We start from the raw sequence: 56,986 nt of genomic DNA on the forward strand, positions 1-56,986 counted from the left end.
TTATACAAAGTTGCATATATTAAAAATATTATAAAAATAAATATTTAATTTATATAAAATATACAAAAAAAATTATAGATAAATTTATACTGACATTTGAAAAAACTAAACTAGCCGAATAATCATTATTCAACAAGGGCTAAAAAAAAACATACATAATGGATATCAATTAAAATATAAATTAAAAAAAAACACATATAAAAAAACCATTAATATAAAAAAAATGAAAAGAAAAAAGAATGAAGTCAAACGCTACTAAGTCTAGTAAGGCCAAGCCCAACGCGCCATCAAGGGTGTGCCTTTATTTTTTTAAAAAGTTAAATGGGGCAAATGACGTGTCATTCATCTTGACTGTTTGGAAAAAAATAGACAACGTGTTATTTATAAATCGTAGAATCTAGCCACTAGTGTGATTGGAAAAAACACTATTCTATTTTATTTTGACCAAAAAACTTATTTTTAACTCATTTTTTTACCTAGGACATTTAAGAAATACTTTGATAAACTTTGTTAAACCAGTTCATGACCTTCAAAATATGTAACATCGATCGAAAATCCGAAAATTAACTTGTAACCAAAAAATATTCCTGAACTTATATCTAATTTTTTAGGTATTTTAATGTAAAAACACACCTAATTATAACCTTTTTATTATCATATGAAATCATATAACACAAAAATTAAATATTTTGGTAGTCTATATCTTCCCCAATAATAATTTTTCTTTTTAAGTTGAAATTTGATGACTTCCTCTCTTTTTGCACTATGAATTATGAAATGATAAACAGTGAAAAACCTTATGACGATGTACCTATATGTTTTAGTTTTTGTTAATTATTAAGAGTGTTGGAACATTGCCCGTTAAAATCTCCCATCAGCATTGTTTTTTTTTTTTGTTTTTTTTTTATTATTTTTCATGAGTGGAACCACCCACTAACAGCATAGTGCGTTCCAAAAAGGATGCTAGCATCTCTATCAATGACAAAATGTTGAAAAGAAATCAGGACTTCAATGTTAATTGTTGTCGGTGTCCATTTTCTTATTTATCCATGACATTATATTATTTTACGTTATTACCAGATTGTGAGAAGTAAAATAATTATAACTGAATTTGTAAGTGAACGGTGAAAATCTTCTCGTACTGAATATTTATCTTTGAGATAATAAATATTTATGTTCTATAATTAAAAGTAACGTGGCATTACTTAGGAGTGCATTCTTTTTAATGTATTTTTAATGGATTAATACTAACTTTATCTAAATATTCTTTCCAAAATTACTTAATGGGGATCTCCAATCATTGCATTTATAGAATTTATTAATTAGTATGATTCCATCTTTGAGATAAGATAAGTGATTCTTAGAAAAAAGAATTATCCTAATATTAGAATTCCCTAGTGGGATTCTTCCTTTTACTTGTATGCTAATATTAACTTTAAAAATATTCAATTTTTTTTAAATTAAAAGAATATTTAAAATATGATAGTAATTATTTTTCATTTAGAAATGTATTAAAATAATAATTTTTTTAATTTTTAAAAATTATTTTAATATCAACGCATCAAAATAATTTATACACACAAAAAATATTAATTTAAAATAAATATATATATTTTTTGAATTTTATTAAAATACACATATATTAATTTAAAATATGAATAAAAAACAAAATTGCAAAAACTAATAGGCTTGGGTGATTGGATGGAGCTGCCAGACTGCCTCCATCTCTTCGAACATGATAAGTTCCATGGGGCAATCATTCCGAACATAATCGAATATTATTATAAAACATAGTTGCAATGAATCGAATTATATCTTTGAAGAAATTTGATCCACTTTGGAAGAAAAGGACTCGTTGGGAATTTTATCTTCAGAATGTGGAAGAAAAATCCCAAAGAATCATCAGCACCACTGGATGACATTGTTGATACCACCATCTCGACAAGAATCCAACTGGAATGACCTCATGTGGCAAGATTTTTTTTTAAAATTAATTTCAATGATTGGAAGAAGTTTATGTATAATGATTTTAGAACTAGTGTATATATACTTTAATTAATTTTATATTTTTTAAAATTAATGGTTATATAAATTTTTAATGATTTTAAAAAAACTCAAACTCATAATTATTAAAAATTAAAAATTAAACTCAAAACTTAACTAAAGTACTCAAAATTAAAATTTATGTGGCAAGATTTTTTCGACAGCCATCTGATTAACACCCAACATGTTATCTAGTCATTAGCTGATCAACAATGCAAATTAAAATATATATATATATATATATGTATGTATATATATATTTTTTTCTTTTAGTTTTTGCTTCGGCAGTCATCAAAATTCCTCGGTCCTGTTGTGGTAAGCCTCAATGTTCACGTTTTCACGCATAGTCTGAATATTTTGTTTTTGTATAAAAAATAATATTTATATATTAAAATAGAGTTAAAAATATATAAAAAATTATTCATAACAAATATGTAACAACATTGATTAGAGCTAAGCTAATATAGGATATCATATCAAACCCACAACTCAAATTATATAACTGGAATAATCTATTAAAAAAAATAAAAAGAATTATGATGTTTTTTTTTAAAAAAATGTGTCAATTTTTTTTAACTTGTGACCCAAGATATTAGACATGAAATGTGAAATCTAGAAAAATCATGAAGTTTAATTTCTAATAAATTAAATATTAAATGATAATTTTTTTTAAAAAAATTCCAATCATACAAAAAGTTTGAAAAAAATAACAATTTAAATAATAAAAATCAAATCACAATCACCCTTCCCATGGGCTACTATGAAATTTTCTTGGGTGGCACAAATTTTGAGGTCGAGAGAGAGGAGGAAAAAAAAATAAAACTTCGACGCTAAACCAACGGCGATGTTGTTACATGCGCCATACCATTATGTAAAAGGCATCACACCATCATGTAAAGGGCATTAAGATTTTTCAAATGCCACCCTGAATGCTATTTTTGGTGGCTAAAAAGCCTTGCATGCATGAAAGGGGCAAGGTGCCCCCATGCACCAACAATTTTTTATTTTTAAATAATATTAAATATATGTTTAATTATAATAATACCTCTAAGAAACCTCAAAGCCTACAAGAAAACCAATATTAAATAACCAAAATACTCTTATTAAAGAGTTATATATTTTTTTTTTTTTGTCTCAAAGGACACCAAAGTAATTTAACTATTCTAAAAATTAAAAGGACAAAAACATCCCTAAGGCAAAAGCATACGAGTTTTGTATTCCAAGGCTAAAATGGTAATTTTATTGCGCAAAAAAAAAGAAATGACAAATATAACCCCATAAAATATATCAAAGACAATTGTGTCATGATGAAAAGGCAAATTTTACCCAAAAGCTTAGTTCATTGTTTTTTTTTTACTAGGATAAATTTATAATTATACTATTATAATGAATAATAATACATGAGTAGATGCGCAATAATATTACTAGGATCTTTAGTGTTTTTGATATTGATAATGGAGATAGATGTGAGTCGGTAATGAATTTATAAAAGTACATGTTAAAACTTGTTGAAGTGTGGATCATGAATAAGAGTTTTTATAATATATATATTTTTTCTTTGCTTTTAAATTATTTATTTTATTTTTATTATTATTTTAATATGATAATACCAAAAGTACTTTAAAAAGTAATTGCTATCACAACACTAAACAATATGATATTGTTTATTTTTGTGGTGCAAAAATAATTTTGAAAACAAATATTTTTTTGCTTCAAATTAATTTTTTTAAATTATTTTGATACATTGATATTAAAAACAGATTTAAAAAAAATAAAAAAAATATTATTTTAATATATTTAATTGCTAACACAAGCTAAATGAGTTTTATATAAATAACATAAGAATTCATTGGAAAACTTATTTTTTTTATTTAATTGCTAACAATTTTAATATTTTTTTGATATATTAATGTTAAAAATAAATTTAAAAAAATATATAAAATATTATTTTAACACATTTAATCACCAACACAAGATAAAAACGAGTTTATATAAATAACATAAGATATCAATAAAAAACTTAGAGGGTATTTGTGAGTGTGATAATAATTGTTTTAAAATGCTTTTATGCTTGTAAATGCATAATAATAATATATTTTTTATTTTTTAAAAATTTATTTTTAATATCAGCACATTAAAATAATTTAAAATATCCAAAATATTAATTTAAAATAATATATATTTTTTAAAAATACTTTTAAAATACAAAAACAAACCATCACTTAACAATTTTTGACAATATGATTACTTTTTAAATATTTTTTCATGCTAAAATTTATGTCAATGATATTTTTTTATTTTTTAAAAAATTATTTTTCACATCAGTACATTAAAATAATTTAAAAATACTAAAAACATATTAATTTAAAATAAATAAAAATATAAATTGTTTTTAATTATTTTTAAAATACAGAAATATAAGCGTTAGCCATAAGAAAAGCGGTGAGCTTTGATGCTCCGTCTCTCCCCCTTCGCTCTACAACACGTGTAAAACATTCCTCTCTCCCAAATCGGCAGACGAACGAAACCTGCAACCCTCTCCGTCTGCCCCTCTAATTTTACGCTCTGTTTGGTTACCGAGAAATTGCAAGAAAAGAAAAGATCGGGTACTCTTTATTCTCTATTTTCTCAGCAACCAAACACTTTCGTAAAGGGACTGTGCACGATTATCTCAATTAATAATTACTCTAATTTGAATCGTGTATTTTTTTTTAAATTCTTATCTTTATCTTATTGGGTTTCCACATATTTGAAGGAAATTGTTGTTTTTGTGGCCTAGTTGACGATGGAGGCTATGGATACTACGAAAAATACACAATCATCTACGCCTCGATGGAAACAGATGGGTAAGGAAGAGAAGACGGCAGCAGTTCATGAAGAAATGAAGAGAATTAATCAACTCCCTGCAACCAGCACTTATGCTACTCATCGTTTGCGTGTTCTCAATAAGATCCTCCAACTTATGTCCATTAAGGTATCCGAATTATTTACCAGCAAAAGTTGTGGTCTTAAAAGAGATGCTAATTTGACAGAAAAATTTGAAAATCTTCTTCTTCTTTTTTTTCAATTTTGTTAGAGGACTGTATCACAAGATGAGGAATTGGAGTTACTTTTTGCTGGGTTGCATCTGTGATTGATTTCCCAGTGCTTTGGTAAGCTACCCTTGAAAATTGTGTTTTAGAATTTGGTTTTGTTTGTAATTGCTTATGTTTTGAGTTGATGAACTGGCTGGGTGGTATGGTGGATGGAAGGTTCAATTTTGCTGAAAATTTGACATGATTCTGTTATTCCAGTTTTGCATATTAGCTTGATAGTTAGATTGTTGAACTCAACGAACTTCTTTGCGTCTGTGTTATGGAGCTAGTTCAGTTAAAGATTTTGTCATAGCCCATTCTAAATGCTTGATATTTCATAACCCAAAGCTTAAGGCATTAAGATATTTCTCTTTCTGTGTTTTAAGATTGCATTACCATATCACATGTTAGGAGAGTCTCTGAACTTTAGTAAGCCTTTTAAATTTCAAGGTGCATTCCCTTCTTTGTTTTTTGCTCAATCTCCAATGGTTCATCTTTTCCTTTTGCACGTCAAAGATGCTTAGGATGTGAAGGTTTCTAATTACCAATGGCTGCCTTGCTTGTTCATTCGTGCACATTCCATAAATAATTCATTTGCACACCACCTTCATCGTTGCTGATAAATTTGATTTTGCAGGTTGCAAACATCATCACAGAATGTTAATCTCCAAGGTGTGACAGATATGGTTCGACCTTAGTATGCGGTGTGGGAAGAAAACCGGTAGGCTGAAATCTAGTTCTTGTATCTTCTGAAGCTGTTTTCAGGAAAGTGCTCTGTATCTTTTGTGTGACGAGGGTCCTTCTTGCCCATTTCGTTTCTAACTATCTACCAGCATCTAATGATATATGAGTCCTTCTCTCGTAAACTCTGCTTCAGCTTTCATTCTCTCTTGGGAGTTCAGTTTCAGTTTTATGTTGCGCCAAGACAACTGATTTTGTTTGGGAATGGATACCTATCAGAACTTCCTTTTGAACATGAAAGTAAATCACCTCCCTCCCGTGCGGACTTGTGGTTAATGCTCGCTGCTTAACGAGCCAGTCTAAACTGAACCAATGGCTGTTCATCCAAATGAACCAGGCCCATAAACGTAATAGTCTTTGGGCAGGTCGCTGGCTTTTATTCTGTAGTAGCTGGACATGGAAATGGCTCGTAAGGCATGGCAAAAAAAGGAAGCAGGGAGAGATGGAATTAGGGATGGGGATGGCAATGGATATCATGAGTCGGGTTTTTTTAATATCCATATCTAAACCAGAACTTGAACCTAAATTTATTATCCGACCCAATTCAAACCCTGTTAGGAATAAATTAAATTAAATTTGATTCGATGAGGTTTTGGGTATCTATCAAGTATTCTTGAAAATTCAATTAATTTTCTGCAGAAAATATTTGAATGATCATTAAATACAATCAAGTGGAGATTACTACCATATGACTTAAAATTTGGAAATAAATTGAGCATGAATTGTGCAAAAGCAAAGCGACTAGGCGAATATTAAAAAATACGTAAGGAATTGACTGACTAGAATGAATCAAACCAAACATATTGAGAGGTGTATATATATCTGAATAATAAAACATAGCATTAATATCTATGCAAATCTTTCTAGCTAGGCATAATTAAATTGAAGAAATGAGGTTAATTACCTTGTTTGAGCAAGACAAGTAGCTCTCGCCTCATCCACCATTTGGAGATTATATCCTCTCTACACCTTGCTAGCTGGAGATCGGAGAATAGAGCAAGAGAAGCTATTTCATAATATATATATATATATATATATATATATCTGAGTACAACTGTAATTTTTTTAAATCTTTAGGTTACGAGTCCAGTTCGGGCAGGGTTTAGGATTTCGAGTCGGACAATATAATATTTATATCCTATCTGAACTTAGTAATTATTAACTTCAGATATTATACGAATCTGGGAAAAAGTATGATGTTGTATAAAATTGTTCCTAATTACTATATCTTTCACATTCTGTCGGTCGTCATTCCTATATGGAATCATAAATAATATCTCATCTTTGTTTAAAGGAAAAAAATGGGAATTCATTGACTTATTGAAATGCTTTGATTTTTTGCCTGAGCCTTTGTCGGCAATCCTCGTACTGGAAAATTTATAAACCTGGTTGTCGTGTGAGTAGCGTCCTGCAATGTTCATTAATATCATCATCGTAAAAAAAAAAACAAAAAACAAAAAACAAAAAAAAAAGAAAGAAAAGAAGAAGAATATAATTTTAATGTAAGACTAAAGAGCAGTTAATCTTTCTTACTTTTCTTTACGAAGACAAACCTCTTACACTCTTAAGGAAGAAGACAAGAACAGTTTTACTTGTTGCCCGGTTGTTCACGTTTCGTAAATTAACCTTTTTTTTCTCTCCCTCTCTCGCTTTCACCAAAATTAATTATTTATTAATTCTTCAACGATGCTTTTCTTGCTGTGAAATTTTTTTCTGATGATGCAATTCGAGAGGATAACGTGGGAAGGATTTGGTTGTTTTTGTTTTAATTCAATCTGGATTATTTGTAATTGGGCCGAATTGCGGTAAAGAAACAAAATCGAGGACCAGAATTGGAGCTTAATTTCAAATGAAGCTGACATAAATTACGAGAAGAAACTTGTCCCTTTACTCACCACACTCACGACGAGAAATCTTAACCAAAACGTAATCTCAAAGGCGGCGGTCTGTCGACAATAAATGCTAATTTCTTACCAGCATCTTCCCAAGATAAAAGCTCGTGTGGTGGACTCGTTGAAGGTGAAGATTCTAGCAACTGGCTTTGCCTGTTCGTTTCTTGGCCTCAACATCTTTTAAGAAGAAAACAACACCAAACCCAGCCGGCCAGCTAGAGCTAGGAGGTATGCTATGCTGTCTTCGTTTCGTTTCATTTCATGCTCCTATTTATTTGTTTTATTTTCTGCTGTCTGTTGAAGTTACGGTGAACTACACATGCTTTTGTTTCTCATACCTTTTGTATGTTTATTTATAGGTTGGCTTGTTGACTCTTGGTATCATCAACTTCTGGGTGGTGATTCTAACGCACAGTTTCTTTATAACGGCATGCCCCTTGTAAGCTCAGCGACAACGGCATCTTACACCACTATTGTGAAGTGTGCCGTTATATATATGGGTGGTGTGGCAAAATCACCACCCTCTACTTCCTTGTAAATTAGTTGTTAAGAAAAGAAATTCTAATTTGAATCAGTTAATCCAGTTTAACTTCCTTTCTTCTCAAATGAATTTTGTTTGTGTATGTAGGAATCAACTTGAAAAGAGGTAAAACATGGTTAGACCGAATGATCCCTTCTGGGATTATGTGGAGAAGATGACTGGTGGTCTTTTGAAGTGCATGTTTTGTGAGTATATATTTGCTGCTGCTACTTCAATTTCGAGGATCAAGTCGCATTTCGCTGGAGTGAAAGGGCGTGGCATTAATGTTTGTGCAAAAGTGCCTAAGGATATCCAAGAAGCAGCCTCCCTAGCTATTTATGGCACAAAAAAGAAACGTAAAACCATGCCAAGTTCAAGCAATAATGGGGTGGCTAATATGATTTCAACTTCTTCTCAAGAAGAGAAGAAAGAATTTGAAACTCTTGCGAGAGATGTAGAAGAGATGCTAATGGAAGTTGAAAGCACCGATAAAATAGAGAACAAGAGTGCTGCAGAATTGGTCCAGCTTGTTAAAATGAGTAGCTCTCTTGAAGGGAATATTGTTGATGCACATGAGACTAGTGGAAATGCATTTCCAAGAACGGACCTAGTTGGTCAATCAATTGAAAAAAATTGGCGTGAGATATATGGTTTGTCAACGGAGAACGATGATTTGGATCGTGGCAGAGAGAACATGGCTGTAGATTTGATTCCAGAAGGGGTACACGAGACAAGAGGAGATGCATGGCCGACAACAGAGCAAGTGGGTCAAGCGTTTGAAAGAAATACGGATGATATTTGGTCTCTGTTAAATAACGAGCAGGTTTTAACTATTGGTGTTTGTGGTGAGGGGGGCATGGGCAAGACAACACTGGTGACGCATATCCATAATTTGCTTCTAAAAAGACCAAACTATTTTCGTCATGTTTATTGGATTACAGTAACACAAGATTTTAGCATTTATAAGTTACAGAATCGTATTGCCGAAAACATTGATTTGGATCTTTCAAATGAAGTTGATGAGAAGAGAAGGGCTGTAAAACTTTCAAAAGCATTCGTTTCAAAACAAAAATCTTTACTGATTTTAGATAATTTGTGGTATCATTTTGACGCAGAGAAGGTGGGAATTCCTATTGGAGAGAGAGAATGCAAGTTGATTTTTACAACTCGATCATCAGATGTTTGTAAATGGATGGGCTGCCTAGAGAACGTGGTCAGGTTGGAGCCTCTTTCTAAGGATGAGGCTTGGAGTTTGTTTGCCAAGGAACTAGGGAATTATGACATCAATGTGGAACCTTTGGCAAAACTTCTTGCGAGTGAATGTGCTGGTTTGCCCCTTGGGATTAAAACTTTGGCGAGAAGCATGAGGGGAGTGGAAGATGCTTATGTGTGGAGGAAAGTACTAGAGAAATGGGAAGAATCAAAACTTGGACAAAGTAGCATGGAACTTGAGGTGTTCAGGATGTTGAAATTTAGTTACATACACTTGAATGATTCATCATTGCAACAATGTCTCTTACATTGTGCGTTATTTCCAGAGGATTCCAAGATCAACAGAAATGAAGTGATAGAGTATTTGATTGTTGAGAGAATAATAGACGCTATAGGGAGCAGGCAATCCCAATTTGATAAGGGCCACTCCATGCTTAATAAACTCGAGAGTGCATGCTTATTGGAGAGTTTTATAACTGAAGATTATAGATATGTCAAGATGCATGACTTGATCAGGGATATGGCCCTCCAAATTATGATTCAAGAGCCATGGTTGAAGCTGGTGTTCAATTAACAGAATTCCCAGATGAGGAGAAATGGACCGAGGACCTTGACAGTTGACAGTGTAATTAATGGAAATTGACATCAAGGAAATTCCGTCTAACCTTTCACCAAGGTATCCCAAACTTGGAACCTTGTTGTTATGTGGAAACTACAAACTGGAATTAATTACGGATTTTTTTCTCAAAAAATTGTGTGGGCTCAAGGTTCTTGACCTCTGTTTTACTGCTATACATGAATTACCAGGTTCCGTCGCTGGTCTTGCGTGTCTCACTGCATCGTTGCTGATGGGCTTTTACAAGATGAGACATGTACCATCATTAGCGAAGCTCATGACATTGGAGATGTTGGATTTCTGTTGTGCTACACTTGAAGAGATGCCTCATGGGCTAGAATTGCTGTGCAATCTGAGGTATCTTAATCTTGACAGAACTAGACTCAAGGAATTTCCTGCCACTATGTTATCTAATCTCTCCAATTTACAATTTCTCTGCCTGCACCAGTCTTTGGGAGGTTTCAGATCAGTTGAAGTGGAGGAAGTAGCAGGCTTGAGGATGCTGGAATCTTCGAAATGCCATTTCTATGATGTCATTGATTTCAACTAGTGTCTCCAAAAATCTCTAGAAGAGAGGCAGCTATCAGGTACGTTCACGTTAGGACAACTAGGTGGCCATGTCATAACATATTTTATACTTTCTACAATTTCAAAGAAACATACAAGTAAAGAGGTTCAGTTATATAACTGCAATATTGGGCTGAGAGGAGATTTTCTAGCACTTCCTGAGGCATACAAAAACTGTTGATTGCTAAATGCCATGATGCCAGAAACTTATGCAATGTACAAGCAACTGGATTGAAGTCTTTAGTAATTTGCGAGTGTGATGGTATAGACTGCTTGCTCTCGTTATCCAAATTTTCCACCGATATACTTGAAAGACTTGAAACCCTTCATCTTTACTGGTTGAAGAACTTACTTGTCCTCTTTGGCAGAGAAGGAGCTTCTTTACAACCATTGCCATCTAATGGCACCCTTCTCCTGTCTTGGAACAATTGAGGTGATTATTGTCCAATTAAAAAAAAGCTGTTTACTTCTGGCTTGTTACAGAGCCTCAGAAACCTGGAAGTGATTGAAGTTGAATTTTGTGACAAAATGGGGGAGATAATAGCAGCCGAACGAGACAGTCTGCTGAAGTTGCAGCTTTTGAAATTGAGAAATTTATCATAGCTGAAAAGCATTTGCAGTTGGGTAATGATTTGCTCTCCAAGAACTTGAAGTTGTTTACTGCATCAAGCTAGAGAGGATACCTCTCTCTTTAGCCCCGCTTGAAAATGGCCTTCCATCTGTTGGAAGAATCCAGGTGTATCCAAAAGAATGGTGGGAATCTGTGGAGTGGGACCAGCCAAATGATAAGAATATCCTTTGACCCCTCTATATAATTTTTATGTGATATGCTATCATGCAATTCCCAAGCAGTAAACCAGAAGATAATGGCATTCACTCTCATCAGCATCAATTCGTTTTCACTAGGGATTCCTTTAGTCCGTGTTTTCCCCCTTATGATCTGTGTAATTACCTTTTTTCTATCGAATTATTATTTTCTATAATTGGATGATTTGGGGAAAACGTATCTTTGTGCTTTATTTTTGAAGTCATGAATTCTTCCACTGAACTCATTAAGGCTATTGGGATTGTAACAGTAACGTTGCTATATCATTTACGTTGCCAATACCATGAATTGAACGTCTACATTTCTCATTCTTGCTCAATTTTACATGCACATGTACTTGCTATTGCTTGGTTCTGCCCTCCTTTCTACTGCTCTTTTGGGTTCAGGCTGGGTTTTAGAATTTTTCAATGTACTTGTGTTTAATAAACAATATCTGTAATACATCAACATATTTGTAGTGTGTATATAAAAATAAAACTTACAATACAATGATTACTGGTGTCGATGACTATGGCTGGAAAGGAAGAATCACGGATCCTTTTCTTTCCAGGTTACTAAATGCAGAGTTAGGAAGTTCGGCTGCATAACTGAAATATCAGTAAAAGAGTAGATCTTCTAAGCTGTAGCTCAACGGGATATCTCATTGTAATAATAATAAAAAAAGAGATCTCCCAGTACCTCCCAAAGGAATTCAAGAACTGATCATTATAATATGCAATGATGCTTGCTGTGGAGTTTTTGTACTTTTCGAATAAATTATAGATGGTAGAATATGCACTTCTGTTGGTGTTCCGGAAACAACCTGTTATCTTGCATGATAGGTTCTGTGACACCTGATGGACAATTATTGAACAGAAATTAGTTAAAGTTATCAAATTTTTGCTGTCTTCTTTTGAACCAGAATAAGCTCCATTCTCAGTTAATGGTTCTGAGTTTTTCCATATGATTATAGGCAAAAAGGAGGAAATGGTCAAGACTAGCGATCGATTATGGGATTATGCGGAGAAGTTGGATGATTGCCCTTTCAAGTGTGCGTTTTGTGGCTACATATTTGCCGCTGGTACTTCAATTTCAAGGATCAAAGGGCGTGGCGTTAGGATTTGCGAAAAGGTGCCTAAAGATGTTCAAGAAACACCCTATCTTGTTATTAATGGTAAAAATAGAAAGCTTAAGATCATGCCATGCGCAAAAACAGTTTCAACTTCTTCAAGGGAACTAAACAAAGAGGTTGAAAATGTAAAACTAAAAGAGGGAAGATTGAAAGTAGTGTTTGACTTCAATGCACGACAGTATATTATTGATATTGATTTATACAGAAACTTTACAATGATAAATCATTTAAAACACTACGATATTAATTTCCACGCCAATCTGGACGAGACATTGCTTGTGTAAAAGCAAGGAGGTTCCTGTTCATTTAAAACACTAGAGAACACACACGAAGGATGTTTAGTGGAAGAATGATAAACCTCGTAGTTAGGAAACTCTTTGGGCATATTATGACCTGTCTGGGACCTAGTGATGATGGTTGTGGAAAGGGGTTGTCTCATGCTCCGTTGACCGTCAAGATTTGTCTGAGTTGGTAATTCGAATGAGGGTAAAACGCGATCAATCTATGAGTTTTGTGAAGAGTGTTCTATCTGTAATGGAGGAGAAGGAACCGACTGACATTTCATCATTTGAATTTTGAGTAGCAGAATCTAAAGGGTACAGGTGAAGTCCAAAGATCTGAATGTAATGAAGACAGAGGTACCGTAGACTGACAGATTGACTAATAAAAAGGTAATTGTTTGGCTTTCCTTGATGGACAAGCTTAAAAAATCTCTAACCTATTTGACTGAGCTGGATACAGACAGATTTTGTGCGAGCTAAAGTCTTCAAAACAAGAATTGATGTGACATTCCATCCTTATGATGTGATATGAGCATTTGCTCCCCTGTCGGCACACCAAACCTGATGTTTGTAGAAAGAGTTAGATCCAACCACCATTGTTGGAAGCTCAGCTGGAGGATGTTTGCCTTGGTATGGGAAATCAAATTGGTGGTAATAGTCAAGAGCTGTATGAACTGTTCTTTCACATATTTGACACACGGGTCGGTTTTCCAAGGCGTTGGGTCCCTGAATTTGCCTTGTTGCTTGTCCCTGAATTTGTTCCCTGGGGATCAATCAATGCTACATAACTAAGAAATCGTTTGGAATATTATTGAAACCGTGTTTCTAAAAAAATTATTATTTTTATTAAAATTTAATATGATTTATATATTTTAAATTGTTGATATGCTGATATTAAAAAAATAAAAAAAACATTATTAACATATATTTTAGCACGAAAAATTATTTAAAAAACAACCACTACCACACTGCCTAACATACTCTAAGAGCTCATCATGAAAAGAGTGGTGTTGTGATTTGAAATAAGAAAAGAGTGGGCTGTGGTTTTGTGTGCTTGGAGGAGAGTGGTGTCCACAAGTTATTAAATATCAGTTTTATTTTATTATCAAATAATATCAAATTATGTCTGATTTATTTTTCTTATTTGTAGATCTACAAACTCAACTATTATTGGTAGCAAAAGCTCGCTCAATATGGTTGCGATCACTGTCCCACATTTACTTTGAGACTTTGAGTTTCGCTACAAATCTGGTAATTCTATTTTGATTCATTCATTTCTTGTCTGTTTTTTTTTCTGGGTTTTTGAAATACTTTGCCATTAACATGGTTTCCATGCTTTATTTGTGTGGGTATGAGTAATAGACGGTATGTTTCAAATCTTCTACGTTTCTTCCCTTTCCCTGTTCTGCATTTGGATTGTTAAATACTAGTACCTAAATAATGTATATTTCGTGGTAATGGACTTGTTAAATTAGAACTAGAATGCATATCATCTGAAGTTCTTTTGTTCTAACCCTGCTTGCTTTGTAACATGGTTGTACAATCACTATGAAGATTTATCTGCGTGTTTCAAAGCCCTTACAAAGTAATTAAAGTAATTACAAACCGGTATTTGTTCCATATTTGCTTTGTGCATTTGCATTACAATTACATCTCATGTTTATACACTTCATTATATGAGTGATATTTGTGAAATCACAAAGATGATTTTCAAACTGTCTTCAAAATAAAAAAATAATAAATTTATTTTATTTTTCCATGGATCTTTCTGTCTAAAATCAAATCTTAAACTCAGCTTAAATTATATGATTTATTAGAGTTTGTCCTCAAACTAGTTTTTTATAATGGTTTTTTGCTTACATGCATTTCAGTGATATGCGACATCGAATGAAGTTTCTAGTCGAATCATATATTTAAGTCAAAGACAGTTAATTGAATTTTTTATTTCACATGAAAAATTCATGCATATAATCTAGTGCGTATTTTTCTGTCATCCTTTGCTTACCATTTCCAAACCCGTAAAAAAAACATGAAGTTAATTTTTTTTTTCTTTTTCCATATATGTTGTGAATAAAATTGATGTTATTAATCTATAACATGATATTATATTTTTCCATATCTTTCAAACTGATAAATAATGTTGTCAATTGATATATAAAAAGTGATGGATTTATTTTATTTTATTTAAGATATGAATTGTTATGAACACAAATGTTTGTAATTGAATTTGTGTAGGTAGATATGACATATAAATGAGTTCATACTATGTTTGGTGTTAACTATGACGGCAATTATGATACTGTGATGAATTGTGTAATTGATCATATTAATTATAGTGGTACCAGTGGTAGTGGTGGAGCTGCTAATGATGATAATGGTGGTGGTAATGGAGGAGTTAATGTTGGTGGTGATGATGGGGATGATTCCAGCAAAACTAATGATGATGATGACAATGATGATGATAGTGATGAAAACGAAGATGCAAATTATACTAATATTGACGAGGATGAATTGTTTTGGCTACGAGAGTTTGATCGTAAAAAACAATTGTTAAGCACCACTGGTGCTTTACACATATATTATGCTACTTATGTGCATATAGAACCTTATATCATTTCATATAACACATGGATGAGATGGTTGAATGAAGTCGTACGAGGACACTAGAAATGGTGTGTTAACATATTTAGGTGGATGCAACGACGTTACAAAACCCTTGTTATGGCTTGGAAACATAATATGGGTTTGAAAAGGATAAGTGTTATTAAGAAGGTGACAGTATTTTTGTACACCATTGCATTAGGTGCAACAAATAGGCAAGTCTAAGAAAGATTTCAACATTCTAGTGAAATTGTGAGTCGATATTTTAATGAAGTATTGAAGACAATTAGTTTGCTTGTGGTAGATATAATTAAACGAGAGGACTTTGAATTTTTAAACACTCCACGAAAAATTGTGATGAATCTGAGATTAATACCTCATTTTAAGGTTAGACAGATGATGTTTGTAACAATTAATGACACAAAAATTAGTTTCAAATTCTGCTAGCCATTATTTATGAAATGTTGGTTGTTGTTTTGTTTTGTAGAATTGCATTGGTGCAATAGATGGCAAACATGTTCGTGCTTCTATTTCTCAAGAAAATCAAATACCATTTATCGGTAGAAAATGTGTGCTAACATAGAATGTAATGACTGCATGTAGTTTTAATATGCAATTCACGTTTGTTTAGGCAGGATGGAAAGGTAGTGCTCATGATACTTGTATTTTTCTGGAGGATATATAAGAATAATTAATTGTTATTTAAATTTAAAAAGATATTTATTCTATATTTTTTTTATATTAAATTTGCTATAATTTTCTTACTTGTTATTACAGGAAAATATTATTTGGTTGATGTTGGATACTCAAATGAGTATGAATATCGTGGTCCATATAAATGTAAGAGATATCACTTTCAAAATTTTTAGCGTTGAGGGCAATCAACAAGCTGAGAAGAGCGATTCAATCATGCACATTCATCACTTTGCAATGTCATTGAACGTGCATTTGAAGTGTGGGAATAAAGATGGAGAATTTTACAAAACATGCCGGCATATCTGTACAAATCAAAAGTGTATATTGTAGTGGCATCAATGACACTAAATAACTATATTAGGAGAAAGTCACAAGAAGATGTTGCATTTACAAAATATGATCGCAATCCTAATTTTATTCATGATGATTGTTTAGCTTATATTGTTCCACATTCTCAAAGCCAGGGTAACCAGAGGCCTTCTTGAATAAATTATGTTCATGATGGAATAACAGATAGTTTAATGAGATGATTGAAGAACAACAATAATGTAACGTTTTTATTTTTTAATGTATTACAAAAAAAAATGCTCACAAATGCTACTCACAACTTGAAAATTCATATGTGTCCTTCTTGATAATTTTATTAATACAAGCATTTACAAAAAGCAACTTAATCAAAAACATATAAATTGTTCTTTAGACAATAATAATTTTAATCACAGTTTTAACTAAATATATATTTTATTATACTTAACCACAAGAAAAAATATTTTTTTAAAAAAACTAATTTAGTTTTTTACCAACTGTAATTATAAAAGCCACCACTCTTCCTAACACACTATTTACTAAGAGAAAGGAAGGAAGGTGATATGTGAATATTTTTTTTTCTGGGACTTGTTTGTTACATGGATGAAAAGAGTGGTTTTTTTCTTAAATGTCGTTAACATTAAGTAAAAAGCTAAAGGGTGTGGGGAATGCACTGTGGATTATAATAGCAATCCACAATGCATTTTTTTTTTATCACTTTTTTGTTTTTTTTTTTTGCGCCCTTTCTTTTTTTTTTCTTCTAAAATTATATTTGTTATTTTTTTTAATATTGAGTTGGTTAAAAATTTTGCTTTTTAATTTTTTTCCTTTAAAATACTATGGATTGTTACGGTATTTTCCCACATAGTTTTTCTATTTTATTTTTTTATTTTTCAAAATTATATTTGTTGATTTTTTTTTAATATTAAACTGATTGAGAATTTAGTTTTATAATTTTTTTTCTTTAAAACATTGTTGATTTGTTACAATGTTTCTCCACGTGGTTTTTTGTTTTATTTTTGTTTTTCTTATGATATTCTCCAAAATTATCTTTTTTGATTTTTTTTTTAATATTGAGCTGGTTAAGAATTACAGTTACAATATGTGAGGGAAGCAATGTAGCTTTCCTCGCAAGGTACTGTGGATTGTTACAATGTTTTTTTTTCATATATATTTTTTTGTTTTTTAATTTTTTTCTAAAATTATCGTTGTCAATTTTTTTTTAATATTAAGCTGGTTAAAAATTACAATTACAAGTAAATACAAGTAAGGCTAAATCATGTGGGAGAAACACTGTAACTTTCATCACAAAACACTATAGATTAATACCGTTTTTCCTCATATGATTTTTTTTCCAGTTTCTTTTGTGTTTTTTTTGTAATATGTTTTTTCCAAAATTATCTTTTTTGATTTTATTTTTTAATATTGAGTTGGTTAAGAATTACAGTTACAATATGTGAGGGAAGTACTGTAGCTTTCCTCGCAAGTTACTGTGGATTGTTACAATGTTTTTTTTCATATATATTTTTTGTTTTTTAATTTTTTTTCTAAAATTATCGTTGTCATTTTTTTTTAATATTAATCTGGTTAAAAAATTACAATTACAAGTAAATACAAGTAAGGCTAAATCATGTGGGAGAAACACTGTAACTTTCATCACAAAACACTATAGATTAATACAGTTTTTCCTCATATGATTTTTTTTCCAGTTTCTTTTGTGTTTTTTTTTTGTAATATGTTTTTTCCAAAATTATCTTTGTCGATGTTATTTTTTTTAATATTGAGCTGGTTATAATTTAACTTTGTAATAAAGCTTAATCATGTGAAAAAAACATTGTAGCTTTCCTCACAAAACACTGTGGATGCTACAATATCTTTTCACATAGTTTTTTTTCTTTGGATTTTTTTAAAATTGTCTGTGTCAATTTTATTTTTTTAATATTGAGCTGATTGGGAATTACAATTACAAGTCATTACAAATAAGGCAAAATCATGTGAGTAAGCACTGTAACTTTCATCACAAAACACTGTGAATTGCTACAATGTTTTTAGCATTGTTTTTTTATCCCTGTTTTTTGTGTTTTTATTTTATTTTATTTTTTCTAAAATTATCTCTGTCGATTTTTTTTAGTATTGAGCTGATTGAGAATTTAACTTTGTAATTTTTTTTCTTTAAAACACTGTGAATTGCTGTAATGTTTTCCCATATGATTTTTTTTAATGATTTTTTTCAAAATTATCTTTGTCGATTTTTTTTTTAAATATTGAGCTGGTTAAAAATTATAATTACAATAAAACTAAATCATATGCAGAAAGCGTTGTTGTTTTCCTTACAAAACAATGTAGATTGCTACAATATTTCTCTAAATGGTTTTTTTTTTTATGATTCTTTCTAAAATTATCTTTGTCGATTGTATTGGAAAAAACACTGTAGTTTTCCTAAAAAAACGTTGTCAATTGCTACAATGTTTTTTCTCATGGGTTTTTTTCCTTCTAAAATTATATTTGTTGATTTTTTTAATATTAAGTCGGTAGAGAATTTAGCTTTGTAATTTTTTTTAATTTTTATTAATAGCAAAGCTAAATCATGTGGCGAAAGCACAATATCTTTTCTCACAAAACACTATGGATTGCTATAAATCATTTTATTTAATCTCTAAGTTTTTAATTACCAACACAAATTTTTTTTCTGTTATGAAATATTAGCTCTATCAAACATTTAATTTCTATTATTTATATAGCATTAATTTATAATTATAATACTATCAAGTATATTTATTTTATAAATTCGCATCAAACACATGAGCATGCCATCTCGTGAATATAAAGAGTGTGTTTGGCATTGCGGTAGCTGTTGTGGTTGTGGTTTGAAAAAAGTTGTTTTATAAAAAGTACTTTTAGTTGAGGTTGGTTTGAAAAAATAGGTGTTTGGTTAAAACTGTGGTTGAAATTGAGGTTGAATAAAAAATAGTTTAATGTGTTTGGTTAAAAATGCTTTTAAAATTGAGGTTATAAAATAATTTTAAAAAATATATATTAATATTGATGATTTTTAATTTAAATATTATTAATTTAACTACTGCTATTACATCATGAAATAAATCATATTTTATATAAAATATTTTTTATTGTTCCATTAAATTATATATTTATAATTCCATCACATACAAAATTCATCCGACAAGAACTATATTTTTAAATATTTTGTAAGTGCACAACAATATTAAGTTATCCATAAGTTGAGATTTTTCCTATTTAAATTATTTTGATATGACCGGCGTCACATGGGAAATTATCTAATTGTTACTATAATATATGGTATAAATTAGTAATGTAAAATGATAACAACAGTGGTCGTTTAATAATAAAAGTAAAAGACAATGGAGAATGAAACGTAAAAAAGTAAACAATATTGACAGTGGACATGTTCTCCACTGTTCACTTTACAAAAGTGAACAATGAAGAATGAAACGTAAAAAATACAGACCGCGCTGGATGAGAAGCATGAAAAAATTGCTTTGCCAAAACCGGAGGTTAAACCTCATTTCTAGTGGGTCCCATGAACCAAACTGCAGTTTTATTTTATAACCAAACACCATATTTTATGTGTTTAAACAAAAACGCAGCAGCTAACGCCAAGACAAACGGACTCAAAATAATGCCAATGCAATTTGATAAATAATGAATAAAATATGGAGGACGTAATTACTAGATGAAAAATCCTCGAGAGGAAATTAATAAAATCCATATGCTTAAAGGAGTAGAATAGAGTTAATTCTAAAATATAATTATTTATTTTAATTTGGTGGGGGCTGATGGCGCGTGAGGGTGCTCATTGGAAGATGAAAATCAAATAAAAACATATTGAGTTGCGTGCTTTGGAAGAAGAATGAATTCCTTCTTCTTCAATTCACCCTTTCCCTTTCTTTCCATGAGTTAAATAAGATATTCATTTTGGAGAACATCTTCATCAGGCCAGGTAACCCAATAATCTTATAATCTTTTCATTTGTCGCCATGATTTCTCAGTTATAAATAATCAAGTTCTTTCCTTCTTTTTCTGTCTAATAAACTGTCCGTTTCCTTTGCCTATTCTTATGTATGTATATAATCATATCCATGTTTATTTTGTTATTTTTTACTTCTAAACAAGAAGAGTTTGTTCAAGCTTTTTAGCTTCTTCTTTCTTCTTCTTTTTTCCCAATTAATTCAACTTTCATTTTTTTTTTTAATTCGTTGTTTTGACAAATTTCTTATAGAGACACTGAAGGATAAAGGAGAAAAATGGTTGTTTCAGATGATGAATTCTGGGCTCATGTTGAGGAGATGAATGATTGCAGCAAGAAGTGTGTGTTCTGTGGGCATGTTTTTGCTATTCGTACTTCCATTTCGAGGATCAAATGGCACTGGTCAGGTATTGCAGGCCATGGTGTTGCCATTTGTCGACAGGTGCCTAAACATGTTCAAGAAGCAGCCTTTCTAGCTACGGATGGTGCCAACAAAAAACTTAAAATCAGAGCTAATTGGTCAACGGAGGATGATGATGATGTAGATAACAAGACAGAAGAAGCATTAGTGGAGATTGTTGCAGAAGCTAGCTCTTTTAGGGGCCGTACTCTCAACAAAAGGGATGCTAGAGAAGATGCATTACCCATTAGAGAGCTAGTTGGTCAAGCATTTGAAGAGAATAAGAATGCCATCTGGTCTTGGTTAATGAATGATGAAGTCTTTTGTATTGGCATTTATGGGATGGGAGGTGTGGGTAAAACATCACTGGTGAAACATATCTATTATCAGCTTCGAAGAAAATCAGACACTTTCCATCGTGTTCACTGGATCACCGTGTCACAAGATTTTAGCATTTATAAATTGCAGAATCATATTGCAAAATGCCTTGGTTTACATCTTTCAAATGAAGACAACGAGATGCAAAGAGCTCAGGAACTCTCAGAAGCATTAGGGACGAAACGACCGCATTTCCTCATTTTGGATGATCTGTGGGACACTTTTGATCCGGAAAAGGTGGGCATTCCCATTCAAGAGGATGGATGCAAGTTGATTATTACAACTCGATCATTAAAAGTTTGTCGAGGGATGGGCTGCATACACAAAATCAAAGTGGAGCCTCTCACTTGTGATGAAGCTTGGACTTTGTTTATGGAGAAACTTAAGCATGATGTAGAACTTTCTCCAGAAGTTAAGCAAATAGCAAAATTGGTTACTAAGGAGTGTGCTGGTTTGCCACTGGGAATTATTACAATGGCAGGAAGCATGAGGGGGGTGGATGACCTACATGAGTGGAGGAATACATTGGAGAAACTGAAAGAATCAAAAGTTAGGGACATGGAAGATGAAGGATTCCGGTTATTGAGGTTCAGTTATGATCGCTTAGATGATTTAGCACTACAACAATGTTTCTTATACTGTGCATTATTTCCTGAAGGGATCAGTAGGGATGACTTGATAGGTTATTTGATTGATGAGGGAATAATCGATGGGATTAAGAGCAGGCAAGCAGAATTTGACGAGGGCCATACGATGCTCAATGAACTTGAAGAATTACGAGATGTGGACAAGTGGAAAGAGGATCTTGTAAGAGTGTCCTGGACAAGTGGTAAATTGAAGGAAATTTCTCCTAGCCATTCACCAAGGTGTCCCCATCTCTCAACCTTATTGTTACCCTGTAATGACGCTTTGAAATTTGTTGCAGATTCTTTTTTTAAGCATTTGAACAGGCTCAAGATTCTTGATCTGTCCAGGACAAGCATTGAAGTGTTACCAGATTCCGTCTCTGATTTGGTGAGTCTTCGTGCATTATTGCTCAAAGGATGCAAGCAGTTGAGGCATGTTCCATCGTTAAAAAAGCTCAGGCCACTGAAGAGGTTGGATCTCATTGATACTGTACTTGAAAACGTGCCTCAAGACATGGAATACCTATCCAACCTCAGGTGTCTTAAACTCAATGGATGTAGACAAAAAGAGTTTCCTACTGGAATATTACCTAAACTTTCTAGCCTGCAAGTCTTTGTATTAGATGATTGGGTGAATGGACAATACGCTCCAGTAATAGTTGAGGGAAAGGAATTAGCATGCTTGAGGAAGTTGGAAACTTTGGAATGTCATTTTGAACTTTTTTCCGACTTCGTGGGGTATCTCAAATCTTGGAATAAGACCCTATCACTAAGCACATACAAATTTTTAGTAGGACAATGGAATAATGACCATTTAGCTTTTTTGGAATTTTCTGGCAGAAGTAAAATAGTATGGTTGTGTAACTTCAATAATCGAAGTTGCCTAGAGTTCCCAACTGACATTCAAGAACTGGTGATTTTGAAAAGTATTGATGCAAAAAGTTTATGTGATGTTTTATCACCACAGTATACAGCTGAGCTGGAGTACATTGAAATTGTGTTTTGTGATAGAATGGAGAGTTTGCTTTCATCTTCTTGGTTCTGCTCTACTCCATTACCATTTCGATCTAATGACATATTTTCTCATCTCAAAGACTTTTATTGTTATGGGTGTACAAGTATGAAGAAGCTGTTCCCTCTTGTCTTGCTGCCGAACCTCCTAAACCTGGAAATGATTTCAGTCGAGAGGTGTGACAAAATGGAGGAGATAATAGAAACAAGAGTAGACTGGGTTATGGGTGAAGAAAGCAGCAGTAGCTGCCGTTCCATTGAATTCAATCTCCCAAAGTTAAGACATTTGAGCTTCATATTGTTACCAGAACTGAAAAGCATATGTAGGGAAAATCTGATTTGCAGCTCTCTCCAAACTATTATAGTAAGAGATTGTCCGAAGCTGAAGAGGATGCCACTCTGCCTTCCCGTGCTTGACAATGGCCGGCCATCTCCTCCCCCTTCTCTTGAAGAAATCTATGTAGATCCAAAAGAATGGTGGGAATCAGTGGAGTGGGACCATCCTGACAGTAAGGATGCGCTTCTACCCTTCCTTGTTTTAGGTGGTGGTGCCAGACTGCTCGAAGAAGAAGGAGACGAGGAAGACGTTGAAGACAATGATGAAAAACGTTTTTGAAGTGGAATTTTACTGGTATGGCTTTTAATTTTCTTCTCTCATTTTAAATCACTACCCAACTTTTAAATATAAAGGCTCTTGCTCTGATTCATATATTTCAATCGACACATGATTGGATTCTTTACTAATTTTCTAAATCCTTTTTGTGCCCCCTTTGGGACTAGGAGTCATGCTTTTGGTCTACAAGTAGTCTTTGAAACTATAATTAATGTTTTGCTTTGAGAGCTACCGTGAATTTTGCTGTAATTGGCTCCTTTTGTGGCTTCTGTATGGCATTTGTGCAGGATACAATACCATATGAATGCAAGTTTCTGAAATCAATACATTGTAGCGTGCACTTTCCCGTATTCCGTGCCCTTTCCACTCTACTGGTTTTGTTTTTTCATGTAATTCTGAAACAAACCTTCAGCACAAGTGGTGTAACTATGAATTTGACCTCTGAAGTTGTGATTTCTGTTGCTGCACTCATAAATGCTATTGGATACTTGGAGTTATGCATCATCTGTTGTCCGAGTTTCCACGATTTGAACTTCATTGTTCAACCGAACTAAGCTATGCATGTTTCTAATGACAAAGAACTATAAAATACTGGAACCATACAGATTAGATTTTGACAAAGCGTTCTTTTCTTCTTTTCTTAATACCTCCTTGGAACTACTAGATCAGTGACTTCCACGTAAGCTACTCTGACTGCCTTAACCATGATGTCTTGGATTATTCTGCTTTCTGCGTATCATTTCACTTCCCTCGAAAGGTTCTGTCCTCCATGCTCGCTGCGGTCGTTGTTCTTCCTTTTCATAATCAGATAATTTGAACATCTTGTCTGGCCAGATCGGTTTTAGTTTCCTATTTTCTACTATCAGAAATAGTAATGTCATTCCCTTTTAACACTTTCATTCAACTGCTAAGAGTTCTATTTCTTAATAGTAGTATTGGAAAAGAATCAAGGAGTTCTTGATCAGATGATGGTCCAGAATTTAGTGGGCTGATTTCAAATTGCTTGGAATGATCTCTTGGATTATCTAATATCAGTTCTTGCCTCAGGTATTTTTCTGTCTTTTTATCCTCGTATCTTTAAATTAATCCCATCCTTTGAAGGAGGCATCCATGTGAATATATCAAATTTTGAGAAACTAAGGCCGTTTGTTTGCTGGAACACTTTTAGAAAGTGAATTTTGGGATGAATTATTTTTTTATATTTGGTAGTATAATGAAAAATAAGTTGGAAAATATTTTTCAGTGTTTGGTTATGTCATGGAAAATGAGTTAAAAAATAACTTATTGATATTTTATTTTTTTCAAGTTTATTAAAATAATAAGGAATAAATTTTACAAATTAAAAAGTTGAATGAGAATGAAATTGAAAAAAAAAATATAATTTCATAAATTATTTTAAATAAAATAAATAATAATCAAAATAATAGAGATCAAATCTAAAAATAAAAAATTAAAAGATGAAGAAATTAAAATAATAATAATAATTATTTTATAAATTATTTCAAATAAAAATAAATAACAATCAAAAGAATAAAAATCAAATTTGATAGATAAAAAATTTTAATTAAAAAATGATAAGGTAAAAGCAAATAACAATTATAAAAATGATAACCAAAGTTAATATAAAAATTAAATTCTAAAAGATTAAATTTGATATAATCAATAAATAATATAATATTTCTAAAATTTTTACAATTTTTAAAAAGTGTTTTCCATTCAAGCTAATTTTTTTTTTACTTCAAAATATTTTTTGTTTATCAACTTTTATAATAACAAACAAACATAAAAAAATTTTAAAAATAATTTTTTAAAAATTACTTTTGAAAAAAAAAAACATCCTAATACATTATTTAGATATTGTGGATTGCTCTTTCTCTTCATTTTACTAAGCCTTTTCTTGGAAAGTCAATTGACTTGTTGGAATTGCCCATCAGTTTCTCTCACTTCTCCTCCCTTCCCTGCATTCCTTTAGTTCGTTTGCTGTCGTCACACTTCTAATCCCTCAAAAGATACGGCACCATCCCATTTCTAATCATGTTATACGTAGTGGTTTTTTTTTTTTAAGCATTTTAGTTACTTTCTCTTGATAGAAAGGATATAAATTTGAAAAATAAAAATAAAAAATAAATTTTTCATAATTATAAAGTGAGTTTATTTATTTTCAAAATATAAGGTGTCATTGGGACATGTCTAAAAAAACAAATTTTTTTCTTATTTTTTATCAAAAATATTGATATAATTTTTTTTTAATTATAAAACTATCTCATTAAAACATATAAAAATAAAAGTGGTTTAAATCATATATTTTAAACTTGACAAAGGATTGATCCAAGACAAGACCTAGATAATAAATTAAGAGTGTTTGACTAGGTTAACTCAATTTTTTTTTAAAGAAAAGACAATTTTTTTTACTAATTGTTTTTAAAAAAATATCAACAAGACTTTTTCCTAAGTTGATAGGATTGCAAATCAACTCAGGTTTTTGATTGGATAAGACCAAGTTAATCATTTATTTATTGGGTTAGTCTGAAAAATCCTTCATATATATATATATATATATATATAAACCGGATCGATTCAGGTTCTATATCAGCTAAGTTTCGAATTGATTTATTTGGTTGGTCTGAGTTTTATAACTATAGTTATTATGCTATTATTAACTTTAAAATTTAATATAAACAAATCTTATGTACCTTGACACCGGATATATATATATATATATATATATATATATATATATATATATATATTTTATTTACGTGGGTGTCCGGGCCAACTTGTGTGCACCACGACTAATCCCACGATCCACTGAACATCCTGCAAACCCAGCGAGCATGTAAGGCACCGCAGGGGTAACAGACGTGCACAATGAGGTTTGAACCCTGGTGCAGAGAAAGGGAACAAGCCTCTTCCACCACTAGGGCAAGACCTCAATTGCGACACTGGGATATATATTGATATTATAAGTGAAGAACATAAATATCCTGCTAGTTTATTGATTTATAGAATATAAAAATGAAACTAATTAATGATTTGAAGAATCAATTTTCTAATGTTTCCTGTGGAGTTTGTTTAGCTGACTTAATTACAGAAATAAAAAATTCTGATATTGTTCTCTATCAGCAGTACGTACGCCAAAGTAGAATTAAGGGTTCCTTATGACCTTTCCATTACAAATATAATTATATTTAATTTGTTGCAATGTCAAGCATATTGAAGTGGTCAATTATTTCAACCTCCTCTACAGTTGCCTGCTAGGAAAGCAGCAATCTCAGGGGATATTCGGGGCTCTTGGAGTCATTATATTTTAAAATGTTTTTTTTTTAATTTAAAATAATATTTTTATTTTTTAAAAATTATTTTTAATATAATATATCAAAATAATTTAAAAATATAAAAAATAAATTTAAAATAAAAAATATTTTTTAATTTTTTTAAAACTCTTTTAAAAAAAAAATTAAATCATTAAGTACAAGCAACAATAGTTTTTAGACCTGGTCTGGTGACCAGCCTGGTTCAGGGCTCTAGTTCTAGGTTTTGATTAGGTTACCTGAGTTAATTTTTTTTTTAAATCAAAATGATATCGGTTTAGTAAAAAAACAAAAGTCAACTGGTTATAACCAGGTTTTTGACCGGATCTTACTGGGTCACTGCGTCAACCTGCGAGGTCACACTTAGGTTTTTTTTTTTTTTTTTTTTTTTTTTTTTTTTTTTAATTCAGTCTGATTCTAATCCTGAATTAACTGGATCCCAAATCAATTTATCAGACCGAATTTTAAAACTACGCAAGTAACAACAACAATGTTGTTACATCAGGCTGCAATTGACTTTTACCACGACAGCTTCTAGCTTTATTATTGTTCAAATATTTACATAACAACGGTGTTTCATATATATATATATATATATATATATAAACCTAATGTAGATGATTTTATATGGAAATGATATAATATGATGATTACACGGTTATCTTAAATCTTGATAGAATCACGAAGGTTGCTATTATTTTAAGTTTCTCTATCACATCAATCTTCTCCAACTTGGAACTCGATATTTCCGAGATGTTGTTTTCTTGACTGATTCGACATAAGCATATTTTGTCAAAGTTAAAAAAAGATAATATATATTCTAAGCTTGTCTAGAATATATTAAAAAATAATCAAAAGTTCCCTAAAATATTTATTTATAACGATAAACATAAACATTATATTCGCTTACCACAAATATAGGAATCAATTTCCATATAGAAAAAAATAATAAATTTCAATATATATATATATATATATATATATATATATAGCGATAAAATCAGTATGATATTATTTCACCCAAAAAAAATAATAAAATCTACTTAAACTACCTTTAAAAAATGGTGTTTGACCAAGAACAAAACCAATATGAAAAAGCGGAATCATCCTTGTATCCATAAGATATTGGTTTGTTAAAACTAAATAGGTGACCAGTCTTAAGCCGTGGAATAATTTAATTTTTCTTAAAGTATAAAAAGAAAAGTATCTAGATGATGATAGCATTTTTTAAAATATATAAAAAAATCTAGGACCTCGTTCATTGTTTCAAATGAATTTAATAATCTCGATTAATTTAATAATATAATTAAAAAAAATTTAATAATCAATAAAAAAATATTTACAATATCCTCTAAATGTTATAAAAAAGTCTTAATGATTTTATTTGATAAAAAAACAAAAAACAAATAAGAATGTAATAACTTAACAAATAAAAAAATAAAAAAAATTCAAAGTTTAATTATCAATAAATCAAACGTTGAAGAATCAATTAAGAAAATAATCAATTTTAAACCCGACTCAAGTTAACATGTCCAATTCATAGTGTGGTCATGAGACTGAGATAACTTCGTATAAAAGAAGTTGAATAAAACAATGAAGGTAAACTCTCAAGCAAGCTAAATGATAAAAAACAAACCTAAAAAAAATTTAATTAAAAAAGCATTGAAAAAAAACCTCGAGTTAACTTAACTACAATATGACCTAGGATATAAGATTGGCATAATCCTATAAAAAAGATAGAAAGAAAAAACACAAAGCTCAAGGCCAACAATCTAATGTGAAATGATGAAATTAAAAAAAAAATTTATTAAAAAAAAATAGTCAAATAAAAACTCCGAGTCAACTCAACTAATCTGCGACCTAGGATATGAGATCAAAATAACTTTAGAAAAGGGAAAGCAGAAAAAATCACCAAGCTCAAAATCCAATAATCTAATATTAAAATATAAAATTAAAAAAAATATCAATTTAAAAAAAATACTAAAAATAAAATTAAAATTAAATCTATTTAATCTTCAAAACCAATAACTCAGTTAATGAGTTCCAACTCTCTGATTAAGAACAGACAGACAGTCCTAAGCACTTGGATATAAATATTGAATTTTTTTTGTCTCGGTGTGGAACGTGGACTCGACTTCTTAAATTTCCTTTCAATTTCAATGCCTTATCTATATTATCGCTGCTTCCTCTCTTTCTAGTTTCTATCCCTTCTATGAATCTTCCCTCCTTTCCTTCCCTTTTTTCAGATTAAATCAAATCATCTTGAAATCTTTTGGAGAAATTCTCATAGGGCCAGGTAAATCTTGAATACCTTTTTACTTCTTACAGTTTAATCTTTCTCTTGTTATCTCTAAACAAACGAATATAGTGTTCGTAATTCCTGTTTTAGATATTGCTTTCCTTCACCAGTCAGCGTTTGCGTCTTCAGGGCTGCAAAAGAAAAGGGAGAGATGGTTAAACAGAGTGATCAATTTTGGATTTGTGTTGAGCAGATGAGTGATGGTTCTTTTAAGTGTAAATTCTGTGGGTACGTATTTGCGGTTGATACTTCGATTTCAAGGATCATCTCTCATTTGTCAGGAGTTAAAGGATGTAGTGTTGGTATTTGTGAAAAAGTCCCTGCAGATGTTCAAGAAGCAACCTATCTAGCTACTTATGGAGCAAATAAAAAACTCAAAGCCATGCCAAGTTCATGCTGTGATGAGGCAAATAACACAGCTTCGACTTCTTTTCAAGAGCAAAACAGTGAAGTTGAGATGCTGGAAGGAGATCTCGAAAGAGTGCCAATGGAGGTTCAGGGCATGGAGCAAGAAGCAGGGGAGCATAGAGGTTTATTTCCTGAGGAGACAGGTCATGACTGGGAACATGAGATTGCAGCAACTATGCAGCCTATGGAGAGAAGTATCTCAGCAGAGAGGCTTGAACTTGATCATGATGCAGGAAGAGAAGAAACACAAGCATTCCATGAGTTGCGCTGGCTGTATCATTTCTCTTGTTGATACGAAATAATATTAATAATAATAAAAAATCCTGTTTACATCTTTTACATAATCCCCATGTCCTCCATATCCTGTTTTTTTGCTTCATTTTTTGAATTAAAGGGAATTATTAGATATTTTAAGAGTTGCACATTGTCCTTTCGAAAAGAACATGCGTTTTATCGTGAAGATAATTCATCAATATAATATTTTTATGAGAGAGCAGAGGACAGGACTGGATATACTGAATTATTCCTTGTAAAATTAATCCATTGAATGATCAGATGACCATTCCAATTGTTGAAAAAACATATCATTACAAACAACTGAATTTTAGGACAGCATTATCATATCACTATTTAAAAAAAATTTATGGTGTTCAAAAAATAATTAGGATTATCTTATTAGTTCTTTCCGAGTCTATCTAAGAAAAAAAAAACAAATAAATAAAAATACAAAGAAAATAAAAGTCCATAGACATAAAAACTAATAAAAATATCTCTATCTAAGATTTCTCTCTCTTAATTATATCTATTTTTTTTTTAAAACTCATAAAATAACTAATAAATATACTACCATTATTCTTTAGAGAACATAAAATTTCTCTACTGTTTATTATTTATTTTATTGACAACTTCAACTAATCGAATTTTATATTAAGTTATGATTCATCACACGATTGTGTTGACAAAATAAATAAAGAGTTGACAAATAATAATGGACAACTTGAGAAATAAGAAAATGATATCGTAAACGGGACTTGATTGAGTTGTTTGACGATGGCAGCCATGCCAAATAACCTTGTGCAAAATTCCATGCTTTCTGTGTGGATTTTTTTTTAATTGTCTTGTTTAATCAACTTGTATATATTTTAATTAATTTTATAAATTTTAAAATTAATAATTATATAAATCTCTAACTGTTCTAAAAAAAACTCGAACTCATTATCATTAAAAAATAAATTTAAAATTTAATCCAAGCTACCATTCAAGTTTTTCTATGACATGGAGAACCTTTTGTTTGATATGCGAGCGCGATGCAAGAACTAGCACGGTTGAACCACCAACATTAGAATCCACACCATTGCTTTCATCCAACCTATCATTCTTGACTTCATCATCTATTGTCATCTTTTAGATCTGGAATATGATTTCCATGCAAATTGCCCCATCAATTTCTCATATTTCCTTATCTTTTTTTAGCAAATTCCAGATTGAAAACAACCAAATCATTGGTGAATAATGATAGCATTAATGATATCCTCCAGTAGAAGAATTAGTTCTATGTCAAAAAGAGAAACTATAAATACAGTACAGTTTCAGAAAATTACTACAACAAGAAAATGAGTAAGAAGGCAATCAAGATGAAGATTGAATTGTAATCCTTACCTAAGGATTTGACGAGCTTCAATTTCAGCTTCCAGTATAGATTTTATATCATGCATCCCTTCCTACTTCAACTGTAATTTACTAAGCAGTTCCTGCATGTTACACTGCTCAGCTATACACACAGACCTCTCAGATGCAAGCCTTTCAGACATGTCATCAATCTCTTCCTTCAGACAACACTATACAATAATGATACACAACAAATACTGAATTATATTTTTGCAATCATCGTCAAGATCTTCACTTAATATAGCATTAAATTGTGCATCTTCCATCTTCCATCTTCCATCAAATTGTGCATCGTCAAGTGTAAATAATTCTTGTTAGAGAGATGTACTTTGTCAACAATAATTTATAAACATATTGAAGAGAAGCATTGCATTATATAGAATATAGAAAAAAGATGTAATTGATGAAAATGCATGTGTATGTCGACATTGTGCTTGGTTTGACCTGCAAGTTATTGTTGTTGTATGGAAAATTTTAATATAACAATAAAAAAATTGTAGTTTAATTCCCTTTTATTTTGTAAGGACAAAACAAGGAGATGTTGGATCGGGTTTTAATTTTGAAGAAATAAAGAGAGATAAAATTGTTCATGGTGTAAGCAACAAACAACAACGAATTAAAATACCTTTTAAAACATATCTACAAGATCATTACCTTGGAGAAATATATCGGGCAAAGAGAGAGAAGAAAAATTATTTTTGACAGGAGAGATCAGAGAAGACAAAGCTCTTTGTTATGAAATTGCTATTATTGTAGTAAATACCCACTTTCATTTTATACAAGAGGAACAACTCATCACCCACTTGATATAAAATGCAAGCACATATCAAATGCAAGCACATGTTGTTGTATAATTGATGTTATGTTTTATAGATCTTGTCCTACAATTGATGTCGGCATAATTTGAGACAAAGGTTGAGAGAGAGAGAGAGAGAGAGTGTGTGAGGAGAATAAGAGAGAAGATAAGAAGAGATTTGGCCGTTGTTATTGTAGAAGTTGCAAGTGTAACAATATAAGTTGGGAGTTGAGTTTGAGTTGATGTAATCCTTTTTTTTTTTATGTATTTGTATTATATCTTTTATTTATCTCTAATAATATGAATCTCTCTCGTGAATGTAAGTTATTTGTCGAACCATATTAAATATTGTATCAGCGTGCTAAGTTTCAATGGATAATGATCAAATCATCATCGGTCAGAATCCCTAAAACTATTATATATTTTGGGAGAGAAAATGATAAATCTGCCCAGTCAAAAAACCATCACAAGGTATTCTTTAAATGATTTTTGAGATGACAAATTATTGCGGTGACATTATATAGTGGCACGAGAGAGAGTTAGAAATGTGGTGAGAAGCTTGCGGCTGGTTTATTTATTTATTTTTTTTTAAATCGAGATTCAACCTCAATTCTAGATACTTCCTATCGAAATAAAACACAGTTTGAACCCTATCTAAATACAAATTTTTATGGTTCAATTAAAACTCACCGGCGTTCACACTAACAAACACCACCAAAAAGCAAGACTGAAAAGAAAGAAGAGCTACTTCGTCATTAACTAAATAGACTTTCTTACCTGGCTAATATTGACCATGGCTGAGCACAATAGTTTCATACAACATACGGTAAGCAGATACTCGGGTATAAGAACCTTAAGCTCGACGAGTATGAGAATCCTCTCAATATTTTGCTCATATTCACAGAGAGATCTTTACAGGTTAGAGCCGTATAGAGACCATTTGTTTACACGTTAAAAGTTGTGATTAAAATAAAACGCAGGAGCCAAGTGTTGAAAAATCACTGATTATTGTTCATGGCCCCCATCAATTTTTGTGTTTGAAACGCGGGATTAAAAGAAGCAGCTGAAAGCTGCTTTTCGTGCACTGTTCACGTAATTACACTGTTTAATGAACATTGCAAACATGAACAATGTACTAGTACACTGTTCATGTGAACAGTGCAATTCTCTTGCACTGTTCACTTGCACTATGGTTTGTTTGTTTATATATATTATTGTGGTAAGTTTTTTAATATATATATTTTTTTAAATTAGTTTAGAGTGAATTTTATACCTGATAATATTTTATCTAATTTTATTATACGCTAAAAAAATTATGAAAATTGTAGTTCTTATCGGATGTATTTTGTACGTAATGGAATTGTAAATGATTTTATGGAATAATAAAAAATATTTTATATTAAATATGATTTATTTCATGATATAATAGTAATAGTTAAATTTACAATATTTAAATTAAAAATCATCAATATTAATATATATTTTTTTAAAATTATTTTATAACCTTAATTTCTAAAACATTTTTAACTAAACATATTACACTATTTTTTGTTCAACTTCAATTTCCACCACAATTTTCACCAAAACACCTATTTTTTTCAAACTAACCTCAATTAAAAATACTTTTTATAAAATATTTTTTTTCAAACCACAACCACAACATCTACCGCAATATCTAAGAATCATAAGACAAATTTGCTCTGAAAGCTCAATGTGGTATGATCCTTTGAATTACTTACTCAACTGCATGTGTTCTTTAGCTTTGCAGTAGGTTGGCGGAGCAGCGCACTAGAATTAGAATAGGGTTTCGCTACGTCGCCTAGAAGAAAACCCATGATGAGGAATGTTTGCTTTCATGTTGTGAGACACTCGCAGTTTTCGACCAATTTAGTTGTAAATGATTCCGAAATGAAAGAAGGATGTTGGTTTTTTGTCGTTTTCTGTATCAGACAGTTCCTTTGATCAAACAAACAGTGAGACATTTTCCTATAGATATCTTGCTAAAACTTCTATATAATACTGCTTGGAGATCCAAGTTACTAAACATGCTTACTCTGAAGACTGGTTCATCAGCCCAGAGTTTTCTGTTGCTGTTGATTACCTCTAGCTTGTCATATAATCCTTCAAATTTGTCATAGTGAAATGTCATCTACTAGGTGGTGCCAATTCTGATACTTCTTATTATGCACTTTATCTCCAAGAACATAGATATCTAACTTGAAGATTATACATAACATGCTCTTTTTTTTTTGCTTCCATCATGACCTAATAATTTCTACTGTGTCATCATACTGTCACAGATCGACTGATCTGGTATTCCTGATTTGAAGCTCTCAGCACGTGTTCCTACTCTTGACATTACAAAAGCTTGGTTCATTTTCTTTTATGTTGTCTTTTTCTGTAATCTCCTAGTTTTCTCCATATTGAGGACTGCACGTTTCTAGTTTTTTTAGTAGTGTCCCAATTTGGGTGAGCGAAAGATCAGATTTTGTTTTTGCTTGATAACTAAGGTGTGATAATTTTGACAGCCCTGGAATAATTTCATACATGGCAAGTCCTCAGGTAACGTAGGAACCCTCTCATGCGTGCAATATCCTATTATCTGGCTGCACTTTGAATTAACCCAGTGGTCAGCGATGAACTTCTGCAACCATTTACTCAAAAAAGATTTTCAAGCTCGAGATCAAAATTGGAAGAGCAGAAAATGAGAGCAAAAGGATTCAAGTTTTTTAAAATTTGACTACTGCGATTCAGAAGCTGCTGTAATTATTGTTTGTTGTGAAAGTATGTAACTTACTCAATTTCAACCCCAGAGCTCCTAAAATGCAGAGACTAGAGAGAAAGGTGATGAGCAAAGGAGCTCAAAAGAAAATATAGAAAAGGCTATCATACAAATTACTTTGTTGTCAAAACTTAGAATACGAATACAACCAGGAAAGACCTGCTATTCCGTTTCCGTATGATGATGTGTGGGCAGGGTGACCCAGTTCAGAATGACAGTATATACTCTGAGCTGCTCTTTAACTCAGTTCAGATTGACAGTATATGCTCTGAGCTGCTCTTTAACTCGGAAAACAGTAGGATGAACCTGAAGAAACGGAAAATCAAACTAGCTTAGAAAAGTATAACTTGAAGGTTTTTAAGAACAGACAGACAGCAAGAGTACGCAATTGTCAGGAACTCCATTGTGGACAAGTTTACCAGGTGGTTAATCTAAGCAAATAAAACCTGATCATGTGTTATATGACACAAAAAATCAGACATAAAGGTCCTGAATTCCTAATTGAACTACAAAAATATAAACCCATCTTTATCAAACAAGACCTGATGATAAAAGAATAATAATAATAATAAATAAATAAATAAAGGTTGGCTAGGTGCTTTGCATTTCAAAACTGAGAAGTCAACAGCATTGCAGATGGGGAAAAAAAATAAAAATTGAAGGAGCACTAATGTTTATGAGGTTTTTTTTTTTCTTTTTTCTTTTCCTTTCTTTCTTATATGAGGATATAGATTTCATTCAAGAAAGAAAAAACAAGGAACAAGCTCCAACATTCTTAGGCGGAGCCAGTCCAAAAGAACATCGGAAGGATTATAACAGTATCTGCAAGGGCTGTACTGACCATGTCTCTAGTTACATCACTCAAATATAACAGATTATTGAAGTTGAAGGGTCTGTATGACAAACCAGGATATTATGGATAAGGTCCCTCAGTCTGCATCTTTGACTTCTGCTTCAACATCTACAACAGCTGAAGAAGATTCTTTTCCTGAACAAACACACAGGCAGTTTCTGGATTCACAAATCATTCTACACCAGCAGTAATTGGTGACTTTTAAGAGTTGAATTTCCACTTGATTTCTAAAATGGATTTAAGTTGCGTTAACAATTTGCACTTAGTGTAGATTATTATACGAGCTCAAAGTTGTTCACTGTTATTCATAGTCATCTCATGCAAACTAATGCACAATGGATTTAATTTACATCAAGGTCATGAACAAAGAAAGCAGTAGGGATTGGATGGCAAACCTTTCTTGAAACCAGAAGAGAAGTCACTGAATGCTTGTCCAAACAGTGTAGATTTTTTGGAGAACCTCACTGAATCACTCACAAACTCATCACCCACCACTGGAATGTATGGAAAATATCGTAAAGAAATGAAGACAATTAAGATAGATACATGCTAACATCTTTGTAGATCAATCAACTAGACATCAAACTTGTCAGGATGTAGAAAATTAGTTCATAAAACAATAACAGGTCACACTTAAAAATAAATACCGTGAACATCAAAACAACCAGAATCAAAAGAAGACCTTAACAATTAGATTTAATCTTCGATAAGCTCAATGTTAAGGTCATATGTTAAAACTTTAATTATCATCCTTCCATTTCATCATTGATTGCACATTCCATGTTTGGCAAATATAAGATTCAGTTCTGAAAAAGAAGGAATTGAAAAGGGATCACATGGAAATCCTGAACATCAAATGCTGCATTTCTAATCAAGAACTGTGAAACTCCACAAAATGGTGAAAATGCAAGAGTGATTTGTGTGGAAGTGTGCACAAAAAAACTTAAACTTTAAGAACAAAATAATATCTTCAATTGTTTTCTTCAAGAAATCAATTCCACTAATTTATGCTGCAGTTCCATGAAAAATGCAGCATAGCTTATAGAAATCTATCACCTTATTTTAACCATTGCACAAAAAGTTCAGTGCCAACAGTCCACTATTCTAGAAATATGACGAGAAATTTTTAAACTCTAAAGTAGGATCTATACAAGGCTTGGCTTTTACCTGAGAATGGTTGACTGCAAAAAGGGCACAGCTGCAATTCATCATTCAAAGTAGATCTGAAAAGGATAACATTAAGATCCAAGTCAAACAACTGACAATGCACGCCATCTAAAACAATTGCCTATAAGCTTGATTAAAATCACTGTGGCACTTACTTGAAAATCTGAAATTCATTTCCACAATTTGGGCACTGCATACACACCAAAAAATCCAAAAATAAAATAAAATAAATCAGTTAAAGAAGGAAAAAATGCACACACATGGATGTGTCTCCATCTTTTATGGAGGGAAGGCTTATAGAAGAACTAGATAGCATATTTCTAAAAAGATAATAAATGAAATAAAGGAAAAGTGCCTAGGAAGCTGGGAATGAGTAGAGACTCACAGTGCCTTGAAGTATATCACGTCCCGCCCACCACAGAAAGGCTCCCAAGCCCACAATGGGAATAAATACTGCAAGAAGCTGCACATAGAAGTCATCAATCAGTTAGATCCCATTGCACAAACCGATCCAATTTGAACATAATGCTATGAGGTAATAGCCCGAACACAAAAGTTATACAACATAACACATGAAAAAGCTACTGTTAGTTTCAATATAACAAAACACTGCTCATTAGGGGGAAGAAACTCAAGGGACATTCAAGTATATGTGTAACTATATTTACAGATAAGACAGTTGTAACCAGAAAATATTTAGAACCAGATGGTAGCAAAACCACTATAAACAATTATAACCAATACAAGAACACTGAAGTAAAATCAGCTTTACCACATGAAGACAACTTGGACAAAAAAAAGAGTTTAAATTGGAGTATGATGAACACGGATCATATCAGAGAAGCTTCTGCATGCTCCAGGGAGTACAATGAACTTATCATATTAGATTATGCATCTCAAAATATAAAAACCGGTGCTTCAGAAATGCCAAAAGGAACAACAGGAAGCTCAACTACCTAGAAAATCATAATACTGTACACATCCGAATAAAATTTATGAACAGAATAATATTGTGAATTAAATACCCCCATATTGCAATATTCAGTAAACAATTAACAGATAGTAGATATTAAGGAACAAAACCAAAGCTCCAAATTTCCAGAAGGTAGAAAGCCATCAATTTGAAAGTGAAACCACACAACTCACCACAAGCTCCCCTATAAATGTCCAATAAAGCATACAATTTATTCAAATTCAAAGAGACAATCATCCAACAGAAAAATAAACAAAAAACTGGGAAAGACAAACACACCCAGATAGAAATTAGCGTGTCCAAGATCCAACCAACAGTATCAAAAACCCAACCAAGTTGTCCAGTCATTGAAAGATAAGTCAATCCAACAGCCAAAGCAATATTTCCCAGAAGCCTAGCAGTACCACTATTATCTCCCCCGCCACCACCACCGCCACCGCCACCGCCACCACCACCACTACCAAACCCTTGATTAAACCTCACCAAAACCACCCTCCTCTTCCTTTTTAACCCCTCCTCTTTTATCCAAATCCCATCTTTTCCACCTCCCAACAAACTCCATTTTTCCTTGTAGGACCTTGATTTGAAGCTATCTTTCTTCAAAAAAGCCAACTTTGAACTTGGTAGAGAGTGATAAGTAATGGGTTTTTGGTATTTCTTTAAAGGAGAAAAGTAGATAGAGAATTGCAGTAGTGTTGTCATGGCCAAGAAGAGTAAGTTTTGAACACAAGCTATAACACTGGTAGTGGATAGCGCGTGGAAGATTTCATGGTTAAAGAAATCAAAATGGATTTGTGCAGTCTCACGGATGGTTTTAAAGAGTGTCTGCTTTCTTTTCCTGTGAGTTAAATGTAGATTATTAGTATTCATTAGCCTATGAGGGAGTGCCACTTGTATTTAAAAACGACCTGGTTGGACAGTTCCCTCCCTTCCTATCCCAGCTGGTCTTATTGAGAGAGATATATGCACTTGTCTTGGGCAGCTTTTGTTAGATTGGCAATTGTACTTATCTTCGAAAAAATTGAGTTTGGTAAATGGACTTGCATGGATTCTTGTCTCCTCCAGATTTCTTCCTGTTTGTTTTTCTAGTTAGAAAAATATTTTTATAAAAAATTGATTTTTTAAATTAATTTTTTGATTTTTTATTAAAAAAAATAAAAAATAAAAGAATATTATTTTAATATATTTTCAAACAAAAAATACTTTGAAAAATAACCATTACCATAATATTAAACTAACTTTGTGTGTTTTTTCTTGTAATGTTTTTTATTTTATTAAATTTTAATCTTTATCATTGAAGTTTGATGGCTTTATTTATGTAAGTGGCATGAAAAACATTAATTTGATGTCATAGAAACAACTCCCATGAAAAATAAATTGTATTTAGTTAGGTGGCCCACACTATACTTTGTATCAATTTTTTTGCATAAAAAATAAAAAAAAAGCTAAGATTTAAAAGCGTTAGGTCTATCTACAAAACTAAACCCAAAAACTTTGGATTTGCCTGTAACGCCTAATCCAAGAATATTATTTATAATATTAATTATAATACTAATAGTAATAATTATAATACAAATGATAATATTTTTAATATTAATAATAATATTAAACTTGCATGACCTAAGTTTAAGTTGGTTGTCTGCAACGCTAGATGCAAGAGCCTTAGATGTAGGTATGACTATAAAGTCGTGTCATGAAAGTATGATAACTAAATAGAAAAAAATTTAATATTATAAAATGAAATTAAACAAAGAAAAATATTAATTGAAAACAAAAAACAACAAAGCAAAGCATTATTCCAATGAATAGTGCTTTGTGAGAGGAAATACAGAAAATCCCCTCATTAGATCACAATAATCTAATGAAAAGTAAACAAAACAAATCATGAAGTTTAATTATTAATCAAATCGATATTAAAAGATGAAATTAGAATAAAAAAACTAGGTTAACCCGTCAAATCTGGGATCCGTGTCATGAGAGTGTGATAACTAAATAGAAAAAAAATTTAATATTAACGAATTAAATTAAACAAAAAAATTAATTAAAAAGAAAAAAAGTAAACAAAAACCTATAACTAAAAGGCATTTGCCTAATATTAACAAACTAAATTAAATATAAAAAAGATTAATTACAAGGAATAAACAAAGAAAAAAGCAAAAAAAAAAAACCTATAACTAAAAGGCATTCAGTCACTGTGGATTTGCACAATGCAATCTATAGTGAAAGGTTGACCTTTTGAAATTATAGTTACAACTTATAATATTAAAAGATGAAATTGAAAAAAAAAATTAATGAAGAAAAATAAAAAAAAATCTTAATCAACTGGGTTAACCCGCCAAATCAGGTTAACCTGTCAAACCTGGGATCTATGTCAGAAAAGTGTGATAACTAAATTGAAAAAAATTAATATTAACAAAAGAAATTAAACAGAAAAAATATTAATTAAAAAATAAAAAACAAAAAAAAAACCTATTGGATGAAAAAAACTAATTAAGAAAAAAAAAATCTAAATCAATTGGATTAACCCTTTAAATCTGGGATCCATATATCATGAGAGTGTAATAACAAAATAGAAAAAAAAAAAATTTAATATTAACGAACTAAATTAAATAAAAAAATTAATTAAAAAGAAAAAATAAAAAAATAAAAAAACTTATAACTAAAAAAACATGTCTTTTACTATGCATTACACAGTACAATCCATAATAATAATAATAAAAAAAAACTAATACCTTCTAGTTTATAGTTAATGACAATCAAGGGACAATTATGTTTTTGTTGCTTTCTATTTTATATGAAATTGTTCAAAGATGCTATTGATCTGGGTAAGATTTAACAAAGATTATGTTTATTTTTTAAGTGTTTATTTTTATTTATAAACACTCATTTTTATAAATGTAATTCAACAAAAAAAATTTTAAATATGTTTATTTTGATATACCTTGTAAAAAAAATATATTACATGCTTTTTATGAGTTTTATGAGGTAATCTATGCGGGCACACCTCATAAACAAATATTTTTTTTTGGGATATGTTCAAATAACATAATCTTGAAATCCATTAATTTTTAGATAAATAACACTTGTGGTCCTTGTAATTTGATTTTCTGGTCAAATCTATCTCCTCTGCTGTGAAATTGGATATGATAGATTTTAAAATTTCATTAAACGGTTACCCTATGGTCTCTCTAATATGATTTATAATAAATGGTGAGATTCATGACACAGAGATTAATAAAGATTTGTTGAAACTATAAATGAATACACCAAATTATAATTTCTAAATATGAATTATTATATTAATCTTTACTCTTGGGAAATAAGTAAAAGAAGATATCGTTTCTCTCCAGATCCTAAAAAAAAAAAAGAATTATTCCTCCAAACCCATTTTTGGGTAATTATTTTTAGGTTTGTGGGGAAACAAATTTTCCTAGGGGTCTTTATTTCTGGATTGAAAAAGAAATTTCTTTTCCACCCAAACCTATTTTGTGGGTAGTTATTATTTATTTTTATATTTGGAGGAAAGAAATTTTTTTTAGGGTATTTTTTTTTTTGGGGGGGGGGATATCTTCTTTTACTTATTTTCAAGAGTAAATATTAATACGTATTTAAATATTTAATATATTGAAGAATGATAGTTTATTGTATTCATTTGCAGTTTTTAACACAACTTTATTAATCTCTAAGTGTCAAGAATCTCAACATTCATCTTTATTAATTAGTTAATCTCATTGGTTTGAAAAAAAAAAAAATGAATATTGACTCCATATACTTTCATATTGATTATAACTTAATCCTTTAAATGGTTTTTCAAAATAATTAAATTGGTTTTTGCCTACAATATCCTTCATTTGTAATCAAAATTTTCCAATCTCACCTACTACGTACAACATTAAAAATACATTTAAAAAGATAATTTAGAAATTTTCTTTAAAAATTAAAAAATAAGCTTTGGTCGAGGAACTAATTTATGCTTTTCAAAACCAAAAAATCTAACTTCTAAAATCATCAAAATCACAAGAATTAAATTATAATTTACTCAATAAAAACAAGAGTAGAAAAAAAAATTCAGAATACAAAGCAAACACATGATAAAAAACCACCAGAGAATACAAAGCGAGTGATATTGAAATATTCAGAATGATTGTGAATGTCCAGCTCACCCAACTGGAATACAACCTAAGAAGTTGAAGAGATATCATCAAGATGGAGCAAATAAGGCGAATCACAACAAACTGCCATGTCCAATACTTCAGGAGCTTTAATGTGTGGTGGTTCAAAGGAACAGTGTGTTGCTGCAGTTGACAGATAAGGTCAGAGAACACTCAAACATACCACTTAAATGCTGGTTGATATACATTTTTATACCTAGTTACCAATATATCACTAGCAAACTGTACATAGTTTAAGCAACTAAGAAAAGATACAAGGGACACAATGAATGGATTGCAATTCCTGTAATCCAACATGACATGCCAGGTAATCAGTCTATATAACTCTCCAATAATTCAAATGGACTGAACAACAGAAGCAGTTCATTGATACAATTGGTAGTGATTTCAAAAAAAGATGCATCTTACAAACAATTGAACAACATCCATTACCTTCTAGGTCATAATCCACACTAAAAGGATAGAATAATGGTGATGGTATTCCCTGCTTTCCGTGGCAGAAGGTTGGAGAGTTGACTGCTAATGGTACAAATGTCAACCAACATATATGGACAGTGTAATGGAAAGACAACCTTGTATGGAAGCATAGTTACAGAATTTGGTTCCACTCCTGTCAGTGATAACTTAATGTTCCTAATGCCATGATGCTTATTATGCTATTTACTAGCATCATCAAATCAATATGGAATCAAATAAAAAGAACCAATGAATGCGCATATCTCTAATATTAAAACATCAGTTTGATAAAGATCGAAAATCAGAATAAAACTTCACCTGGAAAGGAGTCATTAGAAATGAGTGATGAATCTCCCTTCCCTTGATCTCATCTGGAACTATGTTTTTGCTTATTGATATGTTTAAGTAGCAGTACAACAAAGCCAAGAACTTTGCTATCACCTGCAAGTAACACTGTCAACTCGACTTTGAAATCACTCGTGGATGTGTTTCTAAACTTCAATTCCCATTTTTCCACATGAAAATTTGAAAACTTCATTTCCAACATATCAAATTTACAATTCTTGTGAATGTAGTTTTACCAGAGCCTCGTAACATTCCTTGACCGATTCCAAAAGCATAAAAAATGCTTTGCTCCCCTGAAAATCTACCAAACCAACAAAGGAGTCAATGGCATATATGGGGGCCATAAGTATGATGATAATAATAGCCTTTTGCTCCTTTGGCTTCTTCCAGATGAGTAGATGCTCAGCGAGAAGCTGTCCTGAAAAATGCGTTGTAAGCATCACACACAGAAAGTGGATGCCAGAAGAGTAAGCTGTCCAGGATTCATTGAGCTTCTATTTTTTCGTAAATAAAACCTGCACAAAGAAGCGGAGTAAATAAAAAACAAAAGCAAAATCCACTTGTTTGGAGGAGCACAATATAGAGACGTTACTCTAATGCAGCGAGTACGACATTTCAAAGTTGATGATCCTGAAGGAAGAAGATCAGATTGCACAATTACCATCAAAGAGTAGGATGAAATCTTCATGAAAAAACAAAAAGCACTTTAACAAAGCTTCCATCTAGAATTTTCAAAAAAGCAATGAGTCACCCCTTCCAACGGAGCTCACATTTTCAATCATTCAGTTTACCAAATAATTTGGTGCACATTTTTTGCAACATATTGACATCGTAAAGCATCATTAACAAAGATAATTAGCTTATCGAGTCATATAACAGTAAGTTGTCTAAAGAATCTCTCCTCTAAATAGAAAGTGATCTCCCATTCCCTGAGAAATACTTATTAGAAGTGAGTTATCATTTCTTACATCCTTGCCTTTTCTCAGTTCATCTTCAAGAGATAACATTCACATTACTAAGTGTCCAACTCGAGATTATGAAGATCAAACTTACAATCAAATTTAAATTCTCTTACTAATCGCACGCATTTTTAAGTCACAAAAGCAACTTCCAGAATATAAATATTAAATAAATAATAGATTTCAATATGTCTATAACAAATCCAAACAGATCAATTTTAAAGTCTGAAAAACAATTGACCAAATGAAGCCCCATTTGACAGAGATGATCCAATTCAAAAGCTACTGAAAAATATCTCAAATATGAAGATATGAAGTCTTTCTTAGTTGATGTTAAACGTTTCTTTCTTGTAGTTGAAATTTTCTTGATTTTTGAACTTCTAAGAACCAAAGAAAAACAAAAATCGTAACTTTTGAAAACCTTCATGTAAGAAACTAAGTCAGCAGAAACGCAGGGACACAGAATTATAAATGAGTACGGTAATAAGAGACTGCTTTTAGCTCAGTACAGTAGTTTCTTACAAAAGTTTAGTTGTTGTTGACGATGGCCGAGGTGGTCTGTCTGTAGTTCAGTACACTGGTTGATTTGGTTGATGCATACTAGGAAGGAAAGTTATATATTCTGGTGATTGATTTTCTTTGTCTGAATGCAAATTATTAATATTGAGTAGTAAAGCATGAGACGGTGAAAGGTGGATAGTGAAGGTGATGATGGGATATGGACAGCTCCATTGCCGTCTGACTCGAAGACTATTTCAGTCCTGCCGTTTGATTCCAAAAATTAGGGACATATATATATAATAAAAATAAAGGGTATACCAAAAACATTGATCACCGACGAAGAAAACAACGTAGATTGTAATAGTGTTCCCAAAATTCTATTTTTCATCCTTCAATTGTTTTTGTTACGGTACTTCTTTCTTATTTGATTGGTTGAAGTTGAACATATCAAAGGCCATGTTTGTTTTTGTATTTTAAATGTATTTTAAAAAATTTAATTTTTTTTAAATTAATTTTTTTTATGTTTTTAAATTATTTTGATACGCTGATGTTATTTTTTTTAAAAAAATACTATTTTGATACATTTTCGAGTGAAAACCAGTTTGAAAAGCAATTGTAACCATACTTCCAAACACTTTCTAGAGTATTAGACTTTGTAGTTTGTTCTGGCTATTTAATTGATGGATCATGTTATGTCGAAAAAATTATCTTGACTTAGTTGTTGCTTGTTTTGATCACATTATGTGATATTTTAATAATTTAGAACAATTAAACTTTGAGGATCAATTTGAAGATTGAACACATAAACAACCCCTATTTTTATTAGCATTGGGGATTGAATTGAACAAATAGAGAAAAATATTTAATTGTTTTTTAATCACCTGAGTTTTCTTTATATTTGATCCTTTTATATTGAGTTTATTTTAAAGTGGATTTATTGTGAGTTTAGTAATGCGATGCAGGGTGGTTTTTAATTGAAAATATATCAAAATTATATTTTTTTAATTTTTAATTTATTTTTTGATATCAACATATCAAAACAATAAAAAAAAACATTTTAAAAAAATATCATTTAATATTTTTTTTTCAAACAAAAAATAATTTAAAAAAGTACTTTGAAAAATCAGGTCCAACCACAAAAACAAACACTTTCTTAATGGTTTATTTTGATTGTTTAGATATAGGGATTTAAGGAAAAATCCTCGTGAGTGGTTGATGCTAAGTTTCATAAAAATAAAAAATTAAGTTTATTGATTTAAAAAACAATTAAAGCTCAAAGGATCAATTTTGAAAATGAAACACAAGTAGATAGGAAATTGAATAGGGGCATAAGAGGGATGGTTGGTGCATGCACCAGTAAATGAGAAGAGTCATCATGTTGTGGAGGCACATATAGCCTCTTTTGACCTTAAAAGATTGTTTTATGTTGTGTCTCTAGAATTGTCTCGACGAGGACTACAAGGTGAGGTGACGTGTGGTGGATTAGAAGTGGTGGTGTGTCGCCAATGGCCCACTCTTCTTTTCTTTATCTTCCTTTCTTTCCTCTCTCTTCACCTTAGGTATCGTGCCATACTTTGTTAATTTTCTTTTATGTGAATTTTGGTCTTCATTTCTTTAATTGTCATTTGTTTTTTTTTTCTTTTGGTCTTTTTTAATTGATATTTTTTTAATTTTATCCTTCAGTATTTGACTAGTTGAGTGTTAGTTTTTATAACTATTTGGAAATTATGGTGTCATGACTAGGGTCACAAATTTGAAAGGATGACCAGGTTGACTTGGTTCATTTTTTTTAGCGTCTTTTTAATTTGTTTTCAATTTCATCCTTAAAATTTGGTTAGTTGGGAATTGGGTTTTGTAAAAAAATTCTATTTGCTTTCTATAAAGTTATCATAATTTCATGACTCAAGTTGTGGTTCTTGTCATTTTTTTCAATTGATTTTTTTTTTAAAATTTCCCTTTTAACACTGTGCTAGTTTGGGAGTTAAGCTTTATAATATTTTTTAGTTTGCTTTATATGAGGTTATCTCGCTCTCATGATCTAAACACACAGGTCTGTCGAGTTTACTTAAGTTGATTTAAGTTTTCCATTTTTAGTCTTTTTTAATTGAATATTTTTCATTCTCATTTTTATTATTCAACATTGGATTTATTGATAATTGATTTTTATAATTTGTTTAAATTTATCAATGCGGGCTAAAATTGATCATTCTATTAATGCTCGGCTTGAAACATATGCCTTCAAGATTAATGGTTATTGCCACCATGTTATTGGGTTCCTTTTGCCTATTAACAATGAAGCACAAAGTTTTCTCAACTATATATGTTTAACATTGAGAATGAGATTCATAATTGGCTTGAGCTATTTACTCAGGGAAAAAATTTTCATTGACCTTGATTGGAGCTTTAGTTTGTGGGTTTATGATTATGCTTGATTTTAATAATGAAATGGTTAAGTTGTTTCGACATGTTAAACAAAAACCTAACAAACTTAATAGTCTCAACCTCAGACTTTGCTTGGTTGGTAAGAGAGACAATGGCTCAAGACAATACAATGATCCATCTTCTAAAGAAATTGGTGATTTGGTCATTAGAGACATTGGTGATTCTTGATTTGACCGAGACATCATCATTGAAATCTACTTAAGAACTCTTCAAAAAATCTTTAATTTTATTCGAAGTTTATGGTTTTGCATTATCCATTACCTTTCCCTTATGGTTAGGATGACTTTTGCACCGACATTCCATTAATTAACCAAGAGCAACAACCACCTATAAAGCAACAAAGAAATTTGATGAGAGTTTTTTGTGCTTATCTCATTAAAGAAAAAGTACTCTTATTAAAATTGGACAACTATATCAATAATTTTTGGTTTATGTGTTTATTAATGTTAAAGAAGATCACCTCGATCACATCCATGCAAACTGATAAGATCTTAAAGATGAAGCCTATAAAAGGATGTTGGATCTCTTTATTTTGAGTGTGTTTGTTTTTGTATTTAAAAAATGCTTTTGAAATTTTTTGATTTTTTCTCTCATCAAATTAATTTTTTAAAATGATTTTGGGTTATTTTGATGTGCTAATATTAAAAATAGATTTTAAAAAATAAAAAAAAAATATTATTTTGATGCATTTCCAAGTGAAAAAACACTTTTAAAAAACAATCACTATCAGAATCTTAAACACTACCTTTGTATTCTATCATGTTGCTTCGGATTATTTTGGTTGGGCTAACTAAATTAGCTTTGTCCTTTGTATACTAGTCAATAGAATCTTTCAAAACATTTTATTCATTGGCATTCATTGTGATTAAAGACTATTTGGAATTGCGTTCCAAATGATGTTTCTAAACAATTTGATTTGTTTTTTTTTTTAATTATTTTTTAATATTTTAGAATTGTTTTGATGTACTGATGTCAAAAAATAAGTTTTTAAAAAATAAAAAAATATTATTTTAATGCATTCCTAAGCAAAAATTATTTTGAAAAGAAACTGTTATCATTAGGAGTGTTCAAAAACATTGATTAACCGAAAAAACCAAGAAAAATGATAAATAATTAACCGAGAAAACTGGACCGAGATAGAAAACTGATTAAATCGATTGTTAAAACCGTAAAATCTTGCCGGTTCGGTTCGGTTCCGGTTTGACCACTTAAACCGGTGAACCGAACTGGTAGTATAAATACCACACACAAACACAGTCACTTAGTAACCCTAATTAACATTTTGAACTGAAGCCGTTGCCCACACCAAAGACTCAAAGAGCAAAGAGCCAAAGATGATTTATCGTCTTCTCCCTTCTGCTGTTCTGCATCTGTCTTGCCCTTCACCTTCAAATTTCATCCTTCCTCTTCTCCTTTTCGCATCTGTCTCTTCCATCAATTTGCATCCTTCCTCTGTCTTTCCTTCTGCATCTGTCTTACCCCCTGCTTCTCTCTTCACTTACAGCAGAACGACAGGGCTCCTCCATTGTTAAGTTTATATTCGTGAGCTTAACTGCTTATAAGTTCAACTTTTTGTTTCAAACTTTGATGTTTCTCTGACCTCTGCTTCTCATTTTTTGTATCCTCAGGTTCGCCCCCTTTTCCATTTAATCAACGGCTAGGGTTTTTGCATCTTTCTTCAAGTTCGCCCCTCTTTCCCCGCCCTATCTCCTTTCTGTTAATTTATGTTGGTATTGAAATATACTTGTTATAGTTTTTTTGTTTGATTATCAATTAATCAATTAGTCAAATGTGTTTGTCGCCTGTTATAGCATTTTTTTTTCATGTTTGTCACCAGTCGAGTGAATGAGTGAATCTGTTTTTTCATAATTATCGGGAATTGGCTTTTTTCTAAACCGAAAAGAATTGGGTTTTTTCATGACTGTTCCTTCATTTTTGGTTCCCATAGCACAATCTTGTTATCAACACTCTGAGTTGTGCAAAACAATTTACAAGGATAAACATGAATGTCAGATTAGTATTTATTTTAAAAAAGAATTATGATTCTGAGACCGATTAAAGTCCAATTTGCCGGTTCAAACAATTTGCTCACTACTGCCACTACCAGCTTCTTAGATGAAGTTATTGATGGTTATTTTGAGGATTCAGGTGTATCATCTTCTTGAAGTATTTTAATCTAGGATCCCAAACTATTCACATCTTTCTAGGGGATGGTAAATGAGAGTTGGCATTAGACATAATACTAAACTCCTCCAATGCTACAGTACAACCAAAAGAAGTAGAATTTGTTGCAGCAGTGATAAATTTTAAATTCTACACACAATTTTAAAGAGACTAACAAACAAAACTAGTTCATTAATAGTTGCACAAGCAAATATACAAGGCATCTTTCTCAATTAATTTTTTTAGATCACAAAACACACTTTCAGTTTCAGTTCCAGTTCAATTAATAGCTGCAAATAATGTTTTTTTCATTATTTTATAATCTGTTTTAATTTCAGATAGATAATCGGGAAGATCGTACACCAATTGAATCAAATCCTTCATCGGGAAGATCGTACACCAATTGAATCAAATCCTTCAAGTTCAGAACCCAATTGTTTTCCTATTCCAGTTCCAGTTCCAATTCTAGTTGCTACTTCTAGTACAAATAGCAACACTAAAAGTGAAGGTAATCCAGCTTCTAGATCTAACAAAAGAAAAACATCTCAGATTTGGGATCACTTTAAAAAATTAGATGGTAATGTTAAGGCTCCTAGGGCTGCATGTATGTATTGTGGAAAAGACTATGCATGCCATAATATACTTAATGAGACTAGTAACATGTGGAGTCATCTAGGTGTATGCAAAAAGTTTCCTTTTGTGATTGACCGAAAACAAAAAACTTTAGTCTTACAACCTAGGCTTATAATAAAAGGGGGTAATAATAGAGAGGAAAATCTGGTGACTATTAAGGCGGTGGGTTATAGTTATGAAGAGTGTAGGAAAGCTCTAGGAAAAATGATTATACTTGATGAGCTACTTTTTAACTTTGTTGAAAACCAAGGATTTAAATCATTTTTTCAAGTAATGTAACCTAGATTTGATATTCCTTTTCGATAGACAATTTGGAGAGATTGTTTAAAAATTTATGTAGTTGAGAAGGAAAAATTAAAGAAAGCTCTTAAGGATCAACATGTATGTTTAACAACTGATACTTGGACATCAATCCAAAATATAAATTATATGTGTTTGATTGGCCATTGGATTGATGAAGGTTGAAACTTGAATAAAAGAATTCTAAACTTTTGTCAAGTTTCTAATCATAAAGGTGAAACAATTGGCCAAACAATTGAGAGTTGTTTGTTGGAATGGGGAATTGATAACATTTTAACAGTTACAGTTGACAATGCAAGTTTAAATAATTTGACAATAAAATATTTAAAGAGAGTAACAAGTAATTGGGCAACTAATATATTGTCACATGACTTCATGCATGTTAGATGTTGTGCACATATTATTAATCTTATTGTATGTGCGGGATTGAAAGATATTGATGATTCAGTTGTTAAGATTAGGAATGCAGTAAGGTTTATTAGATCTTCTCCTTCTAGACAACTTGTTTTTAACCAATGTGTGGAGAGGTTAAAAATTGGGAGTAAAAAATATGTTTGCTTGGATGTTGCAACTAGATGGAACTCTACATATATGATGCTAGATGCGGCTGATAAATTTGATGTGGTTTTTATGAGGTTAGAAGAAACCGATCCTAGGTATTTGAGTTACTTTGAGGTTGATTCAAAAGGAAAACAAAAAAACTTAGGTCCTCCTGTTTTAGAAGATTGGGAAAAGGCTAGATCTTTTGTCAAGTTCTTGAAACTATTTTACACGGTTACATTGAAATTTTCTGGCTCATTGTATGTGACATCTAATTCTTTCTTTCATGAATTGATTTCCATGCATACAAGCATATCTCAACTTTGTAGAAGTGAAGATGTTTATGTAAGTAAAATGGCCAAGAATATGATGGCAAAATATTAAAAATATTGGGGGGATCAAGATACACAAAACTTTTTGTTGTATGTGGCTGTTGTGTTAGATCCACGTTTCAAATTGAAGTATGTGAGATTTTGTTTTGGAAGATTGTATGATGTTGAAGAGGCTGAAAATTTTACAATTAAGATTAAAGACACTTTGCTAAGGTTGTTTGAGCATTATATGAATATTAATGAGAATGTTGAGGTTGTTCATGGTGTTGGAACTAGTATAAATGAAAATGTTAATGTTGATTTAATGGTGGTAAATGATGTTATGTTGGATGACTTAGCTTCTCAATTCAAAAAACATTTAGAGGAAGAAGGCGGTGTAAAAAAAAAAAAAAAAAGAGGTTGAGAGGTATATGGGTGATGATTGTGAGGATCCTAATGATTTTTAATTATATATTTTGAGTTGGTGGAGGTGTAATGCTACAAAATACAAGATTCTTTCTAAGGTGGCACAACACGTGTTAGCTATTCCGGTATCTACAGTTGTTTCTGAAGCGACTTTCAGTACTGGTGGTCGTATTTTAGATCCATTTTGAAGCTCTTTATCTCTATCGACAGTGCAAGCACTGGTTTGTTGTCAGAATTGGTTGAGTTTAGCATCAATTCCAATCAACATCAGCAACTACATGGATTATATTGAAAATTATGAGATGATTGAGTCAGGTAATTTCTTTTACAAACTTAAATGTAGTTATTTTATAATATCATTTATTTACATATGTTTAATCTAACTTTTTAATTTATGTTTTTGTAGAATTTGGTGAAAGTTTAAAAATCTCAACTGATTGTTTGTAAGCAGTATTGGTGGCTTGGTGCAATTTTGGAATATAATTGTTCTAGGTAATTAATTTACTTTACCTTGTTAATTCCCTTTAACATTTTGCATACTTAATTTAATTCTTTCAATAGTTGAACTCTAATATGTTGCTAATTGCTAGTGTTTTTTTTATATATATATAGCATTATCCTTACTGGAATTTTTGGATGCCCATGCTGCTGTTGCTGGAATTTTTGGATGCTGGTGTTGTGTTTTTTTCTTCAATTTATGCCGGATGTTTATGATAATTTATTGCTGGTTGCTAATGTATTCGCTTGTTAATGTTAACTTTTCTAGTGCGAACAAACTTTTAATTTGAGATGTTCAAATTTGATCATGCATCTTGCATATTGAAATTGATTTATTGCATTGTATCTGTCAGATTGAATTCATGTCTAAATTCATGTGAAGAATTAAATGGTTTACATTCCTTGGATATATGATTTTCTCAGCATAGCTCACTGTCTGTAAAGTGTAAACCATTTGAACAACTTCAGGCTTATAAACCAGGAAACAAAAAATGAAAAATAAATTTATTTGTCATCAGTCTTGGAATGCCCCTTGAATTTGAAGTTGTCTGCATATGCATTAACCTGAAAGGAGAAGAAAAGTTCGGAGTGACCAGGAGAAGAAAGGCTTGCAGATGACACTTCCACATTGCATGCATATTAAAAGATAAGTGTTTAGTAGGGAATTCCCGTTTATAGTAGTCAGCCAAGCTGTGAATTGATTTAGGTTTCTATAAATTTTAAAACTCAATTTACTGTAAGGCTAAGCGAATTATAAAAAAACAAAAAAAAAACCCATAAATGAAGGGATTTTGGTTCCCTGGTTTTTTTCAAAAAAAAAACAGATTTAATGAAGGGATTAGGTTTCCAGGTTTTTTCCAAAAAAAAAAACCGGATTCAACCGAACTGGACCAGCTTGGTTTGAACCGGTTTTCGGTCCGGTTCGGTTAATATTTCTCCAAAATATTGAAATTCGGTTCGGTTGGTTTTTTTAGTCTAAATCGAACCGAACCAAATCGTGAACACCCCTAGTTATCACTCTCTCAAACACGTTATAAATGGAATATCAAGTGTTTGAACCATAGTTATTAAACCTGGACTAGCTCAGCGGGTCGACTCAGTACCCAGTCGACCTGGTGGCTGGACCGGTTCCAGTTTGTTAAAAGACTGGTTGATGCAACAACCCGGTCAAACCCGGCCGACTTGACGGGTCAACTCATGACCCGGGCGACCCGGGCAAAACCCGGACAAGACCCGTGTTTTTTTTTCCTTTTCAAATGTGGTTTCTGTGTAGACTTGGGAAGAATAAGGTTTTGGCCAAAAGGCCAGGGGATGACTAAGAGAAGGATGAGGGAAGTTTACATATTTGCAGTCTCAGGGACGCCATTAATACTCCTCCCCATCTTACCACAAACCTTAGAATCTCATATACAAGTGCTAATCTTGTGTCAGTGAAAGATGATGAACCCTAAAAGAGCGGTGATGATGAAGAACATAACAAATAGGTAAACTCATATCAAGAAAGTGTTTCGATAGCACGCACCAGTGAAATCGGCTAAATAAACAACCATGATTGAGATCCCAATTACTATCAATGGCCACTGTAAGAATTTCAAACAATCCGTGTCGTTGGCTCTACTGCTTAGCCATATACCACCTCCTGGGATGGGTATTGAGTACCCTTATCAAGTGATTGCTAATTCTCATGGTTGATCCTTCTCTGTTTCTCTCTCCCTATCTGCAATAAGCGCTTTAGATCTCTCTCTGGTCTGTCTCTCTTTCTTTCTTTACTGTTAATTTTTGGGACGGCTAGTTACAACTTACAAATGAAGGAGAGCATGGATAACAACAAAGGTAAAGGTATAACGTGTGGAGGTGTGATATTTTGCTTTATTTGAAGGGATGGCTCATGAATAATTAAATATCTTGCATTCGTACGGGTTGAACTATAAAATTCGGGACCTGATATCTTGACCGGGTCAATTTATGAGTTGAGTTTCATAACTATGGTTTGAACTACCCTATATTTGGTTTTGCTTTTTTATCTACATCCTTTCAAATAAACAAATCAAGTAACCAATCACTTAAAAAAAAAAAATTAGCAGCCATCTTTCGTGAGTTTAGACAGATATGGATGGATCCAGCATGAAGTCACAGGTTTCCACACTACCTAAAAAAATCAGATATGGACAAATATGGAAGGATATATCATGTTGAAATCGTAACGGGTTTTAACAAATAAAAGAATTAGAAAAAAAATTAAATTTTATGTGTTTTGAGAATGAGAAAATAATTCCAAGGAATTATAACAGAAATGAGAAATAAAACTTAAAAAAAGAATTGCGCAAAAAAGTGTTGGTGTAAACTCCAATTAATAATCGATAACGATAACGTTATCGTGAAATTGTAGTAAGTCTGTAAATAAAACAAATGACAAAAATGAAAAATAAATATATTTCGGAATAACAAGATGGTCCTAAAGATTTAGTAAAACAATTGATTGGTTTTAGCAATGATTGAATAAGAAAATTTAGATTTTGATGTAAAATCATCTATTAACTAGTTTTACGCTTTTGAGCATAACTTTCAATCTGACTTGTTAGATTTGGTTGAAATCTTATAATGAGATTTTTGACACATTGTTTTATCTTGGGGTAAAATTTTAAGGTAATCTAAATTTGAAAATGCCAAGTGAGAATATCAACAATCAAATTACAAATAAAATATAGGCTCATTAATGATATTTTTTTCAATAAGCCAAGAGAACTTAAAATTCAGCTTCTTCTTCCCTTTTAAATTGTCAGCCAATGTTGATAAAAATTAAAAAAAAAAAAAAAAAAAGGAGTTCTTCCTCACTAAACCCTGAAGAGTAACCAATATCTAAAGCAAGATAAATAAGGAATAGGTATTGAATACATATAACTCAAGAATTAAGGGAAAAGTTAAGTGAGAAAAGGGGAGTAGAGAGACAAAGCTTATGACATTAAGAGGGAAAAAAAAAGAGTTCCAAAAACTTCAACTGGCTAACATTTGAATTTTATATTATTTTCGAGTAAGATATTATAAATTTAATTGTATAAATTTAAGTAAAAAGATTAACAAAGTTTAAAGCAAAATTTTTAAATTTTGAATTAGGGTTTCTTAAATGTTAAATTGTAGAAATGTGGAATTGTGAAAAATACATAATTTTGGGATGAAATAAGATGTAAATGACTCTAAATAAATTATAATTAAAGAATAAAAATTAAGTATTTATGGTGAAAGTTGGGTGGCTATTTAATGGGGGATGAGAACTTTTGGAATCAAAGTAAATATTTGTTTATTATATGTATTTAGTATTTATTGATGTGTTGATGATGATTGAAATACATTTAATTATATTGTTTAGCTGTAGCTGTGGTTGAATTTTTGATGTAATTTGAAAAAAAAAGAGAGAAATTAATAAAATAAATAGTTTATAATTATGTGTTGGTATACTAAAATAAATAATTTATGGTTAGTTATGAGGATAATTAATTGAATGATAATTTAATTATTTATATAAAAAAATTATTTAAAAGTGTTGATAATAAAAAGTTTATATAATGTTTTTTGTATAAATTCTCATACTAATAATTATAAATTATATATAAAAAAAATTGTGGAAATGTTTTTTATATAACATGTATAAATTTTTTGAATTTTGTATTTAAAAATTTATAGTTTTTAGATTTTTAATTTTAATTAATTTAGTTATATATTTATATTATTTTACCCTCAAAGTAGATCCTGGATCCGTCCTGATCACAGATGAAGAGGTTGAACCAGGGGAGCAGGCTTCACCGGAAGTATCTGCAACAACAGAACCATCCACTAAAAAACAACGCTTCTCAGTTTCGCCCCACTTCAAAGGTAATGTTTTTCATCAGTGTTTTTCTCAATGCTCTTTCCTCACATTGAGCCATTGTGCTTCCTCATGCATTAAAGAATCATAGGCCAGCCACAAATAGCCCACACTTTCTTCTCGTTCTTTTGTTGTAATTTTCCCCGCATTACATTGATGATCCATCACTTTTTTGCTGTTGCTTTCCTTTTTCTTTGTTTTGTGTGGAATGTTGTTCGAAGGAAAAAAATTGGTCATGTAATCAGCCCCACCTAATCAAATAATCACTCATTATTGCTTCCATGTTGGTTGATTGTTCCAACACAGTGAAAGCTCTTCTGCAATTGCTCAATGTGCATTATCATTTCTTTATTTCTAAGTTGCATTTGATTAATTGCTGTGTTGTTGCTTTTACTTTGGTTCGATATTTATGTTTAGTCTCTCTTATACCCACATGTCATTGGATCCATGTTTTTCCCCTCGAACTTTCCACCTCTCTGTTGCTGCTTCTGTGTGTTGATCACTGCTGCTACAGTCCCTCATTCTTTTGGGTTTTTGCCCCCTCTTCCCACCATTACTACAGTTCTTAGCTGTCATTTAACACGTTCCATTCAACAATTGGTCCATAAATGAAATTGTGGTTCACCTTCAACCAACGCAACCAAATAAGCATTCTATTATTTATTGCATTTGATTAATTGCTGTGTTTGTTGCTCCTTTTGAATTTTTATATGTTTTATTCAGCAGAACAACCCTGTTTCTTACATCCCTACTCATTCTCATCTTCTTATTCATCAACATATTCTTCTCACTGTCAATTAAGTTGTCCCTTCAATCATTTACATTGACGCTTACGATTTCCTTTTAATGCAGGAGGACTAGCTTTCATTGGATTAGTACGCACTTTTGCAGCATCGCACGTTAAATGGTTCTGCTCCATGCTTGCCTTTTTGTTGTGCCTAGATAACTTTTTGTTTGCGGACAACTCTTTCTCTCTTTCTATTAGGCATAAAAAAATGGTAGGTACCATTTCAGTGTCAAGTTTAATGCAAAGGCTAGGATGCTTGGCCAATAAATAGAATGCATCCCAAAGCCTTTGATTGCACCACCAAAATGAGAGAGAGTAATCCCATAGTGAGTGATACACTTTTGTGAAGTATTTCGTAGAGAGAGTGTGTGATGTGTTTACTTCTATTAGTAAAGAGATTGTTAATTGTTCTCCTCTTAATAGAGTTTCCACATTTTTTAGTGAAATCCTTCAATACTTGTCAGTGGATATAGCCTAATTAGGTGAACTTCGTAAGTTTTGTGTACCTCATCATTTCTTATTTCACTTTGTTTGCTCTTCTGCATGTCTTCATCCTAACAATATTCACTGAATAGTATTATCCTTGACGGTGAAGTCTAACTTTTAACAGTCTCAAGATACTAATTTTCCTGTCATTATAGCCAATCATGTTGAAGTATACTTATTACATCCTCCTATGCAGAACCGTGGTTGCACTTCAAAGCATTAGTTAATTCGTTAATCCGCATGAAGTTCCTTGTAAGGCTGAAGGGAAAGGGACAGTTGGAGAGCCAACTAAGCCCCTATTCATGCCTCAAATGTGAGCAAAAGTTAA

General features: G+C 31.4%; 4 protein-coding genes and 2 long non-coding RNA genes across 11 annotated transcripts; 4 read left to right on the forward strand and 2 right to left on the reverse strand.

The window, feature by feature from the left end:
• Positions 1 to 7,757: 7,757 nt before the first annotated feature.
• Positions 7,758 to 11,779, forward strand: LOC118058573 (putative disease resistance protein At4g10780). Of its 5 annotated transcripts, none has more exons than XM_073411594.1 (4): positions 7,758 to 7,978; positions 8,110 to 10,455; positions 10,547 to 10,685; positions 11,034 to 11,779. In XM_073411594.1, exon 2 carries the CDS (start codon positions 8,404 to 8,406, stop codon positions 10,054 to 10,056), a length of 1,653 nt encoding a protein of 550 aa, XP_073267695.1. In that variant the 5' UTR covers positions 7,758 to 7,978; positions 8,110 to 8,403; the 3' UTR covers positions 10,057 to 10,455; positions 10,547 to 10,685; positions 11,034 to 11,779. The 5 variants fall into 5 exon arrangements, with proteins under 5 accessions (XP_073267695.1, XP_073267691.1, XP_073267697.1 ...); XM_073411590.1 differs by having other exon boundaries at positions 8,110 to 10,158; positions 10,290 to 10,685; XM_073411596.1 differs by having other exon boundaries at positions 8,110 to 8,284; positions 8,379 to 10,685.
• Positions 10,115 to 10,648, forward strand: LOC140955266 (disease resistance protein At4g27190-like). The gene has a single exon (XM_073407478.1). The coding sequence runs from the start codon at positions 10,115 to 10,117 to the stop codon at positions 10,646 to 10,648; it is 534 nt and encodes a 177-aa protein (XP_073263579.1).
• Positions 11,780 to 20,330: 8,551 nt separating the features above from the next.
• LOC118058571 (probable disease resistance protein At4g27220) lies at positions 20,331 to 24,024 on the forward strand. Of its 2 annotated transcripts, XM_035071284.2 has the most exons (4): positions 20,331 to 20,465; positions 20,745 to 22,136; positions 22,245 to 23,538; positions 23,808 to 24,024. In XM_035071284.2, exons 2-3 carry the CDS (start codon positions 20,770 to 20,772, stop codon positions 23,521 to 23,523), a joined length of 2,646 nt encoding a protein of 881 aa, XP_034927175.1. In that variant the 5' UTR covers positions 20,331 to 20,465; positions 20,745 to 20,769; the 3' UTR covers positions 23,524 to 23,538; positions 23,808 to 24,024. The 2 variants fall into 2 exon arrangements, with proteins under 2 accessions (XP_034927175.1, XP_034927174.1); XM_035071283.2 differs by having other exon boundaries at positions 20,745 to 23,538.
• A 4,880-nt stretch (positions 24,025 to 28,904) lies between these two features.
• On the forward strand, positions 28,905 to 29,882 carry LOC118058569 (uncharacterized). Its single transcript, XR_012168993.1, has 2 exons — positions 28,905 to 29,127; positions 29,260 to 29,882. It is a non-coding gene; the product is annotated as an uncharacterized lncRNA (long non-coding RNA).
• A 4,827-nt stretch (positions 29,883 to 34,709) lies between these two features.
• Positions 34,710 to 38,604, reverse strand: LOC118058572 (uncharacterized). The gene is made up of 7 exons (XM_035071285.2): positions 38,057 to 38,604; positions 37,190 to 37,267; positions 36,960 to 36,994; positions 36,805 to 36,860; positions 36,033 to 36,131; positions 35,691 to 35,772; positions 34,710 to 35,090 (listed from the first exon to the last, which is right to left on the reverse strand). The coding sequence occupies exons 1-6, from the start codon at positions 38,477 to 38,479 to the stop codon at positions 35,714 to 35,716; spliced, it is 750 nt and encodes a 249-aa protein (XP_034927176.1). The 5' UTR covers positions 38,480 to 38,604; the 3' UTR covers positions 34,710 to 35,090; positions 35,691 to 35,713.
• Positions 38,605 to 42,215: 3,611 nt separating this feature from the next.
• Positions 42,216 to 44,458, reverse strand: LOC118058568 (uncharacterized). The gene is made up of 3 exons (XR_012170446.1): positions 44,232 to 44,458; positions 42,987 to 43,380; positions 42,216 to 42,846 (listed from the first exon to the last, which is right to left on the reverse strand). It is a non-coding gene; the product is annotated as an uncharacterized lncRNA (long non-coding RNA).
• Between the last annotated feature and the right edge of the window lie 12,528 nt (positions 44,459 to 56,986).

This window comes from Populus alba, chromosome 1 (assembly GCF_005239225.2).
Source record: "Populus alba chromosome 1, ASM523922v2, whole genome shotgun sequence".
Classification (NCBI taxonomy): Eukaryota; Viridiplantae; Streptophyta; class Magnoliopsida; order Malpighiales; family Salicaceae; genus Populus; species Populus alba.

Bases quoted from the DNA above. Each gene is read 5' to 3' on its own strand.
- LOC118058572 (XM_035071285.2), bottom strand. From the start codon at position 38,479: ATGACAACACTACTGCAATTCTCTATCTACTTTTCTCCTTTAAAGAAA. The intron at 37,268-38,056 runs GTGTGTTTGTCT...TTCTATGTGCAG, and splicing joins ACACGCTAATTTCTATCTGG to CTTCTTGCAGTATTTATTCC. The intron at 36,995-37,189 runs GTGAGTCTCTAC...GTGTGTATGCAG, and splicing joins GTGATATACTTCAAGGCACT to TGCCCAAATTGTGGAAATGA.
- LOC118058571 (XM_035071283.2), top strand. From the start codon at position 20,770: ATGGTTGTTTCAGATGATGAATTCTGGGCTCATGTTGAGGAGATGAAT.
- LOC140955266 (XM_073407478.1), top strand. From the start codon at position 10,115: ATGGAAATTGACATCAAGGAAATTCCGTCTAACCTTTCACCAAGGTAT.
- LOC118058573 (XM_073411589.1), top strand. From the start codon at position 8,404: ATGGTTAGACCGAATGATCCCTTCTGGGATTATGTGGAGAAGATGACT.